Source organism: Pelobates fuscus, chromosome 6 (genome assembly GCF_036172605.1).
Source record: "Pelobates fuscus isolate aPelFus1 chromosome 6, aPelFus1.pri, whole genome shotgun sequence".
Lineage (NCBI taxonomy): Eukaryota > Metazoa > Chordata > Amphibia > Anura > Pelobatidae > Pelobates > Pelobates fuscus.
The window spans coordinates 236,109,518-236,181,606 of NC_086322.1; the positions used below are offsets into that span (position 1 = coordinate 236,109,518).

A 72,089-nucleotide genomic window follows, 5' to 3' on the forward strand; every position below is an offset into this window, starting at 1 on the left:
TCTCTGAGTTGTCTTTGATTTTGGGTATGTATGATTTGTGGGTCTCTATTGCAGTGCTCGGGCGAGAAGCTTTCTATTTCTGTTGCCATGGGCATAAAAGGAATGTTTAGGTAAGCAATAAAGCTCTTTTTGCTTTATGGTTCAGAATTTGTGAAAGCTCTTCTGAGTCTTTTTAGTTGGGTGAGTGTGGTGGGTTCTTTGTTTGATTTGGGTGTTCTTTCTAAAGCTTGCATTTTTATAAGAAGGTTTGTTATAGTTTTAGCCCTCTCTATCTTTAGTCTTGGGCCAATTTGGATAAATGCACCTCGTATTACACATTTGTGGGCTTCCCATGTGTTATGGGGTGATATATTGGAGATTGGGTTACCGTGGAAGTATGAGTGTTGTTTCCTGTATTTGGATTCTAAGTTGTTGGTTATCTAAGACGGAATCATTAAGTTTCCAATTCCATATGTGGGTCAGAATCATGGGGAAGGTCATATACACATGAAATGCATGTGTGGGAGGTCAAGCAATAAAATTTATAACAAGGAACATAATGTTAACTAAAAAGATGGCTAGCAGCCATCTTCAACAAGTGTTGGTCAGGAATCACCTACACATATTATATACCGTTTTTTTTAGAGGGCAAAAAAAAAAACCCACAAAAATTTTTCCAACAGTTTTGGCAATAATAGCGTGTGCATAATATGCCCAGCTTAGGAAAAGTAATTCCAAATAAATTAATTTCTGTGTCTTGATTTATAGAGTACATAATACGTATAGGATTTCAGTTTATTTTGAAAGTTACAAGTCACAAAATACAAGGACTAAAATAAAATTTAAATGTGAAACTATTTTAGAAGTTGGTACGTTTGTCTTGTAAGTTTAGTAGCCATCACAGAAAACAAAATTGCCACACAAAAATATACATTTATATAAAGTAGGCATCACAGGCTTTTACCCAAGGTTGTTTTGACACTTTTTACATAGCCATTTCATCACCAATCTCTGCTAAAAATTGGGAGTATAATTGTGTATTTTCTTTATTTTGGTATATGTGTATTTCGTAAAGCTGGTTTGTGCTATTCCTGCACAGAACCCCAAATTGTGTTCAGCTACATCTGCCGAATGATACACCTATTGTATGCTATTCTGTGAGTCTACAATTCCATATAAGAGACAAGACTATTTCAGTTTCTATAGTTACAATTTTCATTGTATTATGTATCATTTTGGGGTATTATAGTAGTTTTACTGTTCAAATTACCAAAAAAAGGGCTTCCCCAGGGTATCGTATATGCCGTATATTGTGCCTTAACTTGTCACCATTTTTTAACCAATTTATGTCAATGTTTGTGGTGAGGTGAAAAAAATATATTTTTACAGACAAGTTGCATTACACTTGATATGGGCCACTGTCATAAAATCCCCAAAATTATGCTCAGCTACATCTTATGAGTAAAACAATATGCCCAATGTATGACCTATCCACTATTTTGTGAAGTTACAGTGCTGTAAAAGAGACGTAACAAGTTCAGGTTTTTAAGTGTGAATTTTCATGGAGAGTTTGGATGCATCCGTGTCCCACTTTGGAGCACTTTATCAGGCTACGTATTCTAACTACACCATAAAGGCATACCATTTCTTAAAGAAAACATTCCAGGGTATTTCAAAAGGCATATTTTTCTGCCTTTTTGACAGAGTTTGAGTCTACATAGTTAGAGAACAGCCGGACAAGAACAACCTTGTGGTCCTTTGTTGTTGTTGTAATGCCACATTTAGCCATGAATGGGGGTATTTCCGGGGCAGTAAAGTTTAGGGTTACCCAGCTTTTATCTGGCATTGTGGGCATCCTAAGCGCCTTCTTTAGATGCTGGTAGGAAACCATCAAAGAAGGATTTTTCTTAGGAGCTCAATGTCAGAGGCTGTAAAAGTGTCACTGTGAGCGTTTCAATGTCTAAGCCTGCCAAAATGGGATAAGCCCCCTCTACTGTTTAAAGGGACACTCCAGGGACCCCAATTGGAGTGGTCTTGGTGCAAACTCCCATCACCCTTAACCCTGCAAGTGTAATTATGGCAGTTTTTACAAACTGCAATAATTACCTGGCAGGGTTAAGTCCTCCTCTAGTGGCACTACAGGGAGTTCCAGATTCTTAAAACCCGAAAAGTGTTTCAAATGCTATGCATGAGGACCTCCAGCGTCGCTGGAATCCCCATAGGAAAGCACTGAATAATGCTTTCCTATGGGGAGGTCTAATGCGCACGCAGCCATTGCCGGGCATGCACATTAGGTCTCCCGGGAGGAGCATGGATGGAGCCTGACCCAGCGCCGAGGGACATCAGCACTGGATTCAGGTAAGTCACTGAAGGGGTTTTAACCACTTCACCAACATGGGATGAGGGGTGGGAGGGAGAGGAGCACTGCAGAAAAATGGATACGGTCCCGTGGCAGGCAAAGGTGAGTTTAACTTGCTTGAACTTGTCCCATGCGGGCACTGCCAATGTCTGCTTGATGGCCTTTGGATCAGTAGATCATTTGACTAGTTTGGAATATTAGTGAAATTCCAACACTGCTAATATGAGTATTTCATAAAGATTTTATCTTTATGAAATACTGATTGTGCAGGGGAGAAACATTACAGCTTCAATGAGAAAACATTAAATAACGGTGGAATAAACACTTTGACAATTACGGTCTGTCTTTAAGGGGTTAATAAAGGACTGTACCCCATGGACTACTTTCTTTCAATGCCGGATGGCATCTGACACACGAGGCCCTCTGACAAGATGCCCCTGACATCACCAAGCTCCGATATTATGGTGGAATCGAGGCCCGGATCTCACCGCGGCTGACCTTGCTGCTATATCGGCCAATGTGCTTACCCGAAACGACAAGGGTGACCTGGTTGCTGAATTTTAATCAGTGATTTGTGAGGAGGTTCAGGAGGTCCGGCAGGTGCTAATTGTGCTGGAACACCGCGAGGAGGAGCTAGAAGCGGATCGTCAGCAAGCTCTTTCGCAACAGCAGGCCGCGGACGTGGCAACCAGGAGGCAAAGTTTTGTTTTCTTGGAACTGCGGAGACAGGTTAAGGACTTGGACAATAGAGGCTGATGCAACAACATCTGCGTCCGGGACTCCCAGAGTCTGAGGGCGAATCCTTAGTGAAGCCTCTCATGGCTTGTTCCTGGGGCAAAACGCACCGGATGACTTCATAAGCAGCGGTGCCATATCTAGACGCACAGATCTCCCTTTACCAAGGCCTGTCTACACTCACCCTGGAGGCTCGGAGAGCCCTGAAACCACTTACCTGCCTGATGCAAGATAAGCAGATTCCCTACAAATGGGGGTTCTACCTTTAGTCTTCAGGCCAGGGCTGGCAACATGTGGCACTCAATCAGATGGCTGAATGATGTGCCCATATTCCTATGGAACATGAATCTCCCAGGGATGGATGTCCCAAACTGGATCAGAGAAGGCCCAATATTGCCTACATCAGCAGACAGGGACCCGCAGGCACAAGAGCCGCCATCTACGAGCCATGACCTGCCCATACACAGCCCAAAAGAATAATCCGTCGGATCTGGCAGTGGTGCCCCAGCTACATCTCTGGATTACAGTATCCAGGTGCAAACCAGCCCACTGGCCTCTCCAGAAGGGCTGCTGCATGCCTTTCCCAGGGGGTGGGACCACCTCACGTGGGGAGGTGTGGCAGGGTAGGGCTCCCTGCCGCGGAGTCAATAGAACTACCATGACCGGCTATCCCTAGGATCCACTGCTGTGGCCGCATATGCTACATGTGGCTTCCCTTGGAGATCCCTCATCAAGCTTTATCTGGCTGATTTTTTTTTTATTCTTTATTTTTGCTATGCATATAAATGGTACAAGCAGGCGCCCTGAAAGCAGTCCTCAGGCTTTTCCCCGCTTAACATGCGAGACAAACAATTAACAAGTACAATTTTATAGTATAATAATATAAGCTGAAGTAATTAGCAGAGTCACAGGCTTATCTGTCCTGTCTAGATTAGAAGTAGGAGTTTGTCACCGTTAGAGAACTAGACGTAATAGCAATCCTACTCAAGTGCGGTAAATGACAGTGTTGTCTAACAGGCTATTATTCGAAGAAGAGGTTTATACATATTAAATATCTTTGTTCATGCATGTAACTACAGTCTGGCTTTCTATGCCACAATAGCTATATGGATCTGTTCAATTACATAGTTTGACAAGGCATGAGAAATTTTGAGCACTCTTTTAAGTGATATAGAAAGTTATAAGATTAGCGGGTCATTCAGTGATTAGAAGTAATTCATATGTTTCCTAACCGTCTGTAACAGTAATATCAGTTGTAGTTTCACGTGTATGGTGCAAACTGTGCGAATAATAATCTAACCATCATACGTGGTAACAAAAGATGTTAGGTTAAAAGCAAAATGAGCAAGTGTTGCAGGTTCGAGGCAGGTTAAGCCAGCTGGGCCTTGGTGTTAAAGGACCACTCTAGTGCCAGGAAAGCATACTCGTTTTCCTGGCACTAGAGTGCCCTGAGGGTGCCCCCACCCTCAGGGACCCACTCCCGCCCGGCTCTGGAAAGGGGAAAGGGGTAAAAACTTACCTTTTTCCAGCGCTGGGCGGGGAGCTCTCCTCCTCCTCTCCGCCTCCGTTCCTCCCCGTCGGCTGAATGCGCACGCGCGGCAAGAGCTGCGCGCGCATTCAGCCGGTCACATAGGAAAGCATTCATAATGCTTTCCTATGGACGCTTGCGTGCTCTCACTGTGATTTTCACAGTGAGAATCACGCAAGCGCCTCTAGCGGCTGTCAATGAGACAGCCACTAGAGAATTAGGGGGAAGGCTTAACTAATTGATAAACATAGCAGTTTCTCTGAAACTGCTATGTTTATAAAACAATTAGTTAACCCTAGCTGGACCTGGCACCCAGACCACTTCATTAAGCTGAAGTGGTCTGGGTGCCTAGAGTGGTCCTTTAAGCGTCGGCTTTGCAGAATACAACTAAAAAAGACAAGTGTATGACAGTCATCATATGCATATGTGTGAAGGTTGCGGTTACTATGACAGTGAGTACCTTTCTCTAGCTTTCTGATAGCTTTCCCCTGTCTCAGATAGTAGGGCCGCCACCATGCCTCTCAAGAAACGTTGTAGTTCCGTTTCGGAGATGTCTTCCGAGATCCCTCTGAGTTTGAGGTTGCTTATTTTCAGTGTGTCCTCTAGGGCCACAAAACGGCGTTCATGTAGCAGGACTTCACGTCAGCACACTGACTAATAATCATTTGGCTCAGGTTTGTGCGCTGGGGAAAAGTGAAGCACAAGGAGATTGAGGCTATATTCTTATCTGCTCGGACTTCCTGGTCTCCCCAGCGCAACAGACCCAGACTATAGATACGATCAGGACTCGGAGGGTCAACTTCATACCCTAAACAGAGTATCGCCACCCGATCATGGGTCACAGTTGCTTTGAACATACACACGTTCCCACCTTTGTGACATCCGTCTTCTCTCGTTCCCCAACCTCAGGGTTTTTATTTCTTTTTTTCTCACTTTTCTTTCTTCTCTCTCTTCCCACTCAGTTCCCCTTGGAGATGACAGGATTTCAACCAGCCCCCTAAAGGGATTACTCAGACTACTCAGCAGTACACAAACAATATAGCAGGATCGATTACATATTCATGGCCCAAAAACTACATCACACATGATAACCTCCGACATTGGAGTTCTCACGGATTTCGACCATTTCCATAGATTGGTACAATTGTCTCACCCCCCACTATTCAAGCCTAGAGAGCATAACTGGAAACTGAGCGAAATATGCTACTAGGGTTAGAAGACATTGAAAAGACCAGACAAGAACTAGTAAGCTACTTTGACAGCAATAACTCCCTGGAAGTGGATCCCCTCACCGTGTGGGAGGCGCACAAAAGTGTTATCCGGGGCCACTATATAAGTGTGCTGCCAACGCAAAAAGGAACAGGCTAACCACAAGTTCACACTGGTCCACAAAATAGCAGACCTGGAGCTCCTACATAAACAATCATTAGCAGACGACATATATTTACAACTGACTGACGAATGTGGGCAGCTCAGGGATGTATTGTCCCAGAGGTTGCCACACACACTCTGCAAATCGTCAAGGTACTTCTTTGAACACTCCAATAAATGCGGTCTCCTCCTAGCCAGGACTATACAGCAGAGGAGGCAACAACAACACATACACAAGATTAAAACACGGGACTGAATGGAGACCAGACTCCAGGATGGTTTCCTTTGGGAGTTCCGAGCCTTTTACACCGACTTATATAACACAGCGCAAGCACGACAGGAGGGCGAAGGCAAGGCAACACCAGCATGGAGTGACCAAGTATCTCAAACAATATGTTGCCAGAAAGCGGTCCCAAGAAGCAGCAGAGGCACCAGAGCAACCTCTGACACTGTAAGAACTAGGTGCTGCTCTAAAACTATCTAAAGCCAAAAGGGACCCAGATGGACTCCCACTTTCCTACATATGCACTTTCATAGAGATACTGTTCACCAGGCTTCTGTCAGGCCTGAATTCCATTAGAACAGGGGTTTTCCCAAAAGAACTCAAGCTACCGCGCCATATTCCTTCTCAATGCAGATTTGAAACTCTTCGCAAAGGCACTTGCCCTACGCCTCTCTACGGTGCTACCAAACCTGGTCCACTCAGACCAGGTGGGGTTTGTGCCCGTAAGGAAAGGAAGAGACAACACTATTCGTGCCCTTAACATCATCCATACCACCTGGTCCTCAGGAGGAGGGACCCTCCTCCTATAAATGGATGCCGAAAAACAATTAACGACGAACCTTGGACCACTGACTCCCATAACAAAAAACCCTGGCGGAACGGATGTCCAATAGACAGCCGGATGGTCTAAATAGGTTCTGTTACCATCAAATTCATACCTTTTAAGTGTCCAACAAAAAGAGGGCGCAGTTCCAAAGAAAACCCATGCACTTTGAATCTTTGTGCTCCAACAGGAAGCACATCCACAGCGAGATCTCGGCGCTTTAAACTATGCTGCTAACGGGAGGGAATACTCTGCCTCTGGAATATACCACTAGATGGGAGACAGCGGTCGGGCCAACCCTCAGGAGTAGGACAAGATATTCACACTGACCCACAAAAGCTCCATCAGCTCCAAATTTCAAGAAATGAGCTATAAATGTACTGACTAACTGGTACAGAACCCCCAACTTACTACACCGCCTGGTGGCGGGTGGACAAGGAGACGGGGTGGGATGCACTTTACACAAAAGTACTTTAAGTTATGTACCGATTGCTACACTATAGACCTCTAAAGGGCAAACTACCTACTTATTAAAAAGTGTGGGTCAACAAGTGTACTGTCCACAACTATACTTTAATCTACCCATATGCCGAATGTTATTTTTCTAACTGTCTTTGTTAAAAACAAAAATAAAGAGTGTCAAAAAAAAAAAAAAAAAAAAAACACAATGTACAAAAATACTAAATTTAGACCAGAAAAAAAAAAAAAAGAGAAAGAATTTCACTATGCCAGAGAAAACATTTTCTCAAATTTGGGGCAAAAATACAAATACCGTATATACTCGAGTATAAGCCGACCCGAATAAGCCGAGGCCCCTAATTTTACCCCAAAAAACTGGGAAAACGTATTGACTCGAGTATAAGACTAGGTTGGGAAATGCAGCAGCTACTGGTAAATTTCTAAATAAAATAAGATACTAAAAAAATTATATTAATTGAATATTTATTTACAGTGTGTGTGTATATAATGAATGCAGTGTGTGTGTGTGTGTGTGTGTGTGTGTGTGTGTGTGTGTGTGTGTGTGTGTTGCAGAGCCTTGGTGGGCATTTTTATTTTTTTATTATTATTTTAATAATGTTTTTATTATTATTTTTTATTTTATAAATATTTTATTTTATTTTTTATTTTTTTCATCCCCCCTCCCTGCTTGATACATGGCAGGGAGGGGGGCTCTCACTCCCTTGTGGTCCAGTGGTATTGGCAGTTCAGTGGAGGGGGGCGGGCAGGGAGCTGTAACTTACCTCTCCTGCAGCTCCTGTCAGCTCCCTTCTCCTCCGCGCCGGTCTGGTCAGCTCCCTCTGCAAGTCCCAGTGTAAATCTCGCGAGAGCCAGCCCCCTCCTACACAGCCCCTTGTCTGTATAATGGCAATGTAAATTGCCATAATACAGACATTGACTCTAGTATTAGTCGAGTTGGGTTTTTTCAGAAGAAAAAAATGTGCCGAAAAACTCGACTTATACTCGAGTATATATGGTAACTTCAAATTGTTTATTCACCTTATTTTAAAACAGCATCAGTAACCCATATAAAAAGTTGAACTTGATGGCCTTGAGTTTTTTATGTAAGCAAGCATATCCTAAAGGTGCAATCAAATATTTTATTTTCAAAGTACTATGTGCACAATTTGAGACATGCAAGAAATAAACATACCCCTGCAGTGTTCATTTAATGTTCTTATAAGATTTTGTTAGAAAGTACAACACTGTTCAAAATTTCCATTCGCCCCTAACCACTGGAGAGAGATAATTTAGCCCTGACTAAAAGAAATTCACCACTGGTGAATGAGCCGAGTACCTTCCAGACTCGTAAGTGACTTTCAAGGCTTCACTAATAGTATAGAACTTTATACCCTGTTCAAAATTATTATGCAAGTTATATTTTTCTCATTTACCTCAATAATTGATGTAAATAACAGTCAGCATAATTCTCATGTTATCAACTATTAAAGAGTACAATTCAAATTGTATTGAACAAACCTCCTAATGATAACAGTATTTTTTTAAACATTAAAAAACTTACAATGCACTGTTCCAAATTATTACGCACAGTAAGTTTCAAAACAATGTATAGGTTGTAAAGAACTGGAAATTGTCATTTGTTGTGTTTGCAGCATATTTACTGAAATCAAGAGCTATTTCAATCAAACTTATAAAAACATTTTAACTTTTTAAACATTTTAACAGGTCACGTTACATTTTAACATTTGATAGCAGCTTCACAAGCCTTGCATCCATCGAACTTGTGAGTTTTTGGACAGTTTCTGCTTGAATTTGTTTGCAAGATGTCAGAATAGCCTACCAGAGGCTATTGTAAACTGCCTCCTACCCTCATAGATCTTTTGCTTGAGGATGCTCCAAAGGTTCTCAATAGGATTGAGGTCAGGGGAGGATGGAGGCCACACCATGATGTTCTCTCCTTTTATCCCCATAGCAGCCATTGATGCAGAGGTATTCTTTGCAGCATGAGATGGTGCAATGTCATGCATGAAGATGATTTTATTACAGAAAGCATAGTTCTTCCTTCTGTACCAGGGAAGAAAGTGGTCAGTCAGAAACTCCACATACTTTGCAGAAGTCATCATTACACCTTAGGGGACCCTAAAGGGGCAGACCAGCTCTCTTCCCATGATTCCGGCCCAAAACATGACTCCACCACTGCCTTGCTGACGTCGCAGCCTTGTTGGAACAGGGTGGCCGTCCACCAACCATCCATTTGGACCATCAAGGGTTGCACGGCACTCATCAGTGAACAGGACTGTTTGAAAATTAAAAAAAAAATCTCTTGATCCGATGCATGATCTGGCAGAATTCTTCCTCAATGTGCCTTTATCTGCATAAACCCGCCTGTGCTCTGAATCAGCCAAAAATCTCTTAATAGTGTGATGATCACGCTTAAGTTTTCGTGAAATATCTGATGTTTTCAGACCTCGTCCAAGGCATTTAACTATTTCACTCTTTGCGGCAGCAGAGAGATCCTTTTTCTTCCCAATACTGCATGAAAGTGGTGCTCTGCTTAATAATTTGGAACACCCTCCTTTAGTATTTTTTCCTTAAATTGGGCTCACCTGGCAATCTAGTTATCACAGGTGTCCGAGATTGTTTTCAGTGATCAAAAGATCCCCGAGACACAATGCCATCCATGAATTAAACTGAAAACCAAAATATTTCATCTTTGTGACACTTAAATATAATTTTCATAATAATTTGGAACAGGGTGTACATTTTAAACCCGAAGTACAATATATTTCTATCATACAGGCAAAGGTATTTCTTCAGTGAGAACCAAGGCACCACATGATATTGTTTTATCATACGGGCAATGGTATTTCTTCCTTGAGAACCATGGCATGGCATGATTTTTTTTCCACATCTATGATTTTGCTTTTAACTGCAATGTATGGTAGACATAGTTTGAACGTTTGTACCAGAAAAGAGAAAATAAAAAAAATTGTTTCAGTAATAGTAAGAAGTCTGAAAACCTATTTTATACCAATTTATTAGTATACGACACAAAGCTTAATTTCTTTATAAAGAAACAGAACATTTTCAAATCACAGCACAATGGGGCTAAATAACATTCACCAGTCATACTGATTAGGTTTAGTTATGTGGACGGCTGAAACTGCAAACAGGCCTATATGTTCACCCCACATACGATGACAGGAGTCCAACCAATCAACTATCCTACTTTGACTGCCAGCACTTAAGCCATCAGTGTCCTCTGTATAATCAATTGGATCTGTCCACTTTCTTCTCTGAATTAGTACTTCCTTCCAATTCAGTTAAGAATACTAATCTGCAACCAAGTCATTAACACTTTTTTTTTCCTCAAGTGTGGTGTAAAAATAACACATCACTCCTTATTAGCAACACACTTCAACTGCTGTAAACAAAGTGGTTAGTTGGAGCACCCAAATAATGATCCATGAACATTAACATCTCACAACTTGAACATCTGACCAGGTCAGTCATGGAGTTTAAAATACTCACTGCACATATATTGTGTTTTAAGTGTTAATTGTCACCATTACCAAACTTGCTTTAAATGTAAAGTTTCACCTAAAAGTAATATGGTGTAGGACGGGGAGTATTTGACACCATCCTTTATCAAGTGTTGGACTACAACTACCATAATTCCGGACTTTAAGTTGTACACAAAAAGAAAACAATTAGACTCCCCTGTTTTAGATATTACTAAAATTATGCAAACTGAGTGACAGCAGTGCATGTAAGTATAGCAAATGTGATAAGGAAAAGCAATGAGTCCCAGTAAAACTGCACTTTTGACAACATCCCTTAAATCTAATTTTAGGTTGCAAAGCTGATATTGACTAAAATGATGTACAGCTAAACTAGCAGTAACCAGAAGACTCCCTTTCTGTGACATTTCTCAGCAGCCACAGACAGGCTAGAATTTTCTCATATTTTTCAAGGCAGACCCCTATATCACAATTAGATATAGGATATAAACATGGCCAACTGATGAGTCCAGATGACTCGTTTGAAAAACCTTGTGTAAGACAGAATATCTATCACTGTTCCTCTGAATAGATGGCTTCTCTCCCTGAAGCACTAGCGCCAGGTAAGTGTTGGGTACTGCAAGATTTTTTCCAAACAAGTTTTTTTAGACCATTTTTAAAATCAGTTGGGATGTCCTGAAAAAGCAGTTAGATGTGCAGAATTCATTGCCTCCCAGCATATTATAAACAAATTGCAAAAAAAGAGGTGGGACTTTACCTCCAAGTGTAATGTGAGCTAGTGGCTGTAGCATGCTGGGAAATTCCATGCCAATTTAGCACTTACCGTAAACCAAGGTTTGTAATTAGAACCTACAAGACATCTGCAAAATAAAAACAAGTCTTCTTCAATGTAAAATCTTCTCAACCTCTTAACAGCTGTACTCAAACTGCCCATGAATTACCAAATTCTGTTTAAGGTTAACTGCAGATCATACCTTGATAACATCTTTAAGAAATACTGCCATTATAAACAAAAACAAGCTGCGACGTTCTAGCACTACGGATACATTTCAATTGTACAATAAACTCAACAGCCTGCTGTATTGGTTATGGTGCCAGTAATTACATGATATGATCCCACAATGGTCAAACAGTATTTGAATGATCTGACACGGTTTCACCAGGTGCACACAGGGCTTCTGGTCTTGGTATTCTAAATACCATTAAAACAAATGTTATCTTCCGCATTAGCAATATCAATTCTTAGAAACTTTTTAAATCAAAGTTGCAGAAAGTTGATATTGTAAAGTTAGGATAGGAACATCTCTTAACAATTTTGAAAATACAGGCACCTGTGGAATATAGTGTCAAATGGTTTAACTTACTTACAGTGGGAAGATGCCTCAATACTTAACCCTCTATAACCATAGGAGTAATGTAAAACATATGTTTAAACATACAGGTAACAGTAGTCACCCAACATACAGAGGTCCACCCCTATACCTACATATGAAAAGATCTCAGATATTGGAGTAAAAAATAAATAAAAAGAATTGTCCATTATAATTTGAGATGCCAACTGAAACAAAAACAGGTATAGCATGGTTTAAGAATGTGCGTACTGAGAGGAAAGACCATCACAAAGCACAAGCAATCAAATGAATTACACATATTACCATGACAATTTAGACAAAAAAATAATATCTACACCCCAAAAGAGGGGGAAAATATGTAAATATGACATGTTAAAATACTATGCACATAAGGTTAAAAATAAAATGAAGGGAATGAACAAAAAGTGATAAACTTTCTTAAGGCATATGTACATCTGTTCAAGTGCCGTCTGCTTTGGAATTTTCTATTTACACATATACAAACGGAAGGGCTTAGAAGCACATAGACTTCACATGCTAGGCATCGTATAGAACAATAAATCATAACAGTATCAAAATCTTATCGAAAGCAGTGCTTGCCCCTATGTTGTGCCTTCTGACACCACGTGCAGTGAATTGTGCAATTAAAAATGTTATCGATCTGCGCTGGTCCAGGTCTCAAAATCATTTCTACAAAAGAAATATGCATACTGGAGTGTTTAACACTCAACAATCTCTTCACAACTCATGTTTTTTCATTATGTATTACACATTCTACAACATATTATACATTAAACTGAGAAAAAAAAAAAAAAACATCTGAATGTGCAAATTATATCTAAATAAGGTCCCACAAAGAAAAAATGGAAAGGCTTGACAAACGGCATTTAGCACTCAATTTGAGAACGGGGTGTGCGTCGTAGGTTCATATTATGTCGGTGCAATTCCTGCATCTGTCGAATTCTATCCTTCTGCCAGAGAAGGTTAGGGGGCATGGGGTATTTCTGGGCCCCATGAAGATATCTGAAGGGGATCCTTACATGACAGGCTGTAGCACGGCATCGTGGCTGAGGCATGGGTGGAAGAAGCATCCAGCGTTTGCGTTCAGAACAATAACGGTATGCCTCTTTCCTGTATTGTTTGTCTGTGTCATCACTATTCTTCCATCCACCAATGATAAATACATCATCTTTGTAATAACAAATAGCTGCACCTTCTATGCTAAGGACCTCAGGAGGCAAGCTTTCAAGTATTTCACTTGAAGTTTGCCTAGAAATTTTGCTCTGAGCTTCATCCACAGATACAGAGTAGCTCTTGGGACAACAGGAAGCGGTGTTATAGAAATTGGTGGAGGCCACAGACATCTGGAATGCACAGTAATTATCAAGAAGAGGGAGAGAGTCTACATCCTGCCATCTACTACTTTCTATATCATATCTACAATTAATAGTTTTAAGTCCATCCTCATTATCGCCGTCCACTGGAGTGCGAGCAGTGATGTAAACAAAGCGATCTTCAACACTTACTGCCTTAACATCACGCAGGATCTTGGGTGCAGACTCTAAGATTTGCCACTTGTCTTGCTCTGGGTCATAAACTGTGACATCCTTAAACCCTGGACTGAAGTTCCCATGACCACCAATGCTATACAAATTTCCCTTGACAGACATAAGGCCAAAGGAATGTTTCCGAGTAATTAGATTGCAAACTTGTTCCCAAACGTTTCTATTTGGATTATACCTCTCCACTGTCTTGGCAAACCCAGGTTCCATAGAGCCAGCAACATAAACATGGCAATCGGTAGCCATCACTGCATGGCCATCAAGATGATTGTGAATATGTGGCAAGTTTACCCATCGATCTTCATGGATAAAATAGCCAACACATTCACTCAAATAGTCCCCTCCTTCTGAAACACCTCCAATCACCATAATTACATCCATATTTTGACCAAACCGTGGTAAAGAGGTCATGTGATTAGCTACCGGCTGAAGATGTCCCGATTGTAGATTTTCTGATCTCAAAGCATGCCCTTCTACAGCTTCAGCTACCAGCTTTAAGCAGACTTCATTACCAGCCACCAGCCTCTCTGGTTTCACCTGTCGCGTCAGGTATGTGGGTTTCATTTGAGACAGTCTAAGCAACTTAAATAGTTCTTCAAAATACCTTTCCCTCTCATCTGAATTTTTCTGAACCCACTTCACAATTGCTTCAAACAGAATTTCCTCTGAGTCCACAGTAATTTCTGGATCGGAAAGCCAATCTCTAACAAGATGGAATGGGAGTGTATAGAACTCATCATCCTCGATGACTTTGAAAAAGTTCCTACGTATCATATCTGCAGATTTCAGAGCAAGTTGGTTAAGTGTGTACATGTGAGCTAAGCTATGGATGGCTACACAGTTGGAAAGGTTGAGCTTTTTCTTCAAAAATTCTCCGCAGAACTCCTTTAGACGCAACAATAAAAACCTAAAATGGAGAGAACAAAACAAAAAAAAAAAAGGTAGTAACTCCTTGGCTCATTTTCTGCTATGAAATAATTATGTTGCCTAAGTAATGTTTTTCTAATAGATGTTTAGTGAGTTCCTTAAAAGCATGGTCAACGTTACTAATTAAAGGGACAAAAATTTTAATTTACGTACAAATCTAAAATCTTTACTCACCATTTCACCCACGCTGCACTGCTCTCTCTTGCGGCTGGTCCTGCCAACTTGGCGAAGCTCAAACTTGATGATCTCAGCCAATCCAATGCTTTCCCATAGGAGGTTAGAGAGCATACGCGGCAAATAGACATGCTGCGCTATCAGATGTTCTTTAACCCCATAAGACCGGAGGGCGTACTATTACGTCCTTTTTAAAGCGGCTCTAAACGCCGCAGGACGTAATAGTACGCCCTCCGTTTTTTTGTTACTTACCCGGTCGCCGGCGATCCCACGCCGGCGATCGCGGTTGGGGGGGACTCCCAGGGAGCCCCCCGCGGCACCTCCGTCCTCTTCAGCCCCCCCCCCCCCCCGGGACATGTGAGAGTGAGGTCCGTGCGAGGACCTCACAATCACATGGCCGGGATAGCTGGCTGCAGCAATACCAGCAGGGGGACTAACTGTAATGACAGTTGGTCCCCCTGCTGGCTGGAAATAAAATAAAATAAGTGTAAAATTAAAATGTGTCAAAAAAATATATATATATGATCTAAGTATATATATACACATATACACACATACACATACACTGTCTAGGTGTATTTTAATATTAATATATATATATAATTATATATATATATTAATATCAAATTACACGTAGACTGATACTGATTAAATATATATATATAATTATTGTGTTATATATATATATATATATATATATATATATATATATATATATATATATAATATAAAAATACGTAAATACATTAAAAAAATAATTAAAAATAAAATATTAAAAAATATATAGATGTGTTTTATTTCGTTCTAACTGTATTGTGATATTAATATATATATATTTATATCAAAACACACGTAGAACGAAATAATATATATCTATATACATAAATATATATCACTATATATATAAAAATATTTAAAACATATATATATATATATATATATATACACACACACACATTAATTCTACACATATATTTATGTAATAATTTTACATAATTAGGTATCCTAATTAATTACAATTAGCGGGACCTGCCTGACAACCCATGCCGAAAGTATAGGGAATTTAATTTGCTAGCACTATATTTAACCCTATAACTTTCCAAGACATCATAAAACCTGTACATGGGGGGTACTGTTATTCTCGGGAGACTTCGCTGAACACAAATATTAGTGTTTCAAAACAGTAAAAATGTATTACAACGATGATATCGCCAGTAAAATTGATGTTTTTTGCATTTTTCACGCACAAACAGCACTTACACGGACGATATTATTGCTGCAATACTTTTTACTGTTTTGAAACACAAATATTTGTGTTCAGCGACTCTCCCGAGTACAACAGTACCCCTCATGTACAGGTTTTATGGTGTTTTCAAAAATTACAGCGTCAAATATAAGGCTTGTGTTTCATTTTTTTCACATTAAAATTCGCCAGATTGCTTACGTTGCCTTTATGACCCTATGGTAGCCCAAGAATGAAAATTACCCCTGTGATGGCATACTATTTGCAATAGTAGACAACCCAAGGTATTGCAAATGGGGTATGTCCAGTCTTTTTTAGTAGCCACTTAGTCACAAACACTGGCCAAAATTGGCGTTTTTTTGCATTTTTCACACACAAACAAATACCGTATATACTCGAGTATAAGCCGACCCGAATATAAGCAGAGGCCCCTAATTTTACCCCAAAAAACTGGGAAAACTTATTGACTCGAGTATAAGACTAGGGTGGGAAATGCAGCAGCTACTGGTAAATTTCTAAATAAAATTAGATCCTAAAAAAATTATATTAATTGAATATTTATTTACAGTGTGTGTATATAATGAATGCAGTGTGTGCGTATGAATGCAGTGCGTGCGTATGAGTGCAGTGCGTGCGTATGAGTGCAGTGCGTGCATGCAGTGCGTGCGTGAGTGCAGTGTGTGTGTGTATGAGTGCAGTGTGTGTGTGTATGAGTGCAGTGTGTGTGTGTATGAGTGCAGTGTGTGTGTGTGTGAGTGCGTGTGTGTGTGAATGCAGTGTGTGTGTGTGTGTGAATGCAGTGTGTGTGTGTGTGTGAATGCAGTGTGTGTGTGTGAATGCAGTGTGTGTGTGAATGCAGTGTGTGTGTGTGAATGTATATGAATGAAGTGTGAGTGTGTGTGATGCAGTATGTGTTTGTGTATGTGTTGGTGGGGGTGGGCATTTTGATATATTATTAATTATTTTATTAATATTTATTTTATTTTTTATTTTTTAATATCATTAGATTTTTTTATTATTATTATTTATTATTTAACTGAATTATTATTAATTTTTATTATATTTTTTTTCGTCCCCCCTCCCTGCTTGATACATAGCAGGGAGGGGGGCTCCTTCCCTGGTGGTCCAGTGTCATTGGTAGTTCAGTGGGGGGGAGAGGGGGGCTGGCAGAGCTGTACTTACCTGTCCTGCAGCTCCTGTCAGCTCCCTCCTCCTCTGCGCGGTCTGTGCAGCTCCCTCTGTCAGCTCCCAGTGTAAGTCTCGCGAGAGCCGCGGCTCTTGCGAGACTTACACTGGGAGCTGACCGAGGTGCTGAACGGACGGCGCGGAGGAGGAGAGAGCTGACAGGAGCTGCAGGACAGGTAAGTTACAGCTCTGCCAGCCCCCCTCTCCCCCGATCTGTATTATGGCAATGCAAATTGCCATAATACAGACTCTGACTCGAGTATAAGCCGAGTTGGGTTTTTTCAGCACAAAAAATGTGCTGAAAAACTCGGCTTATACTCGAGTATATACGGTACTAACGCTAACTTTGGCCAGTGTTTGTGACCAAATGGCTACTAAAAAAGACTGGACATACCCCATTTGCAATACCTTGGGTCGTCTACTATTGCAAATGGTATGCCATTATGGATGTAAATTTATTTCCTTGGCTACTATACAGTCTCAAAGGCAACGTAACCAATCTGGCGAATTTCAATTTCAAATGTAACACGCTATATTTGACCCTGTAACTTCCCAAAACACCATAAAACCTGTACATAGGGGGTACTGTTTTACACGTGAGACTTTGCTGAATACAAATGTGTATTTTATTGCAGTAAAAGCAAACAGTATTATGACATAGACAGTTAAAATGTCATGTAGAACTAAAAAAATTAAAAAAAATCTTATTTTCTCCCATTTTTTTCATATTAAATTATGTTTCATAGCTAAATATTTGATCTTAAATGAAAGCCCTGTTTCCCCTGAATAAAATGATATATAATAAGGGGGGGGTGCATTTAATATGAAAGAGGTGAATTACGGTTGGACAGACATATAGCGCAAATGCCAGGTTTTGTTTACATTTTGTTTCGTTCACAACTTGTACATTTGGCTGCGGTCTTAAGGGGTTAATGTGACAGCAAGAAGAGCAATTTTAACCCTGTAAACAATTCTATTTTTACAAAACGTTTTACACTGCAGGGTTAAAAATGAATTGAACATCGCATCTACACCACTTAATTGAGATGAAGTGGTCTAGGTGCCTATAGTGCTCCTTTATAGAAACCAACGTTCGCTTAATTTAGCAATATTGGTGTATAGATCATGTTCCTGCATTGTCACTGCTCAATTCTCTGCTCTGCTTCTCTGCTCGTGAGGAGTTAAAACACTTTGTTAATGAAGCACTAGCCACACCATCACTGTCCGTGACTCACACAGCCTCCATGGGGAAAAAGGAAAGAAATAATAATTTTTACAACATTTTTACAGCACAGTACTTTAGACGTTACGATCTTCATTTCTGTTAATTGAACTTTAATGGAAGTTATGTTGCCTGGTGTCCTTCAGACGCTTTCTTACCTTAAAAGGGAAATTATAATCATGAGAATAACTACGATTTAATGCACGCCTTGGTAAATTAGCTTTGAATCTAGGAGCCAGCTAAAAAAAGTTAGAAGTTTTTTTTTTCCCCAACGTCGAAAATACAATTCTTAGAGAAACACTACAGTCTAATGTAGTGGCTCTGGTGTCTATAGCCTGCCCTGCAGGCTTTTGAATGAGAACAATGCCTTCTCAAAGAAAAAGCAGTGTTTACATTGCTGCCTAGTAACACCTCTAGTGGCAGTCACTCAAACAGCCACGAAGGTGTCTCCTATCTGCATGGGGGTGCATAATGATGCCCATAGAGATGCGGATTGGTGCAGAATGTTGCCGTGTATGCTCAACAGCTCCCAATGCTTTTTTATAGGAAGCATTGGATTAGCCGAGATCATCAAGATTGATAATCTCAGCTATGGAGACAGGCAGAGCGTTGGGAAAAAAAGGCAAGTAAAAACACCATTTCCAAGCGATCGAAGGGGAGCTGGTTGCCTAAACAGACACACACAGTGACCAAGACACCCACACACTCGCTAACCGAGACACACACACACTTACTCACTGACAGACGCACAATTATTATTTGATACACTCAAATATGCGCGCACACACAAAGATTTCAGCAGATGGACTGGGCAGCAGATGGTTGCAGTAGGGCTTGCTGCAATTGTTTAGACTCTCCCTCCTCCACCTGTATCACTATTCGCTGGGAGGAAGTTAACTGTAATTACTTTCTCCTTGCGCTGACGCCGTGCAGTGGAAGGAACGGGCAGTCAGCTCTGCAGAATGCTCTGCAGAATAGGGGTGGGCTGGAAAAGTGCTCTGCAGAATGGGGGCGGGCAGCAAGCAGATACAGTTTTACCGGGTGTCCTTTCAGCTTGTGTTTCCCCTGCACTGCCTCCACGTCGAAAGGAAGTATTACAGTTCCTGCAGTGAGAGGCTGATTGGCCATCCCGGCGTTTGGCTCAGATCATCAGAGTTGTCGCTCTCAGCCAATCCAATGCTTTACCATAGTAAAAGCATTAGATTGGCTGAGATAGTAAATTCTGATGATTCATTTTGTCAACGAACAATTTTAGTCAGATTTTAGTTGACTAAAACTAAACCAGATGACGAAAATACCACTAAAACAAAAATGGCTTTTTAGTAAAAAAAAACAAAACAAAAACAAACAAAAACAAAAACTAAATTGAAATTTCCCGCCAAAATTAACACTGGCGTGTGAGGGAGCTACAGAAGGGCTGGGGAAGAGGCAAAAGAGAAAGATGGAGAGATACCATAAGAGAGGCTGGAGGACACAGAGGGGCTGGGGAAGGGGTAAAAGAGAACGAGGCTTTAATGCAACCCATTAGAGTTAGTCTAGTTGAGATTTAGTCTAGTTGAGATTTAGTCTAGTTGAGATTTAGTCTAGTTGAGATTTAGTCTAGTTGAGATTTAGTCTAGTTGAGATTTAGTCTAGTTGAGATTTAGTCTAGTTGAGATTTAGTCAACTAAAATCAAAACAATTCAGATGGCTAAAATACGACAAAGTAAAATGTCTTCTTAGTCAAAAGGCTGACTAAAACTAAATTGAAATTTGCAGCCAAAATTAACACTGCAGTCGAGGAGCAGATCCATGTGGCAGTGGAATAAGGTGAGTTTTAACACTTTAAGTGGGGAGCCTAGGGGCTAAATAGTGTTTTAAGCACTATAGGGTCAGGATCATATTTATATTCCAGACCTTATAGTGTTCTTGAAGGGGGTAAACTGTTTTGGAAAGGTCAAAACCAAAAAGCTGCCTCCAGCGCTGGATCCCAGCAGCATCCGGCTTCTGAAATTGAGCTTGCGCTCTAGGCCAATCAGTAGCTCCCCATTCATCATATCTTGGCATCACAACAGGGTGTCCAAGGGAACACAGCAAGAAGAACTGGAAGATTACAGATCCCTCACCGTTTGCCTCGACTCCATGACGGCTGGGATTTGTCAAGCCCTGATATGAGACCTGACTATTTCCGTTTTTACAGTTAGAATTTTGACAAATGAAATTGATAGGTCTATTAAACCTTTCTTAGAGCATTGTAGTACTTTTACAGTTAAAATTACCCCATATGTGCACATAACATGTGAAAGTAGACATCATGGGGTATGTCATATGGGATATTTTGAACCTTATTATAGGGCCATTTCAGCAAGAATTTCTTTCAAAGTTTGACATTTTTGTATTTGTGCATTGTTTTACATGTGCATTGCAATTTAGCAGTACATTTGTACACTTGATATGTGCTACTGTAAATAAAAATAGAAAATTATCACTAAATTGTGCACAACTATTTCTCCTGAGTATAGAATGACCCCGATGGTCACGTATTTTGTAAAAATACAGAGATGAATTTATAACCTGCCCGTTGCAGTTTTAGTAGCCAACATTTTTAAATTACTCCATGAACGATTACCATTTGCAAAACATCTAAGCACAATAAAATCCCATTTGCATACCTATGCAAAGTGACAATATTAATCCCAGTCTAAATATTTAATCCTGAACCAAATCCTAATCACAAATCTAACCATAACTCTAAAAATAAACCTAACTTAAATACTAACCCAAACTCATGAATCTATACCCAATTATAATCCATAAAATGTATCCCCTGCGCACCTGCCTTGCAAAAGACTTCTCAATAAGCTACATTGGGAAGCCTGTGATTGGACAGTCACAGAAAGTCTTGGCTGGGTTGGAAGGGTAGGGCTTGCACAGGCAGCAGACAAAAGATCTACAGGTTTTGCAAGCTGTTTTTATACTTACACCTAATGAAAAAAATGTATAATTAAATACATGCAAGTTTTTATTTAGGGTATATTTACTAATCAGTGATTTTTATTTTGTATTGGAGCACTAGAAGGTCCCTTTAACCCTGCTCAAACCACGTTGTCGCAATATGCATTTAAATGCCAATTAAAATTGGCCACAGCTGACAGAAAGGAGTCTCTGATATCTACTGATACCTGGGTTTCCTGGAATGAGCAGAGTTTAACCCTACTCACACTGCATTGCAGTCTATGAGGATTTAAAAGTTAATTTAACTCTGCATGGCACTCACTTGGAGTCATTCTTTGGGACACTAAAAATAGCCTGATTGACACTCGAGAGACTCTGGTGTGAGCAGGAATTTAACACGTTCCACGCCATCCTAACAGTGTTGAAGCCCATTCTTTGGAGGATGGCAAATCACCTCATAACGTCAGGAAGGAATTAAAGGAACACTACATACCCCTAAAGCAATTCAGCAAAGACCACTAAGACATTAAATGATTTGATACCAAAAGGGTCAGTGACAATTTAGACAACAAAATGGCTTCTGGGAATAACTGTAGCTGAATAAACCTATTGCGAAGTTGACTCTCATACAAGAGTTCTCACCCATCGGCCCAGGGTATCTTCATCACGTACAGAAGGAGGGCAACATTATGAATGTGTGTGCATACATATTTATTATATATACACCAGCGGTTCCCAAACTGTATGACTTGGCATCCTGCAGCGCCGCAACGGGCACAGCGATAGGTTTCCACCTGTGCTATGATTAAAGCAATGGAAAACATTTCAGCTAAACAGGGGAGCCAGTCGGTTACGCCTGTAGTGTCGGACGGTTAGGAGGAAGTAACAGCCTGTCGCTTCTTCCAGAGAGAAAGCACAGGAGGGAGGCAGCAGCTGCGCAAGCAGAGTCAGCACGAGTGGAGTGAAGAGGAGCATGAAGAGCAAGCAGGAGACCAGGACTCAAATCAAGCCTCCTGGACACAAGGTAAGCTAACAGGAGAGTAGCTGTAGATATATATATAAAAAAGAAAAAAAGAAATAATATGATTTGTATGTGTTTATGGGCATGTCAAATTGTGTGTGTGAGCGCATCTGTGTCCTCGTTTTGCAACAGCTCGCACTTATGACCAGCTCTCTCTCGGGATGGTAAGTGCAAGCCCTCGTGGAAATTTGAGGGATTCCCTGATCTGCTGCGTTTGTCTATGTTCGGGGACATTTCCCCGAATATAGACAAACGCAAAAGAGCAAGGAATCCCTCTAATCTATGTTCTGGGAAATTTCCCAGAGCATAGAGTAGGGGTTCCCTGCTCTTGTGCGTGTGTCTATGTTCGGGAAAATGTCCCCGAACATAGACAAACGCAGCAGAGCAGGGAATCCATTATCTATGTTCGGGGAAATTGGTCTGAACATAGATTAGAGGGATTCCCTGTTCTGGTGCGTTCAGGGACCAATTCCTTCGACGACCGGGGTCGTAGGAACGGAACCAGGTCGGTAAGTGAGGAGTATCTATATAGGTCAGTGTGCTTCTGTGTTTGTATTTGTCAGTGTGTATCTGTGTGTCAGTGAGTGAGCGCGCGCACACACACATATCTGTGTGTCAGGATGTACATCTGTGTATGTGCATCTATGTGTTCGGGTGTGCATCGGATTCGGTATGTTTGTGTGTTTTAATGTCAGTGTGTGTATTTAGGATCTGTGCTGCCCTAAGCATGACGGAACTCTGGCAATCCCTAATTTAAATTTGCCCTGCACCTTCCTGTTTAAGACTAACACACTTTGACAGATAGATATACTGACACACCCACACTCTCAGATTCACACACTCACTGATTTGACACAATTTGACAAGACACACACTCGCTGACAGGTACCCTCATTCACATACAGACCTACCCACCCAGATCCACAGACACACTGACAGCTATACACACACATTCACTAGCAGACACACTGATTTGACACAATTTGACAGACACAACAAATACACTCACTGACAGACATACACACCACCACATTCACTAAGACACACACGCACACTGACAGCTATACACATACACACATTATCCCTCAACACTCAAAGATTGTTATTTTTTATTTTAATTTAAATCCACCCAGCCTCCCTACCTTTGGCTGCTCGGCTTGCTGATGGCCAGCTGATGAGGCTGCTGGGCGGGCAGGCAGGCGTGTGTGTGTGTGTGGGCACGCAAAGTAGGCAGCGAGAGAGCTTGCAGCAGAGAAAGAAGAACTCGCAGATCAGCACTCCTGCACCCGCCTGAAAAAAAAACAAAAAAAAAACGTCCAGCTCTTTGGCCCCCTTAACCCCTTCAGGACGGGTGACGGACGAGGTCCGTCATCCAGGGAATACCCTTAACGACGGGTGACGGACCTCGTCCGTCACGCGGTAAAATTAACCCCAGAGCGCCGCAATCGCGGCGATCGTGGGGTTAATGGTGCTCCCGGTCTGCCTCTGTATTAGAGGCAGACCGGGAGCACCGGATCGGGCTGCCCCAGCACATGTACCCGCTCTGACAGCATGTCAGAGCGGGTACATGTGCTGTGTATACTCACCTCCGTCTCCCTCCACTTCCGGGTTCACTGTGAAGTGCAGGGAGACGGATCAGTGCTGATCCTGCCCCCTAGTGTAAAAAAAAAAAAAAGTAAATTTAAAATCCCACCCCCCTTTACCCATTTTAATAAAAAAAATAACCCCTTCCCTGCCAATTGATCACTGACTACAGTGATCAATTGGCAGGGATTACATTTTAATATGATCTGATTTTTTTTTTTTTAACCCCTGAGGGACTTTTTTTTTTTTTTTTTTTTAACCCTCAGGGGTTAAATTTATTTTATTAATTAATTTAAATATTTTAAAATTATAAATTTAGCTAGCTGGGGAGGGTGGAAGTTAGTGGGGAATTGGGGGATTTAGTGTTAGGCTAACTAGGGGTTAACGTTAAAAAAAGTTTTAAAATAAGCTTTAAAAAGGTTAAAATATTAAGTTAAAAAAAGTTTTAATAACGTTTAAGTAAAAAATAAAAAAAAATAAACCCTTTACCCAGTCCAAATAAAAATTAACCCCTTCCCTGCCAGTCGATCACTGCCTACAGTGATCAAAATACAGATCACAGTATTATACTGTGATTAATTTTTTTTAACCCCTGACGATTAACTTTTATTTATTTTTTAACCCTCAGGGGTTAAATTTATTTAATTAACTAATTTAAATATTGTATAATTAAATATTTTGCTAGCTGGGGTGGGTGGGAGTTATGGGAAAATGGGGAATTTACGGTTAGTGCTGCTTACTGCTAGTTAGGGGTTAACTAAAGGGGTAACTAAGGGGTAAAAAAAAAGCTTAGAAAAATGTTAAATCTGTAAAAAAAAAAGTTTTACGAAAGTTTAAGAAACTTTAAAAAAATTAATAAGCATAACAAAAGTTTAAAAAATAGTTTTAAAAAGTAAAAAAAGTTTTAAAAAGTTAAAAAATACATTTAATAACGCTCATTACCACTACACCTGGTACAAGCTAGCGGAAAAATGATCCCACGCTAAGGTTCAAAATATGCCTTTTGAAATACCCTGGGATGTCTTCTTTAAGAAATGGTATGGCTTTATGGGGTATTTGGATTATATAGCCTGGTATAATACTCTATATTATATAGCCTGGTATAAAATGGGACATGGGTACAGCGTAAAAATGTATAGTTTGAAAAAAATGGAATGGCTGTGTCCCAAATGTGCCTCTCCGATGTCCACATATACCTGGCAAAGGTACATACGGGGGTATTTTTGTACTCAGCCGACATAGCTGAGCAACATATAAAGTATTATACAGTCGTAGTACACATAAGGTTTGCAAAATATACTGTGCAAACTCACTTTGTGTCAAAAAGGCAGAAAAAACGCTTATTACCACTACACCTGGTACAAGCTAGCGGAAAAATGATCCCACGCTAAGGTTTAAAATATGCCTTTTGAAATACCCTGGGATGTCTTCTTTAAGAAATGGTATGCCTTTGTGGGGTAGTTTGAATTATATAGCCTGGTAAAATACTCTAAAATGGGACATGGGCACAGCGTAAAAACAGTAATTTTACTTACCGTAAATTCCTTTTTTCTTAGTATAGTGGCAGTACTTACAAGTGGGATGTTCCTTAGGATTCTGGACAAGAAGCTCCCCCTTCTTTAGAATTTAAATGCTGTGCTCCGCCTGCTGCCTCCATATAAGCTGTAACTCAGAGACACTCACCAGTAATACAAAAGAACCAAAACGGAGACCGAATGATGCATAGAATTTTATCTATTTGAAAGCGGAGGGAAAGCCAGTACTGCCACTATACTAAGAAAAAAGGAATTTACAGTAAGTAAAATTACTGTTTTTCCCTTCGTATAGTGGCAGTACTTACAAGTGGGATATAGCAAGACCCCTGCAAACAAAGGGTGGGAACTCAGCAGGCCACAGCTTGTAGCACCTTACGCCCAAAGCAGCTTCAGATGATGAGAATACGTCCAGCCTACAATGCTTGATAAAAGTATGTAAGGAAGACCAAGCAGCAGCTTTGCAGATGTCTTCAGGTGAGGCGGCTGCTCTTTCAGCCCAGGAGGTCGTCATAGCTCTAGAGGCACGAGCCTTGAAAGGGAAACTAAGGGGAATCCCTTTGGATTGATAAGCCAACCTGATTGTATACGTTAGCCATCAGGCCAAAGAGGGTCCTGAGACAGCACAACCCCTGTTAGCGCCATGAAAGAATACACATAGATCTAAGGATCTAATCCCTGAGTCATCTGAAGACAGATTTTCAGGGATCTTCCAACATCTAGGAGATGTCACATTCTTTCCAGATCCGACGTAGGAAAATGAAAAAACCGCGGTAGGACAATAGGTTGGTAATTGCAGCACCAGAAAAAACCGTAGGCAAAAAAGAAGGCTTGGTGTGCAGGACCACCTAGTCGCGATGAAAAAGGTGAATTCCGGAGAGAAAGAGAGAGCTCGGATCACACCTACTCAACTAGCAGAGGCGATAGGCACCCGAAAAACCGTCTTGAAGGTAAGAAACTTGATATGAACCTCCAGTAAATGTTCAAATGGTGGTTCACAAAGGGCTCGAAGCACCAGACAGATCCCAAGCAGGGAAAGGTACTACTTAGGAGGCCTCTTAAGCCTTATGGACTTAAGAAATCTTAGAAAAAGCAGGTTTGAGGCAAAGCCACGAACCAGGAAGTGATTTAGAGCTGAAATCTGGCCTTTGAGCGAAAACTCCCAGGCCGGCTTCAAACCCATCTTGCAAAAAAGAAAGACTTTCCGGGATAGAGGCTTTGGCCGGATCCAACCTCGAAGTGAACACCAGGTTCTGAACTTCATCCAAACACTGAAATAGATTTACGAAGTGGACCAGCAGACAGAAGACAGCAACACATCACATAAAGGTCAGAGAGACCATGGCCTTGAAGGATCACCCTTGCAGCAACCATGCAGTCAGGTGAAAAATATCCAGAGTTTCCACGGGGAGAGTCACATTCTCCAATATTTGAGGAGAGACTGGAGATGCCAACGTGAGATTGTCAAGTTTTCCACTTCCGAAAACCAACTCCTGTTCGGCCAGAAGGGCAGGACTGCCAATTACTTGCCTTCTTCATCTTACTTATGAACAATCCGTGGTATAAGAGCGACAGGAGGGAAAACATAAGCCATGTCGAAGGTCCAAGGTATCGATAGACCGTCTAGGACAACTGGGTACTCTCCTGAATGGAGAGAAGCAAAACATTGAACTTTCCTGTATCTCCTTGTGGCAAACAGGTCTATCTCCGGCCTGCCGAAGCGTGAACCCAGCGCCCAAAAAATTTAGCTTGACAGTGCCCAGTCTGCCTGAGACCAAAGTCTACGGCTGAGGCCGTCTGAACTAACTTTAGAGACCCTCTGACATGGGTAGCTGATATAGCGAGAAGAATCGCTTGAGCCCAAGACATATGAGGTAGCAGAGCTCTTGAAGAGCTTTTACCTTCGTGCCACCCTGGCGAAAAAAAACACTGTAGTGGCGTCGACCGACTGAATCCTTATTGCCTGATTCGTGATGGCTGAACGGAAGGAAACCAGTGCCTTCCAAACCGCATTAAACCCTGAAACTTCAGGAAGCGCCTGACTCCACTCCGTTCCAAGACCCTGACGGAACTGAGAAGCTAGATGGGCGCCCCAACCCATCTGGGAGGCATATGTGGATATCATAAACCATTGTTTCTGAGCAAACGATAGGCCCTTTGAGATTTTGCTTCTGTGTTTCCACCAGTTCAGGAGTCCTTTCACCCTTTTGGATAGGTGGAAGGGAGAGTCTAGATATTCCTGTTTTCGTGTCCATTGGGAAAGGATGTCCCATTGCAATGGTTTTGCTTCTGCCTTTGCCCAGGCCACTGCTGGGATTGCAGAAGCGAGGAGGCCTAGAACCTCATAGCATCTCTGAATGAACTTAGGTTTTATGCAGCTTTGATACGGCTTTAAAAATCCTCATTTGTTTCACTAATGGTAGAAAAAGAGAGAGGGACTGTGAATTTCCTCTAAGACCCAAGAACTCTAGACTTCGTGACGCAGTCAGCTTGGATGTTTCCAGGTTCAGGATCCAACCGTGATCTCTTAAAACCTTCATTGTAATCGTGAGATGAAGATTTAGCAGTTGTCTTTATTGGGCCTTCAGTAACCAAACGTCCAGGTATGGAACAATCGAGATACCTTTCAGACGTAAAACCACTGCTATGGATGCCAGGATTTCCGTAAAAGCTCGAAGAGCTGAGGACAGGCCAAAGGGAAGAGTTTAAATGTAAATGGAGAATCCTTCGCTTTCTTGAAACAAGAATGCTTGGGCACTTCCGGATTTGAACCCGGGACCTCTCGCACCTGAAGCGAGAATCATACCACTAGACCAACAAGCCAGTGTTGCTAGAACCGCAAACCTGAGAACTTCCGGGAAGATTCTGAAACCGGTACATGGAGATAAGCATATTTAAACCAACTCTGCCATGTAATCTCCCTTGTAAAAATGTGTGTCAAAAGACAAAATACGTTCCATACGGAACTTCTGTCATGGTAAGCAGGTGTTTACTAGTTTCCATCTGGTATTTGAACCAGAAAAAAAGGCGTGAGTAAACTCCCTGAAATACCCAACGTTTGGGTACCTCTCTACCACATTTCTTAAAGAAGAAGAGAATTTGTTTACTCTTGATGGATAGCTTGACAGTAGGAAGGATGGACGTGGTTTCGATGAAACTTTATTCTGTAACCTTCTGAAATGGTTCTTGTAATCCACCTATGAAGCACTCTTTCCTAGTCTTGGGTGAAGAACCGAAGGCGTCCTCCCATCTTATGGCGTCAAAACTTCCCCTTTTGTCATGCCTGTTGATTCCTGTCAAGACCACTGGCTGTTCATTTGAGGTACATAGTTGGTCTCCCATACAAGTACTAACCAGGCCCGAGTCTGGATGGCTTCTGAGATCTGACGAGATCAGGGATTTTCAGGCTGGTATGGCCATAGGCCATCATGCTTTTGAAACCTGCAAAACCGCCCTGGTAACGAAAGGACCTCTGACCCTTGTACTGAAAACTTTAATATCCCTGGGTTCTTGAATCCAGAGGCAGGGCTTTCTTCGTATCAGACATCTGTCTAACAATGTCTTCCAAAGGAGTGCCAAAAAAAATTTTTTGTTCCTTTCAAAGGGTAATGCACATAAGGGTGCCTTAGACGCAGAGTCAGCTGTCCATGTTCGTAGCCAAAGAGCTCTTCTGGCTACTGACGACAAACCCATAATCCTCGCTGATAAACAAAGAAAACTCATCTTTCAGTAGGAACAAGAGATGGGAAGGATCTGTATCAGATTTCCCATAATGTAATCTTCCAGGGCTTGTAGCCAAACGCTCTGAGCTCTGAGAACCGCTGAACCTGCAAATTCAGCTCTGCACTGATATCCTGCGGCCTGGAATATTCTACTACACGAAGTTTCGGCCCGTTCGTCCATTGGGTCTTTAAGCCTTGAGACTTCGCCAATGGGTATAGTGGTTTTCTTTGATAGCTGGTCAATCTGAACATCCACTTAGGAAGATCTTCCCATTTTTCTCCAGACTGTAGCTTGACTTGAACGTACGTCTTTGAAGATTCTTTCATTCTCTATGATGGAGATCCAAGATTTAAGGAGACATTGTGAAACCTTTAACCTTACCCTTGGTAGGTTCAGTTTCTTGTACCGCCGTCGTCACTTCTTTAATAATTTTCTTCAGCTCTTCTGGTGGAAACCCCTCCTCCACACTTGAAGCCAGGCTGGAAATATCCGAAGGCGAAGAGACGTCAGACACAGAAGGAGATCTATTCCTCCTACGCTGTGTGGGCAGTTTCTCCCGAATAGCTTCAAATGTCTGGGACAAATATTCCTGAAACCAGCCCAGGAAGGATGCCATATCAGTCTGCTCGGCTTTTACTGGCCGATCCGTTGCGCACTGATTGCATGTATTTTTGCGACATCCGTCAGGTAGAGGAACGCACATTCCAGACAACATAAGTGCTTAGATTTACTTGTGGTGTTTGGAACAGAAGTTGACATCTTGTCTATATCTGTCTTATCTGGAGACATAGGACTTATTCTAGAAGCATGCATAAAAACAAAAGGTGAAAAAAAGGAGAGTTCAATAGTTAAACCTCACCTTAAATCACCTAAGATCCGTGTAGGAGGGCAGGTGACACGGAGAACCAGAACTGTACACCCACCCTTGGGGTCAGGAAGGTCCTGCACAGCCATGTATCCAAATTTTAAATTTGGCGCCAAACACCGTTTCGCGCATGCTCAGTAGCGTGATTCTGTGTTTGGTGGAACGCAAAGCCTCCCGGGCGTGCGTTCCACCGCTGTGCGCATGCGTAATGAGCAATGAAGGAGAACCGCCTGGGAACTCCGTCAGAAAAAACCACAAAAGACAGTACCCGGTCACGTTCCGTAACGCGAACCCGGAAGTACTGTTGCCGCTCAGTTCCCGCCCGGGAAACTATCGGGCACTCACCTCCCGGTCAGCAACCTGTGCTGAACGCACCAAATCTCCACCTGCACTGTGGGGGAACCTGTCCGTCCCGTTGCCGGGACAAGAAGAACTGGGGAGTGTCTCTGAGTTACAGCTTATATGGAGGCAGCAGGCGGAGCACAGCATTTAAATTCTAAAGAAGGGGGAGCTTCTTGTCCAGAATCCTAAGGAACATCCCACTTGTAAGTACTGCCACTATACGAAGGGAAAAATCCAAAGTTCTGTAAAAACTGATATGGCTTGGTCTCCAATATGGCACTGTAGCTTCACAAAATAGTGCCAAAAGACATTCATTGGGGATGTCTTTTTACTCAGAAGACTTAGCTGAGCATAATTTGGGGGCTTTGAACTTAGTGGCACATATGAAATATACAAAATGCCCAGCAAAAATGCAATCCGTATGTAAAAAATGCACAAAATTATTTTTTACCACATACTTTGGCATGTAATGTTAGGCCTTTGTGGGGTTTTTTTGAACAGTCAAACTGTTATAATACCCCAAATGGAAGCATAGGCTCATTAAATCCGTCTCTCAAAATTCTACTGTGAATACGGACAAGGACAGGTCTCCTATATGGCACTGTAGCTTCACAAAATAGTGCCAAAGACATACAATGGGGGTACCGTTGTACTCAGCAGAAGTAACTGAACACATAATAAAACTTTGTACAGGAATAGCACACACCAACTTTACAAAATACACATGAGAAGTTCTTTGTTATAAGTTTGTGTGCGAAAACCCCCAAAAAACACAATTTTACTCCAATATTTAGCAGAGGTTGGCGGTAAAATGGCTACGTAGAAAGTGTCAAAACAACCTTAGGTAAATAGCCTGTGGTGTCTACTTTATATAAATATATACTTTTGTGTGGCAATTTTGTTTTCTTTTATGGCTATTAAGCTTACAAGACAAACATAACAAATTCTAAAATCGCTCCACATTAAAAGTTTATTTTACTCCTTGTGCTTTGTGACCTGTAACTACCAAAAAAAACTGAAAATCCCAGACACATTATATATTCTGTAAATCAGAACAACTAAATGAATTTATTTTTAATTACTTTCCTTAACCTGCACTAATTGTGCACACATTATTATTGCAAAACTGTTTTTTGCATTTTTCTGTATTTTTTAATAATAAATAAGCATTTATGTAAATATGTTACATCAAATTAAAGCCCTTTCTGTCCTTTAAAAAACGGTATATAATATGCGTCGGTGCAATAAATTAGTAAAATGCAAATTGCAGTTGAACGCAAACAGCAAAAAAATGCAAAAAATGCTCTGTCCTTAAGGGGTTAAAACAAGGCTTTTGGGGGAGGCAAAAAAACAAACAAACCAAATACCTTGTTAGCCTCAGCACTGTGTGTATCTGTGTCATGGTGTGTGCACGTGTCAGTGTTGGTATCTGTGGGTCCGAGTATAGGTTTGTGTGTATGTCAGTGTGAGCATGTGTTAAGGTGAGTATATGTGTCAGTGCATTTGTATGTATGTATGTATGTATGTATGTACATCCAAGCAGTCAAAAACAAGAACATTCAAAACACACCCCTGCAATCTAACACATGATATTACATACAAATACACCTTTGCATTCAAACACTAATACTACACACAAATGTACATCTGCATTGAAAAGCGAACCTTACATTCAAACACACCCCTTCATTCAAACGCAAATATTATATACTCACTCCTGTATAAAAACACTAAAATTACATAAAAGCACCACTTCAATCAAACAACAATGCACATTATATACTAAAGCTCCAGTATATGCCGCAGCGCTGTACAGGTATACAACCTAGAAATTTGTTTTGACTTCGGGCGCCTTGAAAAATATAGAAATATTAAAGGTGCCATGAACCTAAAATGTTTGAGAACCACTGATATATACCCATGCATGTACACCCAAAAAAAAATAAAAAAATAAAAAAATGAAAGGAACACTATAACGTCAGGAATACAAATCTGCATACTTAATGCTAGTGCCCATCAAACTAAGGTTCATGGAACACAGAGCCTCTGTTGGGAACTCCAAAATTAGTACTGCAGTAGCCCGTCCTTTTAGACAGCATCACAAAACTGACGTAAGCGGACTCAGATCATGGGTCTACAGTAAATTACTGGATTTATAAATTAGACACTTTAGCTCCGGGTGGACTAAAGGAGATCGTAGATATTTATATAGCTCAATATATCCTCTCGTCCTTATATACTTGTATCTTTAATTATTTATAGGTTGTTTTTTTTATTATTTTTGCATTGGATGGTAGGAGTATTTAGTAGTTATTATCTGCCTCCTTGTCAGTCTCAGCCAATCCTATGGAGAAGCACTGTGATTGGATCAGGCCACCACTTCTGATGATGTCAGCAGACAGCTTGCTATTCTGAGGAAAACAGCATGCAGAGCTACAGCTTCAGGCTTAAATAGCAGTAAGATTTTGCTATATTTAGGGAGGCTAGAAGGTGGTTTTAACACTATAAGGTCAGGATAACATGTTTGTGTTCCTGACCCTATAGTGTTCCTTTAAGTTAATACATTGTTTGCACTGCTTTGTAACTTTACATTTATACCTGTAATTGTATGTTAATTTGTCTTACTGCTATCAGCAGTAATAAACATTTGAGCTTGTGCAATTAACTCCCTAGGATGACTTCTCAGTACAGTTGAGTCTGATAAACAAAAAAACATTAAATAAAAAATTATATATATTTTTTTTAACCCCTTAAAACCGGAGGGCGTACAAATACGCCCTATTCCTAGCGGCTCTAAACGCCGCAGGGCGGGTACAGTTTTTTTTTTATTTACCCGGTCACCGGCGATCCCACACCGGCGATCTCGGTTGGGGGGGGGACTCACCTGGAATCCCAGGGAGTCCCCCGCGGCAGATCATTCCTCCTGCGACCCCCCCGGCCATGCGAGAGTGAGGTCCTTGCGAGGACCTCACAATCACATGGCCGGGTTAGCTGGCTGCTGCATTGCCAACAGGGGGACTGCCTGTAATGACAGTTAGTCCCCCTGCTGGCTGGAAATCAAATAAAATAAAGTAAAAATAAGTGTAAAAAGAAAAATATATATAAACACACACACACACACACACACACACTAGGTGTACTTTACTATTAATATACATATTATATATCTATATTAATATCAAATTACACGTAGACTGATACTGATTAAATATATATATATATATATATATATATATATATATACACACACACACACATTTTTTAAAAATTATATATGTATATACATATATTAATTCTACATATATATTTATGTAATATTTTTACATAATTAGGTATCTTAATTCATTACAATTAGCGGGACCTGCCTGACAACCCATGCCGAAAGTATAGGGAAGTCAATTGCTAGCACTATATTTAACCCTATAACTTTCCAAGACACCATAAAACCTGTACATGGGGCTACTGTTTTACTCTGGAGACTTCGCTGGTGTTGGTGCTCCTGACCCTATAGTTTTTCTTTAAATAATATCAAACATGTTTTCCTGACCATATAGTGTTAACAACACCATCTAGCCCCCCTAAAATATATTAAAATCTTACCTTTGCTCCAGTCTGCTGGATCTGCCTCCTTGGCTGACATCATCAGAAGTGTTGCTCAATACCAATAACATTTGTTTTCCATAGGAAAACATTGGATTGGCAGACTGTCAAGGAGGCAGATCTGGGGAAGAGTGAACACAGGCCTGGCCAATCAGCTTCTCATCATAGAGACCAATTGAATCAATGAATCCCTATGAGGAAAGTTCAGTGTCTCCTTGCAGAGGATCACTTAATGGCAGTGCTGCGCCCAAGAGGCATCTCCAGTTGCCATCTGAGGAGTGGCCAGTGGAGGTATCCATAGGCTGTAAATGTAAAAATTGCATTTTCTCTGAAAATACCATTGTGGCGAAACCAACCTCGCCACTGTGAACTGGAGAAGCCTGGTTGCTAGCCTCCTGCCCAGTGATTATGGCCCTGGACTATATTGCCCTGTAAAACTTACATTTGGGGGTGGCGAAACCGACCTCGCCACGTGTCCTTGGAGGGGGCTGATTGCCCGCCTCTTGCCTTTGGACTATGGACCAGACTTTATGGGAATGTGATACCCCAGATAGCTATACCATGGAGCCTATTCATATAATGAAAGACTATGGGAAAGACTTTAGCTCCATGGCAATTGTACTGTGTGAATAGGATCTGCGCGCTATTCGGTAGTTTTGTGCGCTCAGATCCCAGCTATCTGGGGATATGTGAAATGTCTGTGTGTTATGGATAAAAAGTAACTTTCTGTATTTTAAAGTGTTTTATGTCTTTCTGTAACCATGTGGTTAATGAAGTCTGCTTCTAGCCCTGGATAATTGGATTACTTTCCTCTTTGTCTCCAGGATAGAGGCCTATGTAAAACCTGTCTAAACCGGTTTGCCATGCGGCTAGTAAGCGACAAAAGATACTTTTAGTAACTTTTGAATCCCTGGTCGGATTCATGCCATTTTTTAAAGGAACACTATAGTCACCTAAATTACTTTAGCTAAATAAAGCAGTTTTAGTGTATAGATCATTCCCCTGCAATTTCACTGCTCAATTCACTGTCATTTAGGAGTTAAATAACTTTTTTTCTGTTTATGCAGCCCTAGCCACACCTCCCCTGGCTATGATTGACAGAGCCTGCATGAGAAAAAAAACTGGTTTCACTTTCAAACAGATGTAATTTACCTTAGATACTTGTATCTCAATCTCTAAATTGAACTTTAATCACATACAGGAGGCTCTTGCAGGGTCTAGCAAGCTATTAACATAGCAGGGAATAAGAAAATCTTAATTAAACAGAACTTGCAATAAAGAAAGCCTAAATAGGGCTCTCTATACAGGAAGTGTTTATGGAAGGCTGTGCAAGTCACATGCAGGGAGATGTGACTAGGGTTCATAAACAAAGGGATTTAACTCCTAAATGGCAGAGGATTGAGCAGTGAGGCTGCAGGGCATGTTCTATACACCAAAACTGCTTCATTAAGCTGAAGTTGTTCAGGTGACTATAGTGTCCCTTTAATATGCTGTTCCCCTGAATGGATTGATTGTGGATATGTAATTTTTAGGTGAATGTGATGTATGGTTGAGTTATGAAAGTTGTGTAAAAAGTATATTTTAAACTGTATGAATAATGGGATTATGTGTCACACTAAGGGGAGGGGATGTGTTGGTTGCACCCGTGATACTATTGGTTATTTTATGCCTCCCCCTGGGTGTGGCCTGTATGTGTACTCTTGTAATAAAAGCCAGGCTGGATGTGCCAGTCCAGAGTTCCTGTTTTACCCTCAAAGTGAAGTGTCGTCTCATTATTGGGGGAAGGATTTATTGCATGCTGTTCCAGTTTGACTGCTAGGAGTGCAAACCTATTCGTATGGTTCCTATTCAACTGTCTACAGCATTCAGAGGCTTGAGAGGATTCATATGCTTCTCTGATTCGGTGATTGTGGTGTCGGCTAGAGTGCTTGGAGGCCTCAGGAAGCGCTGGAGCATCCATTAACGGAGGTACCCAGTCGGGGTGCCAGGCGAACCGTTACATTGGTGGCAAGCGGTGGGATGGCGTCCTAGTGCGAGGTAAAGCAGCTCGGAGACACAGTTCGTTTGGATTACAAAGGGAGGGCAACGCTAGTACCCGTACAGCGCCCCTATCTACAAAAGAAGCAACGTCGGCAGGGCAAGCATGGCGCCCAGTTACAGTCAACAGGAGTTTGACGCTATGATGAAAATGCTGCTGGCTTTCTTTGGACCAGAACCCCTGGAGGAGAAATACATACAGAGCACAAGGAAAACAGCGGCAGCGTATCTGCAGGGTCTAGCAGACAAAAAAGCAGCTGAAGGAGTCGTCCTTCCTCCCCAGCGGCAGTCTACGGTTCAGGGAGAGGAGCCAGTTATCCCCTCTCCCCAGCGGCTGAAAGTGTGTAAGGGAGAGGAGTTTGTTACCCCCTCTCCCCAGCGGCAGCTGAGCACACCAAGGGGAGATAGTAAGCCCCTCACCAGCGCAGATGGGACCGTGGTCTCTGCGGCCAAGCTACAGGGAGCTGAAGGGGCCGTCCTTGCTCCCCAGCGGCAGTCTACGGTTCAGGGAGAGGAGCCTGTTATCCCCTCTCCCCAGTGGCAGCTTAGCACACCAAGGGGAGACAGTAAGCCCCACACCAGCGCAGATGGGACCGTTGTCTCTGCGCCCAAGTTACAGGGAGCTGAAGGAGCCGTCCTACCTCCCCAGCGGCAATGTGATTTGTTGGGAATTGGGAGCCCGGTCTCCATTCTCCAGCGGCAGAGTATCCAGCAGGGAATGGAGAGCCCAGCCTCCTTTCCCCAACAGCAGGACTCTGTGTTGGGAGGAGAGACAGTCGGTCTCCCTCCGCAGAGACTGGAAGTATGTATGGGAGAGGAGCTTGTTACCACCTCTCCCCAGCGGCAGATTATTAATGTACAGGGAATAGAGAGCCCAGTCTCCATTCCCCAGCGGCAGAGTGTTCTAATGGGAGAGGAGCTGGTTACCACCTCTTCCCAGCGGCAGCTTAATGTACCAGGGGGAGACTGTAAGCCCCACACCTGTGCAGATGGGACCGTGGTCTCTGCACTTCCAGCACAGGGGGTAGGGACGGTCGGTCCTGCCCCCCCACGACAGGGCTGTTTAGCCAAAGGGGAGACAGTCGGTCTCCAGCAGCAGAGCGGTGTATCTAAAGGGGAGACAGTCGGTCTCCAGCAACCAGGCTTCAACCCGACTACTCCCATGGTAGTGCTAAGTTTATGTGGGCCGCGCACACACACACACACTGACAGACAAACACACACACGCACACACACTTTACTGCTCCTTACCTTATGGAGCAGATGGGGGGCATCTCCCTGGGGTCCATACTGCTCCCTCGCGCGGTTTAGTGGTGCCAGAATATGACGTCATATTCCGGCACCCTGCTTCACTCCAGGCAGCACGCGCGAGGGAGCAGTGAGGAGCAGAACACTGAGCTCCCTCACTGCTTCCACCGCCCCTTCCTCCCCGGCCGTGTAAGTGTTAGCAGAGTAGGCACCTGCAATGTGGAAAAAGCAAGTCTACTCTGCTATAACACTGAGCATGTACTCGCGGCTCGCTGGGCCGCAAAGATGGTCCTTGTGGGCCCCGAGTTTGACATTCTTGACCTACAGTGTCAGGTATACACCATAGTGTTCCTGTAAGCTAAAGTTGTTTTGGTGACTACAATGTCCCTTTAAAACACAATCACTTTATCCCAACCTTTCTCTATAAAATAGGGCCCAGGACTTGGCAGCTCAGACCTCACCTGTCAGAGAGCTCCAGCACCTCATGTACGTTCCCAGTACAGACCCTGATCTGCCCGATATACATATACTGAATCACTGCCTCCACAGTTTCCAGGTCAGGTCCTGGCTCTGAGCTCCACTTCATGTCCACCCTCCCAGAGCGGGACTCCTCAAACTGTCCGGAGAGCAGCGGGGCAAAATAATCGGTGGCGGCGGCCAGAACCGAGCGGTGTGCGGGGAACTCACGGCCCCCAGTTCCGCCGCCAAACACCAGCGTCATATCACAGAACAAGCCCTGTTTCCTTTGCTCATTCTGTCGCCAAGCCAGGTCCGAGCAATGAGTACCGGACAGGAAAACCTCCGCCTCGCTCTCCTCCGGTGCCCCTTCACGCTGCTCCGGCTCTTCCTGCGGCTGTTGTTGCTGGGGAGACAGCGCGATAGCCGCTGTCGCTGCCATCTTGCGAGCAGCACCCGGTGTTCGTTCAATCGAACTGTCTTAAATGTAAACAAGTTTGTCGGTTGGACAGCGAACTCTGACTTCCGCAGCCAACACCTTCACATAGTCAGCATCTCATTGGTCAATCTAGTGTAAAAACTATTCACGCAATTACGCAATAAAATGTAGACGGAAATAAAAATGTCTCCAACGTAGGTGCCATTTTGTAAAGGAAATCTCCTGGAGACGCATTCATTTCTGGTCTCCGAGCAAATGGTTGCCAAACCAGAAGCGTTTGCTGACTACCTAAGATCGCTTATTTTTTTTCTTTTCAAAGTTACAGGATCTAGTCCCGATTGAGCAAACGTACATTTTCAACAAGCTTTATTTGCTATACACTATTAACTTACATGATCATGTTTATTTAAAGAGAAAATTTAAAGGATTGCGGTTATTTATTTTAAATATCGTGAGATAATGTTTATGTTCTAATATATCAACTCATCAATGGTTATTTTTTTTTGTTTTTTTTATTCGTGTATATTGAAACATTTGAAGAAATCACTTGCATGCCTTTCCTGTTTACTCTGTCTGATAGCAATATTTATGCCTGTCAGTTGGATTGGCAAATATCTGAACCATTGCATACTATTTTATAAGTGATTGTTGCTTTTCAAAATTGTGTGCACTTTTTGCCCGCAACATTTTCTGTCCAGCAATTTTCGATAAACAATGGACAATTGCAAAAGAGTGAGTTGTGGGTACGATAACTGACAATCCAATGAAAGGTGTATTTTATAATATTATTATTATTATATTGTTTATATAACGCCATCAGATTCCCTAGCGCTGTACAATTGTGTATTATATATAGATGGCGGTCAAAAAGAAGTGGGGGAAATAAAGGGGCAAGTGATTATCAATAAGATTGCATATTATAATACAGGTGGACCTGGTTTTGCGATTGCTTGCACTTACGACCAGCTCTCTCGCGGAGTGTAAGTGCGAGCCGTCGTGGGAATTAGAGGGATTCCCTGCTCTTTTGTGTTCGTCTATGTTCGGGGAAATTTCCCCGAACATAGACAAGCGCACCAGAGCAGGGAATCCCTTAACTCCTTACTTACCAACCAATTTGTTCTAGGACTGGGTCGTAGGAACGGAACCTGGTCGGTAAGTGAGGAGGGTCTGTATTGAAATTCTGTGGAAGAGGTATTGTCACTTTCCCGGGTCTTTGCATATTTAGCAAAAACCTCTGATGGTGACATTGCCTTTTCAGGTGAATTAGAAGTAAGTTATACTTACCTGAAGCTGTCCCTCTCAGACACAGCCATAATCTTTCTTTAGATCCTGGCGCTTAAGCCACCAGGAGTGGATATCAAAATAGTCTTTCCTTTGTCTTATTTTTTATTTATTACTGGCATTTATAAAACACCAACATATTCCGCAGCGCTGTGCAATTGTGAAAAAGACAAACACAATAAAAACAGACCAATACAATATGTAGAGGACCCTGCCTGTGAGCTTAAAATCGAAAGGGTATCTTTTGACTGTCCTGGAATTGAAATTAATTTCAAGCACAATCAATACGAGCATGTCATAAAGATGTTATCGTTATGAAATGCTCATAAAATTTTTTTTGGGTGATGGATATTTTTAAAGGGATACTATAGTCACCGCCACAGCTTAATGATGTTGTTCTGGTGAGTAATCATTGCCTTCAGGCATTTTCATGCAAACATTGTCTTTTCAGAGAAAAGGCAGTGTTTACATTGCCCTAGGGACACCTTCAAGTGGCCACTCCTCAAATGGCCCCTGGAGGTGTTTCCTGGGGCAGTGCTGCATAGTAGGCAGCACTGCCGTTCAGCGTCTCCACGCTCTGCATGGGGACGCTGAATTTTCCTCGTAGAGATGCATTGATTCAATGCATCTCTATGAAGTGCTGATTGTCCAAAATGACATTTGGCCCTGCCCCCATCCCACCTCCTTGCCGATTTTGACTTTATTTATTTCAGACGTGTACCAGCCTGGTATTTTAATTTTTTTCCCTGTGCATCTGTGATTCAGGCCTTGGAACTCTTGTCATCATGAACATATCCTGAAATGTATTAAGTGTTTCTATGTTTCTTATTATACTTCCCGTGTCCCACCCCGATTCCCCTCCCCCCCCCCTTATAAATTAAATCTTATTGGGAATTCTTGTCTACCTCCTTGCCAATTTAAAAAAAAAATTGGCTATTCTGATGATGTCATCTTGGGGGCTGGGCCAGCACCGGCAGATCTGCATGGCACTGGAAATAAGGTACGTTTTAATTCCTGTTTGTGTTCCTGACCCTATAGTGTTCCTTTACGATATAAATATATATTTTTTATAACAATGCAAGCACAATAATCACTACAGCCCAACATATTGTTTATGGTGCTAGAAATCCATTGGAGCTGCCCTAGCATAATCTGTGAAACTATTTTAGCACAATTTTACATTACACTTGCCGTGGTCCTGCCAGGTGCCGGTGCTGCATCTAGTATTTTCAAGTGTGAGAAGCCAGAAACTCATTAATTGGCTGAAAGCACTCAGCTGAAACTCTCAGCCAACGAATGGACTGCTGGACTAAGGTAAGTTGTCAAAATGTGTAAAAGGATTGACAGATTGCTTAGGGACTTCACCAGAGCACTCTTGCATTATTATCAAAACAATGGTCTAATGGTTATGGTGCTTGTAGTGTTCCTTTAAAGAGAATGTTTAAAAAAAAAAAAAAAGCTGTAGTTGTTCTGGTGACTATAGTGTCCCTTTAAGTTAATAACAAATTGCAACATCTTATCGATCGATCAGAGATGAACAACATAATTTAGGGACATCATACGGACATATCAATTTATGTCTGTCTCCCCTCTACTTCCTCATGGATTTGCTGTTTGTATGTTTTGCTATTGAAAGATGTTGGCTAAGCAACCATATGGTTGGCCCACAAAATAGTAGTTTCTGGGCCATTTAAGGAAGATAACTTTTCACTGGGAGTTATAAAATCCATTGTCTATTTGAATTCCAATCGCTTCCAAGCGGAGTTGAAACATTTGTATGACAGGATAATCTATTAAAGAACTTCTTTAAAACAATGAAAAAACAATATATATATATATATATATATATATATATATATGATACCTCAAATAATATTACAATGGTATCCTGATATACTTATCTAAGATATTCAATCAAACAGCCCTCAAAGTCATGGCCCAGTTCCTGACCTTTTACAACATATATAGACACAGAAGGTAATGAGATTCGGCTGTACATAATCTAAAACATGAACAGAAAAAAATACATAGTGTGATACAGTAAAACAAGTTATAATGCGCTGTTGTAGTAATACACTCACAAGATCGAAATGAATAATGCGCCAAAAAAAGGTGCCTGCCCCGATAAACTTGGGCGGCTGAACGCCTCCACTCTCCACTGGAACTCCAAGCGGACCAAAGTATGGAATGAGACTTCGATGTAGGTAGGGTAAAATAAATATGCAAATTTATTGTAGAAAAAAGGCCATATACATTAGCCACATAAAATAAAATTAAAAAAAATTAAACGGAAGGTCCTACGCGTTTCGTTTCTATAAAAAGGAACTTCCTCAGGGACCAAAAACAAGTAATGTGACAGTTAAAAGCAATCAATACAGAAATGCATACAGTATTCTCCCCCCTCCACCCCCCAGCAAGTCTCTATAAATAGGGATGAACCCTTAGTTCATAGGTGGATCCAGTGGGAGTTGATTCTATGATCCTATTCAGTTGTGGAGTATCCAGGGATCCTGTTCAGGTGTGGAGTGGGTGTTCCATCGGTCTTTCTTGGCACAAAACGTTGAAACCGGAAGTAAAAATCCGTTTACACTTCCGCGTTCCACTGACCTGTGCGTTCCAGCTCAGTACTGAAGAACAATTATACATATTGCCATCTAGAGGTCGCCCAATATATAGCGATCCTAATGTTAATCAAAATATAGCAAAAAACATGTATAACAGAAGGTCTCCTAACAGAAAAAGAAAATTAATTACATATCCAAATAATCAGATTTGGAAAACACAAGATACATAAACCACATTATAGTTTCCCTATCACCTTATTTCTATATTTGAAATTAGAGAGTGTATCCAAAATACATAAAAATCTAATTTAACCCCTTGTTATTTCAATATTTTGTTATGATAATAGATATAATCAATGTATGTTGCCAGTGTTATGAACTCTTTAACGTGACATTTAGTGTTTAACTCCAAAATAGTAATCAGTAATATTACTGATATATGTGCCAAATTGCTAGGCAGCCATCAATCAAATAGGATGCTGTACATATTTAGTGTTTATCTATTGAGAGATTTATCTATATTTACACCTTGACATAAGTAATATGTCCTAATCACACTTTTTTTTTTATATTTAAATTAATTTAATTTATATGGATTTATTTTATAATCCTATGTGTTCATGTGTTTCATATATTACAATGTATGAATTATTAATATCATTTATAGTGTGAAATATTATAAACAGTGTTCCTTAATGATCTAGTGGTATCCATATAGTGCTTTCTTTTTATAAGTCCTTAATAAAGAATTGTTCCTGAAAAATTATAATAATATAAATCCATCAAACAATATATAGATATCCCATATTTAAAAGACAACAATCAAGATGACTTGCATATTGCAAAAACCTCCAATATATAAGAAATAATAACAATGGTTGGTAAAAAAAAAAATATATAATATATAAGAATAATATATAAAAATATATAAAATTAAAAAAAAGAAAAAAAGAAGAAGAAAATCCCTCCCACAAAGGCACTGATGTGAGACAAAAGGAAGAACTAATCGAGAAAACACATAAGATCTATATCATGATTAAGTCCTCTTGGGTGAAGAGTCTGGAGTTTATGAATCCAGAAAGTTTCACGTTGTGCTAATTTCTTTAGTCTATCACCTCCCCTCCAATAGGGTAATACTCTTTCAATTCCCACACACTTAAAGTTGGAAAAGGAGAACAAGGGACAGGCATTACAATGAGTGGGCACGGAGTGGGTTACAAGATTATTTTTTATATTATTAAGATGTTCCATAAACCGTATCTTTAGAATCCTTTTCGTGCGCCCTACATATTGCTTGCCACACAGACACTGCAGTAAATAAACAACAAAGTCTGTGTGGCAACCAATATCTGATTTGATGCTATACCTCTCTCCTGGACTGAAACTAGAAAATAAATTTGTTCTGGATACAAGACTGGTGGTACAAGCTTTACATGTGTTACATCCTCTAAAGGATCCTAATGTGTTAGAAACATTTTGGTTTGTGGACTTTAGAGCATAGCTGGGGGCTAGCATATTTTTAAAATGTTTGTTCTTTTTGTAGATGGCTTTGGGTTGTTTTGATAATGCTGTCCCTTAAACTGGGTCCTGTAACAGAATTGGCCAATATTTTATTATGGTCAGTGTTAAATTGTGTTATGAAAGCTGATGTAAAATTTTCGTTAGAAGTTTCAATCTGAGGTTTATCACTCAATAGTTGATTTCTATTGATTTGTTTGGCTAGCCGGATCTCTCTTTCCAAAGTATTCTTTAAATACCCCTTTTCTATCAATTTATTCTTAACATGTGTGGATTGAGTGTTGAAATCCTGGCTGTCGGAGCAATTACGCCTTAAACGTTTAAATTGGCTTTTTGCAATGCCCCTCAGCCAGGGTTTGTGATGGCAACTACGTTGGTGAATGAACCCATTTCCATCAGTAGGTTTAAAAAAAAACACTTGGTTCTGATCTCTCCTCTGTCAAGGAACAAGGTTAAATCCAAAAAATAGATGTTGTCCTTATTCCAAACCAGGGAGAGAACCAAGTTATACGAATTAGAATTGAGAAAATTAACAAACTCCTGAAACAAAGAAGAAGAACCTTTCCAAATAATGATAATGTCATCTATGTATCGCCGCCAGAGCACCAGGTTCTCCCTCAAGTTATGACCAGACCACACACATAAATCCTCCCAACGTCTCATGTAGGTATTGGCATAACTAGGGGGGAACCTGGTGCCCATGGCAGTCCCTGTGGTCTGTAAATAAAATTCACCATTAAAAGAAAAATAATTGTGTTTCAAAATAAAATTAACTGAAGTCAGAAGAAATTGTTGAAGATTTGCTGCTAGATTTTTGTCTCGTGTCATAAAATGATTTAATGCTTCCACCCCCAGTTCATGATTAATAACGGTGTAGAGAGAGGTTACATCTAGCGTGGCCCAACTGTATTCAGCACGCCACTCAATGGATTCCAATTCCTGCAAAAAAAATGTAGTGTCCTTAATATAGGACAAAGCTGCTTGAGCATATTTCTGCAGGAAAGAGTCCGCAAAAGCTGACAAATTTGCAGTGATTGAATTTACACCGCTATTAATTGGGCGTCCAGGGGGGATAGGTAATCTCTTTTGTGTTTTGGGAAGAAAATAAAAAATAGGGATAACAGGGTTCTTCTGAAATAAAAAATCTAAGTTCTTTTGTGATATAACATCATTATTCTTAGCCTCTTCTAAGAAGTTGTTGAGCTTTTGATTACATTTTAGAGTGGGGTCACCATTAATGGTGATATAGGTTTCTCTATCTCCCAGAATGTTGGAGGATTCCCCTAAATAGTAAGCAGTAGTCATGAGGACAATCCCCCCCTACCCCCCCTTTATCGGCCTCTTTAATGACAATGTCATCTCTTTCCGTTATTTTTTTTAGAACACTATTTTCTCTTTGTGTGAGGTTATAGTCACGTGTTTTATGTTTCGTTGTAAGAGTGTGAAAATCCTGTTCGACCATACGTTCAAATGTCTCTAGAAAAGGTCCTTTACTTTGGGCAGGAAAAAAATGTGATTTGGGTTTGAACCTATGGTGGATTACGTCTCTATCAGTTGTATCAACATCAGTGCCTGAATAGGAAGGATTTAACAAAAAATGTCTTTTAACCGTCATGGAACGTATATATTTTTTAAGGTCAATATATAGATTGAAGTCATTAGCAATCTGATTAGGAGCGAATTTCATTCCTTTAGAGAGTAAATTAATCTCCTCTTCAGACAATGGAATATCTGTCAAATTAAAAATGCCTTTCTCTCTTTCTTTTTGTCTAAGGTTACAGGGCTTGTGGGAAATCCCACCTAGTCCTCCGTTCTCACCCTTTTTGAAGGGGTGTCTTGATGTAGAGCAGAGAACCTGTTTGGGTGTTCCCAAGTATCCGCCCTGGGCTAAAAATAGTTCATAATGGTTTTTTCCTTGGGACCTTTTAGGCGTCCCTGAAAATGTTGTTCCCTTTCATTAGGTTGTGAGTGATTACCCCAATTATTTGCATAGTTCCTTGTGTTCTGGGTGCGAGATTTCACAACCTCATTTCTTTCTGGAGATATTCTCCCAGAAAGTTGTTGTGAAGGTTTCTCCTTAGGGGGTGTTCTAAACCTTCGATTGGTTGTTCCCTGATGAGAGGGGTGAGGGTCTCTAAAACAAGTATGTTCTCCTATTGGTGTTCTGGGCCCTCCCCTTTTATAGGGGATTCTAGATCCAGTACCTCTATTTGAAATGGAGCGTATTTTTTTCCGAGATATTCTGTTGTGAAAAATTTTTTTTATCCTCCTTATCTCTAATATATTTTTTATTCTTAGTGTCAGTTATTCGTTCATCCAATCTTTTTACATTGTTTTGTAGAGATTCTTCCCTTTCTTTATATTCTCTACTATCTGGGTCTATAGAGGGATTAGTTTCCAGAAGATTTAATTCAATTTCCAGTTTCTGTTGAGATTCTCTGGAATGTTTAATGATTAATTGGATGAGTTGGAATGAGCAATTTGTAAAAATCTCATCCCACTCTTGTAGAAATAAGGGGTCATCCAACCCACAAGCTGGTGTCTTATCTATTCTAAGGCCACGAGGTATCAAACCTTCTTTTAAATAATTATCCAGAAAAGCAACCTCCCACCATTTTTTTTGTTTCCATACTCAATAGTTTTTCTTTTTTTCTGAAAAACTCATCTAGCCCTTTATTTTCCCACTCCTGGAATAATGCTTCAAACTTTTTTTTACGATTTTGGTGTAGGTTTGATAAAAAATTAACATTAGTGGCCATCTCACAGGGGATATCTATATAGGAAAACTGGGTAAGATACACAAAGAAAAAACAATATATATATATATATGATACCTCAAATAATATTACAATGGTATCCTGATATACTTATCTTATATATTCAATCAAACATTTTATTTTTTATGTGGCTAATGTATATGGCCTTTTTTCTACAATAAATATGCATATTTATTTTACCCTACCTACATCGAAGTCTCATTTCATACTTTGGTCCGCTTGGAGTTCCAGTGGAGAGTGGAGGCGTTCAGCCGCCCAAGTTTATCGGGGCAGTCACCTTTTTTTGGCGCATTATTCATTTCGATCTTGTGAGTGTATTACTACAACAGCGCATTATAACTTGTTTTACTGTATCACACTATGTATTTTTTTCTGTTCCTGTTTTAGATTACCGTATATACTCGAGTATAAGCCGAGTTTTTCAGCCCATTTTTTGGGCTGAAAAACCCCACCTCGGCTTATACTCGAGTCAAGGTCTGTATTATGGCAATTTGCATTGCCATAATACAGACTGGGGGGAGAGGGGGGCTGGCAGAGCTGTAACTTACCTGTTCTGCAGCTCCTGTCAGCTCTCTCCTCCTCTGCGCCGTCCGGTCAGTACCTCGGTCAGCTCCCAGTGTAAGTCTCGCGAGAGCCGCGGCTCTCGCGAGATTTACACTGTGAGCTGACAGAAGAGAAGAACGGACGGCGCAGAGGAGGAGAGAGCTGACAGGAGCTGCAGAACAGGTAAGTTACAGCTCTGCCAGCCCCCCTCTCCCCCCCACTGAACTGCCACTGGACCACCAGGGAAGGAGAGCCCCCCTCCCTGCCATATATCAAGCAGGGAGGGGGGACGAAAAAAAAATATATAAATAAAATAAGAAGAAATAATAAAAAAATAATAAGAATAAAAAAAAAAAATTAATAATAACAAAAAAAGGGGTATAAGGACCACTATGGGAGGGGGGGGTATAAGGACCACTATGGGAGGGAGGGGGGTATAAGGACCACTATGGGAGGGAGGGGGGGATAAGGACCACTATGGGAGGGAGGGGGGGGATAAGGACCACTATGGGAGGGAGGGGGGTATAAGGACCACTATGGGAGGGAGGGGGGGTATAAGGACCACTATGGGAGGGAGGGGGGATAAGGACCACTATGGGAGGGAGGGGGGGGGATAAGGACCACTATGGGAGGGAGGGGGGTATAAGGGCCACTATGGGAGGGAGGGGGGGATAAGGACCACTATGGGAGGGAGGGGGTGGGATAAGGACCACTATGGGAGGGAGGGGGGGGTATAAGGACCGCTATGGGAGGGAGGGGGGGTATAAGGACCACTATGGGAGGGAGGGGGGGGATAAGGACCACTATGGGAGGGAGGGGGGGATAAGGACCACTATGGGAGGGAGGGGGGGGGATAAGGACCACTATGGGAGGGAGGGGGGGATAAGGACCACTATGGGAGGGAGGGGGGGATAAGGACCACTATGGGAGGGAGGGGGGGTATAAGGACCACTATGGGAGGGAGGGGGTGGGATAAGGACCACTATGGGAGGGGAGGGGGAAGTAAGGACCACTAGGGGAGGGGAGGGTAAGGACCACTAGGGGAGGGGTGAGTCAGGACCACTGGGGGGGGTGAAGGAACACGGGGGTGGGGAGGTAAGGACCACTGAGGGAGGAGGAGGGGAAGTCAGGACATATGGGGGGGGGAGGGGGCGGCAAAATGTTTTTTGCCTACGGCGGCAAATATCCTTGCACCGGCCCTGCACACACTGCATTCACACACTGCATTCATACACACACACACTGCATTCATGCACACACACACTGCACTCATACACACACTGCACTCATACACACACTGCACTCATACACACACGCTGCACTCATACACACACTGCACTCATACACACACTGCACTCATACACACACGCTGCACTCATACACACACGCTGCACTCATACACACACACATACGCACACACTGCATTCATTATACACACACTGTAAATAAATATTCAATTAATATATTGTTTTTAGGATCTAATTTTATTTAGAAATTTACCAGTAGCTGCTGCATTTCCCACCCTAGTCTTATACTCGAGTCAATAAGTTTTCCCAGTTTTTTGGGATAAAATTAGGGGCCTCGGCTTATATTCGGGTCGGCTTATACTCGAGTATATACGGTATGTACAGCCGAATCTCATTACCTTCTTTAAAACAATGTAGTTTTGAACCAAATACTTTATAATAAAATACAATTTTAAAAAAAGCTGACAAAATGGATAATATCCTGGTGATGGGAAGAGGCTATCTTCACGAGGAACTACACACCAAGTCAGTTTATAAATACTTAGGATCTTAATACAACCAGCTCAGGTGGCATTTATTCTGGATCATCAATTATTTGAAAGGAAAAAAAAAAGTAAGTAAAAATAAAAAGGGGAAAATGTGATTTATGACATTTTAGAGAGTGGGGGACACTGCAAAGCCATCTCTGGTCCTATCTATGGACACATAGAAGATTATAGAGTGGAATAGTGTTGCCCCTTTGGTTTTATGCACCACTGGTGCTTCCCTATGGAGTTCATACAGCAATAAAAGCACGAAACACAGACTCCCGGACACAGCTGCTTATCCCAAGGTCACAACAGATATAATTACAACAAAACAAGGTGCCAAAAATGCTCCAACTTCCTCAGAGTGTAAGTAGCCAAACCGTTTAAGAATGGTTTCACAACATATGTGATGTATATACTAGAATAAAAAGGAACAATTGAGAATATAGGCGCTAATACTATTTGTCTTTTAGATAATTTAAACCCAAAAATCTTTAACCCCTTAAGGACTAAACGTCTGGAATAAAAGGGAATCATGACATGTCACACATGTCATGTGTCCTTAAGGGATTAAAAAAAAAAAAGAAGCAGCACCTTAAACAGTGTTATAGCTCATACCAACACACAGAAAATACAAAAAATATAGGTGCGCTGTGCCTTTAAGACAAATGTATTTAACCCCTTAAGGACACATGACATGTGTGACATGTCATGATTCCCTTTTATTCCAGAAGTTTGGTCCTTCAGGGGTTAAAGTGCAACAATTGCTATATTGTGCAAACTGATATGTATATATATATATATATATATATATATATATATATATATAGTGCATACATTTTCTTAACACATATATTGTGCACATATGTGTACAACTGTGATAAAATACACAAAGCACTCACTTATAAATGCATATGTAGATCCTCTCCATGTAACATAGTAAGGAGGGAAAAAAACAATAATAGTGTAAATCTATAACACAGAAAGTAAAGTTGAAATATATAAAAGTGTACACTCACAAGAGTAGAGCAGAAAAGTCTGCTCTAACTATAACAGTTCCCAATAACAATCCCTCCTGGGATAAAAATGGCAGAGACAAAACAATCTTCTTCTTAGATTTATTGCACAGGCTTTAATAGCAGCTCTCTTCCCCCTCATATATTTATTTACTTATTTATAAAATATTTTACCAGGAAAGATACATGAAGATTTCTCTCGTTTTCAAGTATGTCCTGGGTCCAAAAAACATTGCATTGATACATTATGGTACAATAAAATACAAAAACAATATTAATACACAATATCTAAAAAATGTAACATAGAACAGGTAGGAAATATTTAATCAACCATGACACGTGCATTCTGTTTTGAGGTATGTAGAGAGGGACCTCTTAAAGGACTTTAGGTTTGGGCAAGATTTTAAAGTGTGCGGGAGGTTGTTCCACAATTGCGGCGTTCTGTAGGAGGAGGAGGATCGGGCCACTTTCTTTTTGTATTGAGGTAGACTAAATAAAGTGCTGGTACTGCATCAGAGGTTATAGGAGGTGGGAACAGCCGAGGAGAGCATTTTACTCAGGTAGAGTCAGTGGCGTACTAAGGGGGGCATGGGGGGGCGGTCTGCCCCGGGTGCCATCAGGTAAGGTGGTGCCACTAGGGCTGGTCAGGCTTGGAGTTCAGTGAGCTGTGTGGCTGCACCAGGTGCCATAGCAGCAGGGGCGCCGGGCAGCCGACACAGCTCACACGCAGGGGCTGGGAGCAGGAGCAGGAGACCTGCACGGAGATTTGGGGGCGGAGGCAGATCGGCTGTGGGGGCAGAGCCATGCCGGATGTGGGGGCAGAGCTAATTCGGGATTATTCTAACTCCTAGTGACCGAATAATCTAAATTTTATTAAAGACAGGAGGCGAATATTTGCTTATCTTTCTTTACTGTAACTCCCAGCAGCAAAGAAACAGTTAACAGCAGTGTAAAAAAGTTTAACCAATCAGAATGCATTACCGTAATATAAACTGTCATCAGGCTCCTCCCAATTCCTCTTTCTTGATGTAGCCGAACAGTCGTAGAGTCAACCATTTAAATGTAGAACCATTGAAACGATGAACAGGTAACGGTGTAGGCATCCGGTAGGATGAAGGTAGTGATCAACCTGCAGGTAGATTTGAGACAGAAGGCAAGTGATCTTCACACTAGGAGGAAGGAGAAACATTGTGAAAGTATGGTCTCTTTGGCAAGAGAAAACCAAATAAATGCAGTGAACTGACTTCCAATTTAAGTGCAAGCTCTAACTTATGATAATTAACTGAGTGGTATCTAGAGTAAGTGACACACCTAGAATATAATGAACCAATGTACAATTGAAAGCGGGTTTAGCATATAATAACGACCTAATGAGTATAGGCTAGAGAAAGGAGAGGATGTAGTTATAGTTAGAACTGGAGATAGTACAGGATACTTACCTAGAAGGGTGGGTAAAAGGAATCCAGGGTGGGAAAATATTCGCCTCCTGTCTTTAATAAAATTTAGATTATTCGGTCACTAGGAGTTAGAATAATCCCAAATTTTATGGCAAGACAGGAGGCTTCATATTTGCTATTTTAACGCACAGATAGCAAGGACAGAGAAACGTGTGGAGAATGTCTAAAATAAAAGGTACGGAAGGTGGATTCTCTAGACCAATCAGCGGAGGATAGAATTTCCGCTAAGGAACCTCCGGCTATGAGTGCCGAGGAGGCGGCTGCGCCTCTAACCGAGTGAGCTCCGAAAGATGCATCAATGCCAGCCAGGGCTAGGAGCCATTTAATCCAACGTGCAATGGTAGGGCACGAGAGGTGCCCAGTAGGTGCTCTGAGAGGGGTAGTGCGAGCGATATCGTGTCTTATGCACCGGGCTACGCAGAGGAGGGGTTTCTCCGAGAAGTAAGGGTAGCTCACAGTAGATGAGTTGGTCTTGGTGCGTCTAGTGATATGAAAGTGTACCCCCTCCGGTGTGAAATCGAGGGCATGAAAGTCGAAAGCCCTGATGTCGGAAACTCTTCGGAAGGAGACCAAGCAAAGGAGGAGAGCTAATTTGGCTGACAATTGGCGTAGGGAGAGCGCCTTGTTGTCCGGCCAAGCTTACAAGAACGTGAGCATGATGGCCACGTCCCAGAATTGATTATATTTGGGATTCGGGGGTCTAGCGATGCGGATGCCCCGCAAGAGTCTACAGACAGACGGGTGCTTGCCTACTGCAGAACCTTCGATAGGAACGTGCGCTGCAGAAATAGCAGACCGAAACACGTTAATGGTCCGGTAGGATTTACCCTGGTCAAACAGAGACGACAGGAAATTGATAATATTAATTATAGATGTTGAAAAGGGATCAAGGTCCCTTTCCAAGCACCAGCAACTCCATAGGCGCCATGCAGAGATGTAAGAACGTCTGGTTCCCGGGGCCCATGAATCCCAAAGGATCCCATGAATCCCTGAGCAGTTGTCGAAAGGCCTGAGACATTCCAAGATCCTCTGAAACGGTTCAAGCCACTAGTTGGAGATGATCCTGGATCGCCAATGGGTGAAAGTTGCCTGTCGGGTCTCTGAGGAGGTCGCAGGTGTTGGGTAGCAGCAGGGGGAAGTCCACTGACATTTCCAGGAGGTAAGGATACCATGGTTGGGCGAGCCATTGCGGGGTCACTAGTGTTATCTTGACACCCTGAGTTTTGAGATGCTGTAGTGTGCGTGGAATCATGGAGAATGGAGGGAACGCATATGCCCCGGACATCGGCCACGCCTGTAGGAAGGCATCGACTGCAAGGCACGCTGGGTCTGGCAACCAGCTGTAAAAAGCGTCCGTCTGCCTGTTGAGGCGAGATGCAAAGAGGTCCAGGTTGAATGGTCCCCGGCAGACCTGGAGACGGTGAAATATTTGTGGATTCAGTTGCCAATCGCCTGAGTCCCTCCAGTGGCGGGAGAACCAGTCTGCGACGAGGTTGTCTGATCCCGGTAGATATTCCGCTCGCAGGGAGATATTCCTGTCTAGGCAGAACTGATATAATTCTTTGGTCAGATCTGAGAGCATCTTCGATTTGGAACCTCCTAGATGATTCACGTAGCGGACTGCGGACACGTTGTCCATCTTCAGCACCACGGAACAGTTGTAGACATCTTTGGCGAAACTGCGGATTGCGAATGAGCCTGCAATCAGTTTGAGGCAGTTGATATGAAGTGCACGTTCCGAGTGGGACCAGAGTCCTCCTGTAGAGCTTTCCGAGCTGGTTGCGCCCCATCCGAGCAGACTCGCATCCGATTCCAGGATGAAGTCTGGTTGGGATCCGAAAATGGCTCTTCCATTCCAAGCGTCCATATGTTGTAGCCACCAATGGAGTTCGAGCCGGACCTCGTCCGTGAGTGTGATCTGTTGGTCGTAGGACGTCGACTGATGTAAGTATTGGGTCTTCAGTCGTTGCAGTGCCCGGTAGTGCAGTGGGGCACTGAATATAGCCTGTACTGAGGCGGAGAGCATGCTGATGGTGCGGGCTAGATCTCGTAGGCGGAGGTGTGGTGATATCAGTAACCTCCGAATGTCTCTTTTTATGGATTTGATTTTGGATGCCAGAAGTTGAAGGACTGCTTGAACAGAGTCTATCTGGAATCCCAGGAATTGTATCGTCTGGGACGGTGTTAGAGATGATTTCTGGTGATTGATCACGAAGCCAAGATTCTGCAATAGGGCGGAGGTCATGCTTGTATGAAGGTGGAGAGTTTCTTGGTCCTGTGCCATGAGGAGGATATCATCCAGATAGATTATGGAGCGGATTCCTTGGGAGCGCAGTAAGGCCATCACTGGTTTGGTAAAGCACCAGGGTGCAGAAGATAGGCCAAAGGGGAGGCAGGTGAACTGCCATAGTGCTTGTTCCCAACGAAACTGAAGGAGGCAGTGGTGTGCTGGTGTTACCGGCACCGTGAGGTATGCATCCTTTAGATCGAAGCGAGAGAACCAATCTCCCTCGGAGAGTAGGTCTCTCAATAAATGGTTCCTTTCCATTTTGAAGTGACGGTATATGATGAACCTGTTCAGATCTCTCAGGTTGATGACAAGTCGTAGACCTCCTGATTTTTTCTTTACTAGAAACATGTTGCTTATGAAGATCTGTGGGCCAACAACTCGTTTGATCGCACCTTTGGTGAATAGATCGTCGAGTTCGCTCCGTAGAGTCGACTCGTCTAACAGTGACATTTTGATTGGGGTAGGAGGAGAATTTTGTATTGGTTCGACTGAAAAATCCAGGTGGAACCCGGACACCGTCTGAAGGATCCAAGGATCCTGAGTGAGTTGAGACCACTGTTGGGAAAAAAGGGTTAACTGGCCTGCAATAGGAATATGAGAATAAGGAAGGTCCATTACCTGTAGCAGTGCGACCGCGGAGGGAAGCGGATCCACGTCCTCGGATAGCTCGACGAGAGGGAAAAATTGCCTGTGTTGGAATTGGTATTGCCCGAGTTCCAGGTGTCTGAAGGTCGAGGCCTGTAGCCTGTGAAGGCGGCTCTGCCAGTCGCTCGGCCTCTATAGCGACCAGCTCTTCCGGAAAAACGCTGAGTGCGAAATACCTTGCGAATGGAGGATTGTGTCAGGATTGGGACAGGGATCCAACACGCAGAGTACAAACAGTAGCCAGATACGTATACCGGACCTTAGAATGGCCGGACTAACGTAAGTAGTACAGTATAGAATGGTCAAAGACAAGCCGAGGTCGAGGGTAACAGAAGACAGGTAAGCGAGAGACAAGCCGAATCAAGGGTAACAGAGATAAGCAGAGTAAGGTAAACAAGCCGGGTCAAAACCAAAAGGGATAATAGAATACACAAGCACTGAGTGACTAGAACAAGCTGGAACCACGACAGGGCAATGAGCTAATGAAAGAAGCTCTGTTAAATACCCTGTTCAGAGCAGTAACCACGCCTCCGAGGCGTCCTGATTGGTCCTGCAGCAATTGACTGACAGGTTGTTCCGGGGGAGTGTCCTGATGACTACTTCCTGCCTAGATGCAGTCACTCCCTCGCGGCCGGCCTAGCATGACCGGATAGACCGCGGGGAAGGGAGCCATCAGACCGTCTGGATGGAGGAACAGCTAAGTCTCTACCTCTTTCAGAGGTAGAGACCACAGGTACCCTGATAGTACCCCCCCTCTCAGATACGCCCACCGGGCGGAATGAACCGGGACGAGATGCGGAGACGGGGAGCATGAACATCCTCCTGAGGTACCCAACTCCTCTCCTCAGGACCATATCCCTTCCAATCAACCAGATATTGTACTCTCCCCCGGGAGATTCGAGAATCAATAATAGAGTTAACCTCATACTCCTCCTGACCCTCCACCTGAACGGAGCGAGGAGGGGCTATTGTGGAGGAAAATGAGTGGTTTCAGCAATGAAATGTGAAACGAGTTCGGGATGCGTAAGGTATTAGGAAGAGCTAAACGATACGCAACTGGATTGATACAGGTCAGCACCCTGTAGGGTCCAATATAACGAGGAGCGGACTTCATGGAGGGCACTTTTAAACGGATGTTCCTCGTGCTCAGCCATACCCTATCACCTGGAACAAAGACCGGAGCCGCCCTTCTACGTTTATCAGCGTGTTTCTTGACCAACATAGAGTTGTGCACAAGGATTTGTCGAGTTTGATCCCACAACTTCCTCAAATTGGCAACATGAACATCAACCGACGGCACCCCCTGGGAAGGAGAATCCGAAGGAAGAATAGACGGATGAAAACCATAATTCATGAAGAAGGGGCTTGAATGAGTAGAATCGCAAACGAGATTGTTGTGTGCAAACTCCGCCCAAGGAATCAAACCGACCCAATCATCCTGGTGTTCAGAAACAAAGCATCGTAAATATTGTTCAATTTTCTGGTTGGTACGTTCAGCAGCTCCGTTAGACTGAGGATGATAGGCAGAAGAAAAGTTTAATTTAATACCAAGTTGAGAGCAGAAGGACCTCCAAAAGCGGGAAACAAATTGGGAGCCTCTGTCCGATACAATTTGAGAGGGTATCCCATGTAGGCGAAAAATCTCCTTAGCGAATATCTCTGCCAATTCGGGAGAAGACGGGAGTTTAGGCAAGGGAATGAAGTGTGCCATCTTAGTAAACCTGTCAACCACGGTGAGGATAACAGTCTGTCTTTTAGAGATAGGTAGATCGACAATAAAGTCCATGGCCAAACAGGACCATGGTTTCTCTGGAACCTCCAAGGGGTGCAGGAATCCACATGGAAGCGCATGGGGTTGTTTGGTTTTAGTACAAACTTCACATGCAGCGATGAACTCCTCAATATCCCTCCATAAAGCAGGCCACCAGAAGTCCTTAGAGATCAACGCGTAAGTTTTGCGAATACCAGGATGTCCCGCCATCTTGCTATTATGTAAACACTGTAAAAGTTCCAGTTGAAGAGCAGGAGGAACGAAATGACGGCCCGCAGGAGTCTGTTTAGGTGCTAGATGTTGCAACTTAATGATCTCGGCCAGTAATGGAGAATGAATCCTGAGATTCGTATTAGCAATGATATTGCATTTCGGAACTATAGAAGAAAGAACTGGTTCAGGTACAGTAGAAGGTTCATATTGGCGAGACAATGCATCGGCTTTAGAGTTTTTAGAACCAGGTCTGTAAGTCAGTACATAATTGAAGTGAGTCAGGAATAAGGACCAACGAGCTTGTCTAGAGGATAAGCGCTTAGCCTCCCCAATATAGGACAAGTTTTTGTGGTCCGTCAAAATCGTAATAGGGTGTAGGGTCCCCTCCAACAAATGTCTCCACTCCTTTAAGGCTTTAATGACTGCTAACAGTTCCCTCTCCCCGATGTCATATCTGCTCTCAGGCCCAGAAAATTTCTTAGAGAAGAAACCACAAGGGTGTAACCAGGGCCGGACTGGGATAAAAATTCGGCCCGGGCATTTTTTTATCACAGCGGCCCACTAAGAAGGGGCGGTGCAGGCCAGGGCAGACCATGCGCAGAGCTCTGCTAAAGAGCTCTAGCATGAGAAAAAAGCCCTGTATTTGTTCTGCACAGTGCAAGCAAATTTAATAACATGCTTGCACTGTGTTTCCTTGCAACTTGTCTCTGGTGTCTCTATAAATGGATACCAGGAGACAAAAATGCCAGGAAAGAGTATCGTGCTGTGTTTGGAGCCTGCTTGTGGGATTGTGTGTGTGTGTGTGTATAGAGTGAGCTGATTGTGGTGTGGTATTGTGTAATAAGGTCGGTTTTAGTCGTGTTGTGTTTGTGGTGTAATGTAATGCATATGTGGCTAGGGTCTGTAAAGAATGTGTGTATAGGGGATGTAGCAAGTGTGTGCATACAGGCTATAGTGTGTGTGTGTGTGTGTGTATATGTGATGTAGTGTTTGTAGAGAGTGTGTGTTTAGGGGTGTAGTATGTGTTTGCTTACAAGGAATCTAGTGTGTGTATAGGGTATCCAGAGTGTGTATGTCAGGAATGTAGTGTGTGTGTGCGTGTGTGTGCGTGTGTGTATATATATATATTATATATATATATATATATATATATATATATATTTGGAAGTATTGTGTATGTGTGTGTTGGGGAGGTTCGGTGTGTATGTGAGGGGTGCAGTATGTGTGTATGATGGATGCTGTGTGTGATGTGTGTGAGGGTGCTGTGTGTGATGTGTTTTGTGATAGTGCTGAGTGTGATGTGTGTGAGTCCTGAGTGTGATGTGTGTGAGAGTGCTGAGTGTGATAGTGCTGTGGATGATGTGTGTGAGTCCTAAGGGTGATGTGTGTGAGAGTGCTGAGTGTGATAGTGCTGTGGATGATGTGTGTGAGTGCTGAGGGTGATGTGTGTGAGAGTGCTGTGTGTGAGAGTGCCGAGTGTGATAGTGCTGTGGATGATGTGCGAGAGTGCTGAGTGTGATGTGTGTGAGAGTGCTGTGTATGATGTGTTTTGTGATAGTGCTGAGTGTGATGTGTGTGTGAGTCCTAAATGTGATGAGTGTGATAGTGCTGTGGATGATGTGTGTGAGTGCTGAGTGTGATGTGTGTGAGAGTTCTGTGTGTGATGGGTGTGAGAGTGCTGTGTGTGAAAGTGCTGTGATGGGTGTGAGAGTGTTGTGTGTGAAAGTGCTGTGATGGGTGTGAGAGTGCTGTGTGTGATGGGTGTGAGAGTGATGGGTGTGAGAGTGCTGTGTGTGAAAGTGCTGTGATGGGTGTGAGAGTGCTGTGTGTGATGGGAGTGAGAGTGCTGTGTGTGATGGGAGTGAGAGTGCTGTGTGTGATGGGAGTGAGAGTGCTGTGTGTGATGGGAGTGAGTGCTGTGTGTGAAAGTGCTGTGATGGGAGTGAGAGTGCTGTGTGTGATGGGAGTGGAGTGCTGTGTGTGATGGGAGTGAGAGTGCTGTGTGTGATAGTGATGTGTGTGCTGTGTGTGAATGTTAGAAGGGATTGAGTGTTGGGGGGGTAAAATAAATAAAAAAGTATGCATTATGTCCCCCCCTCCCTTCTTACCTTTAGCCTGGGAGGGGGGGACCGGCATGCTGGTGAGTGGGTGGGGGGGACCGGCACTCCGACACCATCCCTGGTGGTCCAGTGGTGAGTGAACTCTAGCCTGAGGGCTAGAGTTCACTCTCGCGAGATCCGGTCGTTGCCATGGCAACGCGCCGGATCTCGCGAGAGGAACCCGGCGGAGCTGCAAGATAGAGCTCCGCCGGGTCCTCTACCTCCCTCCCCAGCCGCAGGTCTCTCCACGGGGGCCGGTGAGGGAGATCTATGATCTCCTCACCGGCCCTTCATTGTAAACAGCGGGGCCGGCGCTCGGATAGTGCCGGCCCTGCATAGACCGGCAGGGGAGATCCTGGGACCTTCCCCTGCCGGCCTCGGCCCATGGCCACCGCGGCCCACCGGGCATTTGCCCGGTGTGCCCGATGGCCAGTCCGGGCCTGGGTGTAACGGTTTATCCACCCCTAACCTTTGAGACAGAACAGCCCCAACTGCTGTCTCAGAGGCATCGACCCCGAGCAAGAAAGGCAGAGTCGTATCAGGATGGACTAGAATGGGAGCCGAGGCAAAAAGTTCCTTGAGAGTCTTGAACCGAGAGCTTCCTTAGACCAGAACTTAGTATCAGCCCCTTGTTTGGTCATATTGGTAATAGGCGCAATGATAGAGGAGTATCCTTTAATGAAGCGCCTATAGTAGTTGGAAAAACCAATAAACCTTTGGATAGCCTTGAGTCCTTTGGGCAAGGGCCAGTCTAAAATAGATTGGAGTTTTACAGGATCCATTTTAAAACCTTCCCCAGAAATCACGTATCCAAGAAAGTCTACCTGAGACTGATCAAAACTGCACTTCTCCAATTTGCAATATAGACCATGTTGCAGCAGCTTGTGTAATACCTTTCTGACCTGTCTATGGTGAGTCTCAATCTCCTTAGAGTGTATTAGTATGTCGTCCAGGTAAACAATAACACAATCGTGCTGAAACTCCCTAAGTACCTCATTAATCAAATCTTGAAATACTGCAGGAGCATTGCATAGTCCAAATGGCATAACAGTGTATTCGTAATGGCCATACCGGGTATTGAATGCCGTCATCCATTCGTGACCTTGCTGGATTCTCACCAAATTGTAAGCCCCTCTGAGATCTAACTTGGTGAAGATTTTGGAGCCCTTAAGACGATCAAATAACTCGGTAATCAGTGGGATAGGATAGGCATTTCTGACAGTTATTTTATTCAAGCCTCGGTAATCGATACAAGGTCTCAGCGTGCCATCCTTCTTCTTAATGAAAAAGAACCCAGCCCCGGCCGGAGAAGAAGACCTCCTGATGAATCCCTTTTCTAAATTCTCCCGAATATACTCCTCTAGAACCGAGTTTTCCTGAACAGACAAAGGATATACATGGCCCCTCGGAGGCATAGTGCCGGGTAGAAGCTTAATCTTACAGTCAAATGACCTGTGTGGAGGCAAAGAATCGGCATTCTTCTTGTCAAACACTGCCCTTAAGTCTAGGTAAAGGTCTGGTATTTGTCTTTCTGTGGACTGAGTAGGATTCTCCGGTATGTTAATATTAGCTAATGGAGAAACCTTGCACAAACACCGATCCTGGCAGCCCTGGCCCCACGAGAGTATCTCTCCTAACTCCCAATCGACAATAGGGTTATGTTTTTTCAACCATGGGTACCCCAGAACTATGGGAACGGAAGGAGACGAAATGAGCATAAGAGATAAATTCTCCACGTGTAGGATACCAACATTTAACTCAATGGGTATGGTCTCACGAAAGATAACAGGGTCTAGTAGTGGTCTACCATCTATGGCCTCAACGGCCAAAGGTGTCTCCGTTAGCTGGGATGGGAAATTGTTCTTACTAGCAAAGGCTTGGTCGATAAAATTCTCAGCAGCACCGGAATCTATCAATGCCATAGCCCTTACTACTTCCTTCCCCCAAGTTAAGGAAACTGGTAGCAGAAGCCTGTGATCTTTATAATTAGGAGTAGAGGACAAAATAGAAACACCCAAGGCCTGTCCTCTAGAGAGACTTAGGTGTGAGCGTTTCCCGGGCGGTTAGAACAGTTCGAGAGTAAATGACCCTTGGCTCCACAATACATACACAAACCCTCTCTTCTCCTGTGCTGTCTTTCCTCCTCAGAGAGGCGGGTATACCCTATCTGCATAGGTTCAGTAAACAAAGATATCGTGGAGTCAGGACTTGGAAAAGCGGGAGCTAACCTAAAAGAAGGTCTCTGGTTCCTCTCTCGAGTGTTCTGTCTCTCTCTTAGACGTTCATCTATACGAGAGATGAACGAAATTAAATCCTCTAAATTCTCAGGGAGTTCTCTGGTAGCAACCTCATCAAGGATTACATCAGACAGGCCATTCAAAAATACATCCATATACGCCTGCTCATTCCACTTGATTTCTGCCGCCAGAGACCTGAACTCTAGTGCATAATCCACCAGTGTTCGGTTCTCCTGTCTCAGGCGCAACAGTAATCTGGCTGCATTAACCTTTCTACCTGGAGGGTCAAATGTTCTTCTAAAAGCAGCTACAAATGCGTTATAGTTATAAACTAATGGGTTATCGTTCTCCCATAGTGGGTTGGCCCATCTCAGAGCTTTCTCTATGAGTAGGGTGATAATAAATCCTACTTTTGCCCTATCTGTAGGATAAGAGCGAGGTTGCAATTCAAAGTGGATACTAATTTGGTTTAAAAAACCACGACACTTCTCAGGAGCCCCACCATAGCGTACTGGGGGGGTAATGCGAGAAGAAGCACCCACTGTGGCTACCTCTAGACCTGAACCGACAGGAGAAACAGGGGTATTACGTATCTCCTCTGGTGGGTTATTGGCACAAGCTAATAGAGCCTGTAGCGCAAGCGCCATCTGATCCATTCTGTGATCCATGGCTTCAAACCTAGGATCAGGAGCAGCCAGCTGACTGTTTGTACTTGCAGGATCCATTGGCCCTGTCGTAATGTCAGGATCGGGACAGGGATCCAACACGCAGAGTACAAACAGTAGCCAGATACGTATACCGGACCTTAGAATGGCCGGACTAACGTAAGTAGTACAGTATAGAATGGTCAAAGACAAGCCGAGGTCGAGGGTAACAGAAGACAGGTAAGCGCGAGACAAGCCGAATCAAGGGTAACAGAGATAAGCAGAGTAAGGTAAACAAGCCGGGTCAAAACCAAAAGGGATAATAGAATACACAAGCACTGAGTGACTAGAACAAGCTAGAACCACGACAGGGCAATGAGCTAATGAAAGAAGCTCTGTTAAATACCCTGTTCAGAGCAGTAACCACGCCTCCGAGGCGTCCTGATTGGTCCTGCAGCAATTGACTGACAGGTTGTTCCGGGGGAGTGTCCTGATAACTACTTCCTGCCTAGATGCTGTAAAAGGCAGTCACTCCCTCGCGGCCGGCCTAGCATGACCGGATAGACCGCGGGGAAGGGAGCCATCAGACCGTCTGGATGGAGGAACAGCTAAGTCTCTACCTCTTTCGGAGGTAGAGACCACAGGTACCCTGACAGATTGTGCCTTTGTCAGCGTAGTAAAAACAGAGACGTGCTTACTTAGTTATTTTATGAACTTGCCTCCAAATAACATGCCTTGAGCCTCTGGACACAGTTCTTTAGTGCCCAATTCGGCAAGCTTGGCATCGATTTTATAAAGGACGGCCTTCCGCCGTTCAGTTGATATTGCCACATTGGCATTGCCTAAAAGGCATAAGGCCCTTTGTGCCCACTCTCGCACCATATGTGCATCAAATGTGCCACCTGATAAAGCCTTGTCTGCAATAATGAAGATTTGTATGAGCGGGCCCGCCACATCCATCAACTTGTCTTGAGTGGCTTTCAGACCCTGTTCTAGACCCTTACGGGGGTCTTTCCCTGACTTGGTTAGAAAGGTCACAAGGAAAGGGTCGAATTCGGGTGTATTGGCCACCTTGTCTGGGATAGTGGGGCGTGGGCATTCTGCCCTTAATTTGTCTCTTACCTCTTTTTCTAAAGGCCGACGGAGCCACATTCTACAGTATTTGGCAATGTGGTCCGGGGGCGTCCATTCGGCCGATCTAGGGTGCCTGATGCATCTGGGGTCAAATAAAGGGCGGCCAGAGGTGTCAAATAAGGTATCCGTGAGATCAGACTCCGATTGGAGTTCCTCTAGAGGTATGAGCGGGGGGTCATTAGTTGCAGAATCGGAAGGGTAAAGGTCTCGGAATGTCTTATGAGGTGGAGCCTCAGTATCCAAGTGTTCTGCGTAGTATTCGTCTAATACTTGGAGATTATAATTAGAGGTTGAACCCTCAAATGCGTCAAAATCATGTTGGGAGGTGGTATGTTTGGGTTTAGAATAGGGCACTTTAGGGTGTTTAGCAGGCGCTTTGCCTTTACCGGCGGTGGCGCTATCGCCCTTCCAAGGGCGTTTGCGAGGGGCTCCTTCATGCTCTGAAGCGTGAGAATCCTTGGAGTCTGGGAGTTGGGTAATGGTCGCCGTAGGGGCTGGGATTGTCTGCTCGCGGAAAGCCGCTAAAGCTTTAGGTATAGATTCAGTAATGGCATTGAATAGCCAAGCCTTAAGTTCGGCAGAAACTGCTGGTTCTGGCACATCCGACATAATGTCAGTAACAGTGGGGTCATCACAAAAGAGATTAATTATTATATTTACAATATATATATAGTTTTTTTTTTTTGTTGTTTGTTTTTGTGTAGACAAACTAATTACAATGAGGCGGTGGACTTAGACTGAGAGCAATTGTCCTATAACAGTGGGGTTCATCCACAATTTATCAGTGGGGTTCACCCAGAGAGAGAAGGACAATATAGTGTCCAAGATCAAATAACAGGTATGTGCCTGTGTTATCATATGGGGATTACCCTGTATAGAGGCAGCAAAGGGGGTCACCCTTGAAGGAGAGGCTAGAGGGGGTCACCCTCAGAATAAAGGCTGGAGGGGGTCACCCTCAGAATTAAGCAAGGATTTGTGTAAGCTGGTAGTTATGCCGAAATCTGTCAAGGAAAAAATGGAAATTTTGAGTATGTATCTTTAATTTTTTAAACTAAAGGGTCTGGGGCTTTAAGAGGTAAAAATGTACTTACCGAACGGCTGGGTCGCGTTCTGCAGTGGGAGCAGAAATGCGAGGGAACCGCCGCGCATAAGCTTGCCACAAGATGGCGCTGGGAGGAAGCCCGTGAAAAAACTGAAGAAATGGCCGCGGCATGAAAAAAAAGAAAGGGCGGCACGCGTCTCTATGGAGACGCCAGGGCAACACACATAGTGTGTGAGGAAACTAAGTGGTTGAACAGAAACAGATAGGGAAAACTGTATGAGAAATATATAAAAATATTATAATAATATACAATATATATTAGTCAGCTAAAATAGAGCATTAATAGGAGTATAATTAGAATAGACTCACCTGGGAGGCTAAGCAGTAAAGAAAGAGGAATTGGGAGGAGCCTGATGACAGTTTATATTACTGTAATGCATTCTGATTGGTTAAACTTTTTTACACTGCTGTTAACTGTTTATTTGCTGCTGGGAGTTACAGTAAAGAAAGATAAGCAAATATAAGCCTCCTGTCTTGCCATAAAATTGCAGCCTCATACTGCTGCACACAGAGGGGAAGCAGGAAGGAGTTCCTGCTTCCACAACTACAACACAGCAGGGACTGAATCCATTCCTCCTCCAGCCCAAACTTGCTGTAAGTGAGAGAGTGTGTGCTGTGTGTAACTGTGATTGTGACTGTCTTTGACTGTGTGATTGTCTGCCTGTGTGTGTGTGTGTGTGTGTGTGACTGTCTGCCTGTGATTGTGTGTTTGACTGTCTGCCTGTAATTGTGGGTGTATGTGTGTGTGTGTGACTGTCTGCCTCTGATTGTGTGTATGTGTGACTGTCTGTGATTGTGTTGTGTGTATGTGTGACTGTTTGCCTGTCTGCCTGTGATTGTGGGTGTGTGAGTGACTGTGTGTGTCCTTAAATATTGCAATCCCACATAAGGATAACAAATAAGGGATTTATCTACTAAACAACTAAAAATAAGAAAATGGCGTTTTTTTAATCCTTAAGCTGTTTAGTACATCATTCCCTGAATTGGTGCCCGTATGTCAGATTTCCATATTTAAAGATACCAAATGAGGGTGCTGTTTAGCAGATAGCACCTTATTTGGTGTCCTTAAATATGGCAATCCCACAAAGGATAGCAAATAGAGGAGTTATCTGCTAAACAAAGATTGAAATTAAAGGGACACTCCGGGCACCCAGACCACTTCTGCCCATTGGAGTGGTCTGGGTGCCAACTCCCACTACTCTTAACCCTGCAAGTGTAATTATTGCAGTTTTTATAAACTGCAATAATTACCTTGCAGGGTTAACTCCACCTCTAGTGGCTGTCTACTAGACAGCCACTAGAGGGCACTTCCTGGTTTCTAGCACTGTGCTAGAGCGTCGCTGGACGTCAGGGCCGGACTGGGAGAAAAATTCGGCCTGGGCATTTTTTTAGCACAGCGGCCCACTAAGGGGGCGGGGCAGAGAGGAAGTGTTTCGTCATCACCAATGACAAACACGCCCCCTCTCAAAGTGAGCGTTGGGTCAATGCTCTTCCAGGGCAGAGCTCTACTAAAGAGCTCTAGCATGAGAAAAAAGCCCTGTATTTGTTCTGCACAGTGCAAGCAAATTTAATAACATGCTTGCACTGTGTTTCCTTGCAACTTGTCTCTGGTGTCTCTATTAATGGATACCAGGAGACAAAAGGGCCAGGAAAGAGTATTGTCCATGTGTTTAGAGCCTGCTTGTGGTATTGCGTGTGTGTAGAGTGAGCTGATTGTGGTGTGGTATTGTGTAATAAGGTCGGTTTTAGTCGTGTTGTGTTTGTGGTGTAATGTAATGCATATGTGGCTAGGGGCTGTAGAGAATGTGTGTATAGGGGAATGTAGCAAGTGTGTGCATACAGGCTATAGTGTGTGTGTGTGTGTATATAGGTGATGTAGTGTTTGTAGGGGTTGTAGAGAGTGTGTGTTTAGTGGTGAAGTATGTGTTTGTTTACAATTAATTTAGTGTATGTATAAGGGATCCAGAGTGTGTATGTTAGGAATGTAGTGTGTGTGTGTATACAGGAGTCTAGTGTGTGTTTGAAGGACCCAGAATGTGTAGGAGATCTAGTGAGTGTGTGTATATAATGGAATCAGAGTGTATATAGGGATCTAGTGTGTGTATATGATCCAGAGTTGGGTAAGGGATCTAGTGTGTGTCTGAAATGTAATGTGTTTAGGGGTGCAGTATGTGTGTGAGGGGTGCTGTAGTGTGTGTGTATATACATATATATATATATATTTAATATAAATATGTTTGGAAGTATTGTGTGTGTGTGTGTTGGGGTTCTGTGTGTATGTGTGAGGGGTGCAGTGGGTGTCTGTGAGGGGTGTAGTGTGTATGTGAAGGGTGCAGTATGTGTGTGTGATGGATGCTGTGTGTGATGTGTGTGAGGGTGCTGTGCATGAGGATGCTGTGTATGTGTGTGAGGGTGCTGTGTGTGATGTGTTTAAGGGTGCTGGGTGTGTGATTTGTGTGTGAGGCTGCTGTGTTTAAGGGTGCAGTGTGAGGGTGCTGTGTGTGATTTGTGAGTGTGGGTGCTGAGTGCTGTGTGTGATGTGTGTGAGAGTGCTGTGTGTGCTGAGTGTGAGAGTGCTGTGTGTGATGTGTGTGAGTGCTGTGTGTGCTGTGTGTGAGAGTGCTGTGTGTGTGATGTGTGTGCTGTGTGTGAGAGTGCTGTGTGTGATGTGTGTGAGAGTGCTGTGTGTGCTGTGTGTGAGAGTGCTGTGTGTGATGTGTGTGAGAGTGCTGTGTGTGATGTGTGTGAGAGTGCTGTGTGTGCTGTGTGTGAGAGTGCTGTGTGTGAGAGTGCTGTGTGTGCTGTGTGTGAGAGTGCTGTGTGTGCTGAGTGTGAGAGTGCTGAGTGTGAGAGTGCTGTGTGTGAGAGTGCGGTGTGTGCTGAGTGTGAGAGTGCTGTGTGTGAGAGTGCTGTGTGTGCTGTGTGTGTGATGTGTGTGCTGTGTGTGAGAGTGTTGTGTGTGCTGTGTCTGAGAGTGCTGTGTGAGAGTGCTGTGTGTGCTGTGTGTGAGAGTGTTGTGTGTGAGTGATGTGTGTGAGAGTGCTGTGTGTGAGAGTGCTGTGTGTGAGAGTGCTGTATGTGAGAGTGATGTGTGTGCATGTTAAAAGGGATTTTGTTGTGGGGGTGGTAAAAAAAACAAATATTAACAACTAATTATGTCCCCCCCTCCCTTCTTACCTTTACCCTGGGAGGGGGAGACCGGCATGGTGGTACCAAGGAGAGGCGGGGGGGGGGGGGGGACCGGCAGTCGCACATCATCCCTGGTGGTTCCGTGGGTGAGTGAACTCTAGCTTGCGGCCTGCGGGCTAGAGTTCACTCTCGCGAGATCCGGTCGTTGCCATGGCAACGCACCGGATCTCGCGAGAGGAACCCGGCACAGCTGCAAGATAGAGCTCCGCCGGGTCCTCTCCCTCCCAAGCCGCAGGTCTATTAAAGTGGGCCGGTGAGGGAGAGCTTTGATCTCCTCACCGGCCCTTCATGGAATACAGCGGGGCCGGCGCTCGGATAGTGCCGGCCCTGCATAGACCGGCATGGGAGATCCTGGGACCTCCCCTGCCGGCCTCGGCCCATGGCCACCGCGGCCCACCGGGCATATGCCCAGTGTGCCCGATGGCCAGTCCGGGCCTGCTGGACGTCCTCACGCTGTGTGAGGACCTCTAGCGTTGCTCATTTCCCCATAGGAAAGCATTGAAATGCATTTTAAATGGGGAGCGCTAGTGCACATTAGGTCTCCCCGGCCGGTGGGCGGGATCAGTCTCGCCCACAGGCCGACGCAATCAGAGGGAGGAGCGGCGCGGAGGAAGAAGCAGCGACGTAGGACATAGTCGCTGCCTCAGGTAAGTTACTGAAGGGGTTTTCACCCCTTCAGCAACCAGGGATTGCGGGGTGGGAGGGAGAGGGGACCTGCAGTGCCAGGAAAACGGATTGTTTTCCTGGCACTGGAGTTTCCCTTTAAGAGTTGTCAGCCAGCCCACAACAAGAAATCTGGGTGGCTAATATGAATTATATGCAAATGTGTAGTCAGATGCCAGCATGCAGAACACAGCATGCTGGCATCAGACAGCCAATTGCAGCATATTACCCCATCCCCTAGTGAGAAGTTTTACTGCTCCCTCTTCCCCTCCTGTTTTGACTGTATCTTATGTGCCCCCCCATATATATTGTTCCTAGAGTCACCATGATGTCTGCATGTGTGTCAATGTGTTTGTGTGTATATGTATCTGCATGTGTGTATGTCTGTGTATGTGTATATGTGCAGACATCTAAAAACCTCGCCAACACTACACACAAATACTCACGCATTTCAACATCAACACTACATACAAACCCCACCATTATATATAACCATACCACTGCATTCAAATACCACACAACACACAAATGCATGTTTGCATTCAAACACCAACACTACATACAAACACTGCTTAGTGCTAAATACATAAAAAATACATAAATATATTTACAGTTTGGGGGACTTCGGGGGGGGGAGGGGGTGAGGGGGAAGGGGGCAAAAATAGGACCCGGCCCGGGTGCCAAAGGCTCTAGGTACGCCCCTGGGTAGAGTGTTAGTTTTTTTCCAGAAAAGCTCTTAAACACAAGGCTGGAAAGATGAAGTGTGCATCTGGATTCCAGCGACAGCCAGTTTAGTTCTTTTAGCATGTCACAATGGTGGGTCCTGTAATTACTTTGTAGCACAAATCGACAGATTGAGTTTATTAATGTGGAATTGCGGTGCAGATGCATATACTACATCCCCATAATCAATGATTGGCATCAGCATATGCTGTTCAATCTTTTCCTTTACTGTAGGGCTTAGGCAGGATTTCTTTCTGTACAGGGCACCTAGTTTTAGATAAAGTTTAGATGCAAGTTTTTCGATGTGGAGGCCAAAAGATAAATTGGGGTCTAACAACATGAAAGAGTGGACTGTCAGTCCACTGTCAGTGTGCTATTTAAATTTGTTTTGATGAATAGTTGGGAATTGTGTAATTTAGGTACTGTTCCAAAGATCATTGTGACAGTTTTGTCAGTGTTTAGGAAGAGTTTGTTTTTTGCGATCCACTTTTCTACCTCTGTAAACTGGTCTTGGAGCACAGCCTCAAGCTGCGGTAGATCGGATTTGCTCGCATAGATTACTGTCTGCGTACATTTGAGGATTTGTAGACATTAGGCAGAAAATTTATAAATAATGTAAATAGTAGGGGGCCGAGAATGGAACCTTGGGGAACACCACACGTAAATGGGAGTGGGAGGGAGTCTCTGTCAGAAATGGACACATATTGCGAGCAATCCGATACATACGATCAAAACCAGGTGAGCGATCAATCACCAATACCTGAGTTTTTGAGTTTGTGCATTAGAATGTTGTGGTCTACTGTGTCAAAGGCCTTTGTAAAATCAAGGAAAATAGCTCCAGTTAGGTCTCCCTGTTCCATACCAGTTTGTATATTGCAAACTTTTAAGAGGGCAGTTGTAGTGGAGTGATTCTGGCGAAAGCCGGATTGATCAGGGGTCAGATAGTTTGACTGTTGATAATACTCACATAGTTGCGTATGGACACATTTTTCAAAGATTTTTGACAATACTGGGAGCAATGATATTGGGCGATAGTTAGAAACCAAAGTAGTATCACCACTTTTATGGATAGGCACTACACTCGCAGTCTTCCAAAGTTTGGGTATGTATCCAGACACCAAGGATTTGTTAATTAGGGTTGCAACGGATTCAGGAATTGCCGGCGCACTGAGCTTCTACAGCATTGCTGGGATTTGATCAAGTCCAGACTGGTTTTCCATTTTTAGATTATTAAGGTGTTTTTTAACGACACTAATAGGTACAGGTTTAAAAATGAACTTGTCTATATTGGGCCTTTGCAAATTTAGTGGGGCCTGATCCACATTTGTAGTTTCAGGATGCGTGTCATTTATTAGCTTGGCAATCAGGGCAGTGTAGCATCCGACAAAAAAAATGTTAAAGGCATTTGCTACATCTAAGGGAAGTTGAAGGGTTTGGCTATCCACTTTGACAGTGGAGGGTTGGGAGTGGATTGGGGGAGTTTGTAGTATATTTATGGCTTTTCAGAAGTTTCTTAGTTTTTTTTATAGGTTATTGTTCAGATTTTCACAGAAATATTGGGCCTTAGCCAATTTTGTTTGTTTTGTGCATATATTTCGTCATTGTCTATATGCACAGTGATCATTCATAGAGCCAGTACGCTTGAACTTTGACCACAATGAATCCCGAAACTGGTACATTTGAATGAGGTCAGCTGTGATCCAGTTCATATATGCTCCTTTTACTCTCACCTTACGCGGCGGGGCATGCAAATTCCAAATTTGTAGAAGTTCAGACAAAGAATTTAACAGCAGTCTAGATCTGCGATAATGTTTAATCTGTGCCATGGGAGGTTCTTGATGTCATTAAGAAAGGATTCAAGATTACATTTTTTGAAGGACCTGGTGGTTTTGACCTTGGGAGAGGATTTAGTAGCCTTTATTTTGTGCACTAAAACTGTTTGGGAGAACACCGGCCTCCTGGATTCTATCAGGAGAAGTGGAGAGAATCCAATCGAGCAGGGTATGTTTATGGCTTTTAATGTTTGTGAGTTGGGAGGAGATTAATTGTGTTAGCTGCAAAGTCTTAAACAGTGTGCAAGAACTATTATTTTTAGGATTCAGCCGATCAATATTAAAATCTCCAAAGACCAACAGTTCACTTTTCGGGTTTTGAGCTATGGTTTCACTAAGGAGACGAGCTATGTCAGATAGCTAGCTAGGTGGGCAGTAGATTCCTGCAACAATGATTGATTTACTGTGCCATGAAGGAAATCAAAGGTGGCAGAAGTAAAATAAAAGCACACAGAGAGGATAGAGAGTGAAAGAACCCTCTGCCACTCCGCGATACATTAGTGCAGCGCTATATAATAAAATAAACTCATCCTATTCAAGTTAGTTGGGTAGTTCAACTAGGTCACATATATATACATGTATAAAAAACAAATAAAGACTGTATAGTGCAGAGTTGTTATAACCAGTGGGTAGAATTAACTGTAAAATAACAAACTCACATGCTTATGAGCCTTTTTAGGAATAGGCTCTAAACTCTTCAGCAAGTATGTTTTAGGGTAACATACACCCCCTTTTGGATCTTCTCAGAGGTTGTGCTTCCAATATATATTGTAGAAAAAGGAGACACAAAGGGGTATACACTCTAAGTGAGATCTGTAAGTGCAGAGCAAAATTGTAAAAATTACAGAATATGCTCACCTGGCTCAGAGCCTTCCAAACTGGCTCTGAGTATATGATTTTTGCGTCAAATATAGGGTGACAGCTCCCTTTGGAACCTGGGCAACACTGAAGACTGGATCCACTTGTTTGGTAAAAAACGCACAAAAAAGTGCTTGTTTAATAAAGATAAAAATAAACAATTAAAATTCAAATAGAACGTATGTAGATCCTCCGAAACGCGTTTCACCTATCCTGTAGGCTTTTTCAATCGGCATAGTCTTGCTTCCTGGTTCCGGTATTTACGTCGTCACTCTTACACGCCCCTTTCAGTTTTGATCCTATTGGAGTGTGTCCGTCCGTCTAGCCCCTCCCCTTCACAGCTATTCCACCTTCAATTGATTTCCTGATTTCGTGTGATCGTGAATGGATGGGCAGGACTACATTGCCCAGAATACATTGCGGCCGCAATGTTCTATCATTTCCGGTTCGGCAAGAGCATCACTCCCATCATACTTGGCAAAATAATGTCCGAAATATAACGGAAATGGCCCAAATTCAGTACAATCTCATTAGGTAACCCACAAAAAACAGAGGGAAAAAAGGTTTTAACATATATCAACACAGGAAAAAATGTATCAGAAAAAAGAAGAACAAATATGACTCCATGTCCCAGAAACAACATATTCCTTTACAGGGTCACTAAAACAATATAAAAAATATTAAAAAAGGGCAAAACCCATACACAGTGTGTCAAATGTAGCCACTCAAAAGCAACATAGGGCAAACAGAGATGCGGTGGATCATAAGAAATGGCACAATTCAAAGTCTGCATTCAGACCGTGCGGGGCCAGAGTGTTCAAATCAAAAATCCACCGCATCTCTGCCTGTCCCATTTTTTTAATTACATCATCCCCCCTCCAATTTTGATGAACCCTTTGGATGGCAAGGAAAGTTAAGTGTTGTGGGTTACTACCATGGTGTTCCTTAAAGTGTGCCGAAACACTGTGTTGCATAAATCCTCTCTTAATATTCCGAACGTGTTCGTTTATTCTTATATACAATGACCGTTTAGTTCTTCCTACGTAATATAAATTACATGTGCATTTGAGTAGGTATATGACTTGTTTAGTGTAGCAAGTAATCAGATTTTTTTATAGTATATTCTTTTCTACCTTGTGGGTGTTCAAAGGTAGTCACATGCCTTTTAATGCTACTTGTCCGCCTACATGCTATGCATAGTCCACATCCGAAAAAGCCATCTTTGTGCAAAAAGGTTTTAGGTTGATTGTTATTCTTTATATGATTTTTAACTGGCTTTGAGGATAAACTTGGAGCTCCCCTATATACCACTCTTGATTGTTCCGGCAATAGATTGTACAATAGGGGATCAGCCCTTAAAAGTGGCCAGAATTTCTTAATGATTTGTTTCACCTGCCTACTTTTTGAGTTAAAATTGCATATGAAGGGAATATTTTGACTCCCATTACAGTTTTTATCCTTGTATTCCAAAAGTGGCAGTCTATCTTGGGACTTTACCTCCTCAATTGTGTTTTGTAGGCTACTATTGTTATAC

General features: G+C 42.8%; 1 protein-coding gene across 1 annotated transcript; it reads right to left on the reverse strand.

Moving 5' to 3' along the window:
* Positions 1–11,810: 11,810 nt before the first annotated feature.
* Positions 11,811–38,330, reverse strand: KLHL11 (kelch like family member 11). The gene is made up of 2 exons (XM_063458894.1): positions 37,792–38,330; positions 11,811–14,600 (listed from the first exon to the last, which is right to left on the reverse strand). Exons 1-2 carry the CDS (start codon positions 38,226–38,228, stop codon positions 13,019–13,021), a joined length of 2,019 nt encoding a protein of 672 aa, XP_063314964.1. The 5' UTR covers positions 38,229–38,330; the 3' UTR covers positions 11,811–13,018.
* Positions 38,331–72,089: the final 33,759 nt, after the last annotated feature.

What these genes read in the sequence shown, in the direction of transcription:
- KLHL11 (XM_063458894.1), bottom strand. Translation starts at nt 38,228, where the DNA reads ATGGCAGCGACAGCGGCTATCGCGCTGTCTCCCCAGCAACAACAGCCG. An exon ending in GTGCTGGAGCTCTCTGACAG is followed by an intron (nt 14,601 to 37,791) that starts GTGAGGTCTGAG and finishes TCTCCATTTTAG; the next exon opens with GTTTTTATTGTTGCGTCTAA.